The sequence below is a fragment of the Sarcophilus harrisii genome, chromosome 2, assembly GCF_902635505.1.
Source record: "Sarcophilus harrisii chromosome 2, mSarHar1.11, whole genome shotgun sequence".
In the NCBI taxonomy this organism is placed as follows: Eukaryota; Metazoa; Chordata; class Mammalia; order Dasyuromorphia; family Dasyuridae; genus Sarcophilus; species Sarcophilus harrisii.
In genome coordinates, this window is record NC_045427.1 from 415,089,894 (window position 1) to 415,161,982 (window position 72,089).

Here is a 72,089-nt window from a genome sequence, read left to right on the forward strand (position 1 = left end):
TCTTGGAGTTATTCACATGACAGCAAGGAGAAAAAAATTCACTTTAATCTAAAATGGAAAACAGAAGAACTGGATTCAAGTTCTAGTTCTAGCATTGTGTGGCCTCAGGTAAATTATATCTAATCTCTAGGTCTCAGCTTCCCCATGTATAAAATTAATTTGAACTATGATTCCCACAAACTCTTCCAATTCTGACAGTATATTCAACTTACCTTTGGAAAGACAGTATGATAAAATGGGAATAATGACAGAATTAGTCAGGAAACACCAGAGTTCAAATCCTGATTTCTGATAATTACTAGATGTGTGACCCTGAACAAAACACTTTATCTCTCTAAAGTTTAACTTCCTCACCTGTGAAATGGAGAAAAACTATAGAATGTCTGTAAGGATCAAATAAAAAAGTAAATAAAACTTTTTATAAACCTTAAAATGTAGGTAAATGTCAGTCACTTTTTATCTTCTAGCTTTAGCAGGACCCTTCTATCACTATCAATCTACACACTTTTCAAGCTCTGACATTCTATGTTTTACTTTTTTCTCCAATTCTGATGATTATTAAAGTCTAACCCTCATCTGCAGCATAGGACAATACAAATTTAAAAATATTTTACATAATCATTTAAGGATCTGAGGAGATAATGAGGATGTTGGGCATACTGTTTATGTCATCATTTTCACTCAGTCAATGAGGGCAGTCAGCACTTATTAGTTTAGAAGATTTCTGCCTATCTTAAAACCCTTTTCAGAGATGGAGCCAAGATGGTACAGAGGACACCTGTTTCTTTTTGACCTTATCCCACAACCCTCAGACTAATTAGCAAATCCTGCTTCTGAATTAATTCTAGACTGGTAGAATCCACAAATATTGAGAGTGCAACAAATTACCAGCAGACAATAATTTTGTAGATTGTCAGAAAAAGTCTTTTTCAATCAGGGCATGGAGGGAGGCCTGCAAGTGCAGGCAGGACCAGCACAGAGCTGGGGAGGGCAGGCAGCACAGAGTCCCATGGAGGTGTATGTTAGAGAATCTAGGGGGAGGAATCTACAGCAGTGTTGACTACTCTGCCCTGGTTGCAAGCCAGGAGATCAGCAGAGAAATTATAAAACATCCAACACAAAAACAAAAGATAAATAATGAACCCCAAAAGGCCAGAATCTCACAGGACCTGGCCATGCCTACACAGCACTGGAAGCCAGTAAACACTGACTCAGCACAGCCAGCACTAACCTAGAACAGCCATTGCTGCTTGTAGAGGTAGCTTAAATAACCCCCCTAACCTAAAAACAGATCTCAACTTTTCAAAAAAATGAATAAAAGAGCAAAAAGAACTCTGACCAGACATAGCTTTTATGATGAAAAAGAACAGATTTCAAACCCTGAGGAGACTAAAAGCAGATTGTCTCCAGATGAAGCCCGAAAAGGTGATATAAATTGGTCCCCATCACACAAGGCTCTCCTAGAAGAAATTAAAAAGGATCTTAAAAGAGAGCTAGACGAAAAATGGGGAAAGGAAATGAAAACTTTGCAAGAGGGTTTGGGAAAGGCAACACAAAATAGACAGTAAAATAGAAAAAGCATATAACTCACTAAAAGATAGATTTGACAAAATGGAAAAAGAAAACAACTCCCAGAAAAAACATAATTTGTGAAACAGAAAACAAAAATTACTCCTTAAAAACAGAATTTGTGAAATGGAAAAACAATTCCATAGAACAAAACAACTCATTTAAAAATTCAGTTGGACAAATACAAAAAGAAGTTAAAAAAGTAAATCAAGAAAATATTCACTAAAAATCATAACTGAACAAATGAAAATGAATGACTTAATGAGACATCGAGAATTAGTCAAGCAAAACCAAAAAAATGAAAAAAGAAAAAAATGTAAAATGCCTAATTGGGAAAATAAGTGACCTAGAAAATAGATCTAGGAGTAACTTGAAATGCAGCCAAGAATAAATTACCCCACTAAACTGAGCATTTTCTTTCAGGGAAGAAGATGGATATTCAATGAAACAGATGAATTTCATTTATTTCTGATGAAAAGATCAGAACTAAACAAAAAATTTGATCTCCAAATATGGAACTCAAGAGAAGCATGAAAAAGTAAAAAGAAAAGAACTCTTGAGAACTGTATTTTTATTATGGGTATACATAGAGTGCATAAGTAATTTGATTTTACTGTTATAATATAAAAAAGAAACTAGAGGTGGAAAAGGGATGGTCCTGGAAAAAAGGGAAAGTAGAGGTAAAAATAAGGGAAATTACATCTCAGGAAAAGGCAAAGAACACCTATTGTAATTGAAGGAAAGAAGGGAGGGGAAATGAGCATTGTATGAATCTTACTCTCATCAGATTTGGCTAAAAGAGAGAATATGACATATATTTGGTTTCAGCCAGAAACTTCTCTCATCTTATAGAAAAGTGGGAAAAGAAAAAGGAAAAAGAAAGGGGTTGGCTAAATAGAAGGGAAAACAGAGATAGTATGGGAAAGGTATAAGAAAGGAGGAGGAACTATAAAGGGGGAGGGCTGCATGAGGCAAGTAGTGCTCACAAGTAAAATACTGACTAGGAGGAAAAGGAGAAAAGGAAAGAGAAAAGTATAATTTGGGGTTAATAAGGTGGCAGAAAATACAGGATTAGTAGTTTTAACCATAAATGTGAATGGGGTGAAATCTCCCATAAAGTGTAAACAGAGAGCATATTGGATTAAAAGCCAGAATCCTGCAATATGTTCTTTACAAGAAACACATTTACAACTGAGCGATACATACAGAGTAAAGATAAAAGGCTGGAGCAGAATCCATTATGCTTCAGGTGAAGTTAAAAAAAAAAAAAAAAAAAAGCAGGGATAGCCATCCTGATCTCAGATAAAGCAAAAGCAAAAATTGATCTAATTAAAAGAAATAAGGAAGGGCACTATATCTTGCTAAAGGATCCCATAGATAATGAATTTCCATACTATACCACTTGGTGCATATATGGTTAATATTGATATTGATATTAAACATATATGCATCAAGTGATATAGCATGGAAATTCCTAAAAAGGAAATTAAGAGAGCTGTAAGAAGAAATAGACAACAAAACGATAATAGTGAGAGATCTCAACATTGCTCTCTCAGAACTAGATAAATCAAAGCACAAAATAAATTAGAAAGAAGTTAAAGAGGTAAACAGAATACTAGAAAACTTAGGTATGATAGATCTTTGGAGAAAATTGAATGGAGACTGAAAGGATTACACATTCTTCTCAGCAGTTCATGGAAATTATACAAAAATTGACCAAATATTAGAACATAAAGATCTCAAAATCAAATGCACAAAGGCAGAAATAATAAATGTATTTTTTTCAGATCACAATGCAATAAAAATTACATTCATTAAAAGGCCAGGGGGAAATAGTCCAAAAAGTTATTGGAACCTAAATAATCTCATCCTAAAGAATGATTGGGTAAAACAGCAAATCATAGGCATAATCAATAATGCCATCCAAGAGAATGACAATAATGAGACAACATACCAAAATTTATGGGGTGCAGTCAAAGCAGTAATGAGAGGAAATCGTATATCTCTAGATGCTTACTTGCATAAAACAGAGAAAGAAGATCAGTGAATTGGGCTTGCAACTAAAAAGCTAGAAAAAGAACAAATTAAAAACTTCCAATCAAATACCAAACTTGAAATTCTAAAAATAAAAGCAAAAATTAATAAAATTGAAGGTTAAAAACTATTAAATTAATAAATAAAACTAAGAGTTGGTTTTTATCAAAAAACTAACAAAATAGATAAAACTTAGTTAATTTGATTAGAAAAAGAAAAGAAGAAAATCAAATTGTTATTTTCAAAAATGAAAAGGGAACATTTTGGACCATTGAAGAGGAAATTAGAGCAATAATTAGGAGTTATTTTGCCCATCTTTATGCCAATAAATTTGATAACCTAAGTGATATGGAGGAATACCTACAAAAATATAGATTGCCCAGATTAACCGAAGAGGAAATAAATTACTTAAATAGTGCCATTTTAAAAAAGAAATAGAACTATTAATCAATTCCCTAAGAAAAAAAGGCCCAGGACCAGATGGATTTACATGTGAATTCCAAACATTTAAAGAACAATTAACTTCAATACTATATAAACTATTTGAAAAAAATAGGGAATGAAGGACTCCAACCAAATTCTTTTTATGACTGAGACATCTTACTGATACCTAAATCAGGTAGGATGAAAACAAAGAAAGAAAATTATAGACCAATCTTCCTTTTTTTTTATTATAATAACTTTTTATTGACAGAACCCATGCCAGGGTAGTTTTTTACAACATTATCCCTTGCACTCACTTCTGTTCCGATTTTTCCCCTCTCTCCCTCCACCCTCTCCCCTAGATGACAAGCAGTCCTATATATGTTGAATATGTCCTAGATACAATATATGTGTACAGAACCAAACAGTTCTCTTGTTGCACAGCAAGAATTGGATTCAGAAGGTAAAAATAACCCGGGAAGAAAAACAAAAATGCAAACAGTTTACATTCATTTTCCAGCATTCTTTCTTGGGGTGTAGCTGCTTCTGTCCATCACTGATCAATTGAAATTGAATTAGGTCTCTTTGTCAAAGAAATCCACTTCCATCAGAATACATCTTCGTACAGTATCATTGTTGGAGTATATATAATGATCTCCTGGTTCTGCTCATTTCACTTAGCATCAGTTCATGTAAGTCTCTCCAAGCCTCTCTGTATTCATCCTGCTGGTCATTTCTTACAGAACAATAATATTCCATAACATTCATATACCACAATTTACCCAACCATTCTCCAATTGATGGGCATCCATTCATTTTCCAGTTTCTAGCCACTACAAACAGGGCTGCCACAAACATTTTGGCACATACAGGTCCCTTTCCCTTCTTTAGTATCTCCTTGGGGTATAAGCCCAGTAATAGCACTGTTGGGTCAAAGGGTATGCACAGTTTGATAACTTTTTGGGCATAATTCCAGATTGCTCTCCAGAATGGTTGGATTCGTTCACAACTCTACCAATAATGCATCAGTGTCCCAGTTTTCCCGCATCCCCTCCAACATTCATCATTATTTTTTCCTGTCATCTTAGCCAATCTGACAGGTGTGTAGTGGCATCTCAGAGTTGTCTTAATTTGTATTTCTCTGATCAATAATGATTTGGAACACTCTTTCATATGAGTAGTAAGTTTCAATTTCATCATCTGAAGATTATCTGTTCATATCCTTTGACCATTTATCAATTGGAGAATGGCTTGCAGACCAATCTTCCTAATGAATATTGATGCAAAAATCTTAAATAAATCATTAGCAAAGAGATTTCAGAAAATTATTCCTCAGATAATATACCATGACCAAGTAGGATATATAACAGGAATGCAGGGCTGGTTCAATATTAAGAAAACTATTAGCATATTGACTATATCAATAACCCAAATTAACAAAAACCATATGATTTTCTCAATAGATGCACAAAAGGCATTTGATAAAATACAGCATCCATTCCTATTAAAAACACTAGAAAGTGAATGGACTTTTTCTTAAAATAGTCAGTAGCATTTAAAGCCATCAGTAAGCATCATATGTAATCGGGATAAACAGGAACCATACTCAATAAGATCAGGAGTGAAACAAGGTTGCCCACTATTACCATTACTATTCAATATTGTATTAGAAATGCTAGTTTTGACAATAAGAGAAGAAAAAGAGATTAAAGGAATTAGAATAGGTAATGAGGAAACCAATTATGACTCTGCAGATGATATGATGGTATACTTAGATGGTATACTTAGAGAACTCAACTAAAAAAATAAGAAATAATCCACAACTTTAGCAAAGTTGCATAACATAAAATAAATCCACATAAATCATCAGCATTTTTATACATCACTACCAAATCCAACAGCAAGAGATACAAAGAGAAATTCCATTTAAAATAACTGTTGATATTTTAAAATATTTGGGAATCTATCTGCCAAGGAAAAGTCAGGAACTATATGAGCAAAACTACAAAACCCTTTCCACACAAATAAAGTCAGATCTAAACTACTGGAAAAATATCAAGTGCCCTTGGATAGATCAAGCAAATATAATAAAGATGACAATACTACCTAAACTAATCTATTTATTTTATGCTATACCAATCAAACACCCAAGAAACCATTTTACTGACCTAGAAAAAATAACAAAAAAATTCATCTGGAAGAACAAAAGGTCAAGTATTTCAAGGAAATTAATTAAAACAAAAAGCAAATGAAGGTGACCTAGCTGTACCAGATCTAAAATTATATTATAAAGCAGCTGTCATCAAAACCATTTGGTACTAGCTAAGAAATAGAGCAATTGATCAGTGGAATAGGTTAGGTTCACAGAACAAAATAGTCAATGATTATAGTAATCTAATGTTTAACAAACCCAAACCCCTTAGCTTTTGGGATAAGAATTCACTATTTGACAAAAACTGTTGGGAAAATTGGAAACAGTATGGCAGAAACTAGGCATTGACCTACACATAGCACCATATGCCAAAATAAAGTCAAAATGGATTCATGATCTAGACATAAAGAATGATATTATAAACAAATTAGAAGAACATAGGATAGTTTACCTCTTAGATCTGTGGAGGAGGAAGGAATTTGTGACCAAAGAAGAACTAGAGATCATTACTGATCGCAAAATAGATAATTTTGATTATATTGTTATAAAGTTTTTGTACAAACAAAACTAATGCAGACAAGATTAGAAGGGAAGCAATAAATTGGGAAAACGTTTTTACATTTAAGGGTTTTGAAAAAGTCCTCATTTCTAAAATATATAGAGAATTGACTCAAATTTATGAGAATTCAAGCCATTCTCCAATTGGTAAATGGTCAAAGGATATGAACAATTTTCAGATGAAGAAATTGAAACTATTTGTAGTCATATGAAAAGGTGCTCCATATCACTATTGATCAAAGAAATGCAAATTAAGACAACTATGAGATACCACTATATACCTCTAAGATTGGCTTTAGGAAAAGATAATGATGAATGTTGGAGGGGAGATGGGAAAACTGAGACACTGATACATTATTGGTGGAATTGTGAATGGAATTTGGAACTATGTCCAAAAAGTTATAACTCTGCATACCCTTTGACCCAACAATGTTTATACCGGGCTTATATCCCCAGAAGATCTTAAAGGAGGGAAAGGGACCCAAAAGGGCAAAAATGTTTGTGGCAGGCCTCTTTGTGTTGGCAAGAAACTAGAAACTGTATGCATGCCCATCAGTTGGAGAATGGTTGAATAAGTTATGGTATATGAATATTGTGGTATATATTCATGATATATTAATATTATGGAATATTATTATTCTATAAGAGACAATCAGCAGAATGCTTTCAGAGAGGCCTGGAGAGACTTACATGAATTGATGCTAAGTGAAATGAGCAGAATCAGGAAATCATTATACATAGCAACAAGACTAGCTTTGATTACTTCTGATGAATGTGGCTCTCTTCAATAATGAGATGATTCAAACAATTCCAATTGTTCAATGATGAAGAGAGCCATCTATATTGAGAAAGGACCATGGGAATTGAGTGTGAACCACAACATAGCATTCTCACTCTTTCTGTTGCTTGATTGCATTTTGTTTTCTTTCTCAGTTTTTTTTCCTTCTTAATCCATTTTTTTTGTGCAGCAAGATAACTTTATAAATATGTATGCATATATTGCATTTAACATATATTTTAACATATTTAGCATGTATTGGATTACCTGCCTTCTATAGGAGGCAGTAAGAAAAAGGAGGGAATAATTGGAAGAGAAGGCTTTGCAAGGGTCTGTGTTGAAAAAGTACCCATGCATATGTTTTGTAAATAAAAAGCTTTAATAAAAAATAAACCCTTTCCAAATGTCAAGGCAAGGAAATCTACCCTGTCTGAAATATCACCTCCTCCCTCAACTGGGTAGATATGCCACCTTCACCTTCACCTGAATGGAGCCCCTACCCACACACCTCCAATCCCATTTATCTATCTACTAGCTAACTATATAGCTGAGCTCTAGGTTCCCTAGAACTAATTCAGACTCAGTCCACAGGACAAAGTCAAAAGAAGAAAAAGCAAATCACAAAATTTTAACACCAAAAGGTATCTTAGAGATTATCTACTCTAGTTCTTTCCTTTTAGAAGTGAAGAAATTGAGTTTGAGATCCAAAAACATAGATACTACATGTCATTGCCAGGAAAAAGGAAGTCCCTTACCAATCACTTCTTCTTGGAGCCCTTGACAATATCCTACTCCTACAAATTCTGCTGTATTCTTCCTAGGGCACCTTCAGGGATGGTATTTTAAGGTAGGACTACTTGTCTCCATTGCTATGACTCCAAAACCCAAACCATTCTATAAATTAAATGAATGTCTCCTTCAGTTTTGAAATTTTACATTCTACATTCTAAGATTATTATTATTTTTTGCTGAGGCAATTGGGTTTAAGTAACTTACCCAGGGTCACACAGCTAGGAAGTGGTGTCTGAGGCCAGATTTCAGTTCAGGTCCTCCTGACATCAGGGCTGGTGCTCTATCTAATGAGCATTCTAAGATTCTTTAGAATACCAATATTCCAAGTTATCTTTTGATGTTCTAATATTCCATATTCTATGTTTTAAATTCCTTACCAGATGTGATATTATGTGTTCGTGTTCTAACGTCACTTCCAGCTCTGATAATCCAAGTTCTATGGCTTAACTATATTATATAGTAGAGAGTTGAACTTGGAGTCAGGAAGACCTGAGTTCAAATTCCATCGCAAATATTTACTAGCCTCTCTAATCCTGAACAAATAATACAGAGAAAGGAATATAGGCTCTGTAGTCAGAGGAACTGGGTGCAAAAATCTTACTTCTAGCATCCACCTCAATGATCTTAACCAAATCACTTACTTTGCCTGACCCTCAGTTTCTGCACCTCTGACATGAGAATGCTGGAGTAGATTAGCTCTAGATCTAGGATATTATGACTTTTATGCAACTCATTTTCCTCAACTGTAACATAGGGATATTAGTCCTTACTTTACAAGAAAGTGAGAATGCAATGAGTTAATATAAAACATCTTATAGTCCTGAAAACATTATATAAATGTGAGGTCTTCTTATTTAAATGTTCCTTCCAGCTGATTTTCTATGGATTAAAGTCCCTCCCAAGCCATAATTACAAAATCTTCAAAACTTTATTCTTTTCTTTCTCTCCACACCTCAAACACACTCCCATTCACAGAGGCAGGTCTTCTTTGAATATTTATGGATTAAAATAATTGACACAAAGGTGTTGATGAACTGTGGGACTTTCTTTGCAGTGAGGAACTGGTCCCAGAGACGGGATATATGCTTCTTTTGAAAACTGGAGTAATATTTTCAAAAAGTTTTCGAACTGTGCATATCCTTTGATCTAGCAGTGTTACTACTGGGCCCATATCCTAAAGAGAGCTTAAAAAAAGAAAAGGGACTCACATGTGCAAAAATGTCTGTGGCAGCCCTTTTCATAGAGGCAAGAAACTAGAAATTGAGTGGATGCTCATCAGCTGGAGAAAGGCTGAACAAATTATGGTATATGAATGTTATGGAATATTATTGTTCTATAAGAAACAATTATGAGGATGATTTTAGAGAGGTCTGGAGAGATCTCCATGAACTGATGCTAAGTGAAATGAGCAGAACCAGGAGATCATTGTACACAGCAATATCAATATTATATGACGATCAATTCTGATGGATGTTACTTTTTCCAACAATGAGATGATGTCAGTTTCAGTGATCTTGTGATGAAGAAAGCCATCTACAGCCAGAGAAAAGAGTATGGGAACTGAATGTGGCTTATAATATAACATTCTTACTCTTTTTGTTGTTGTTCACTTTCATTTTGTTTTCTTACTCATTTTCTTTCCTTTTTGATCTGATTTTTCTTGTGTAGCAAGAGAATTGTATAAATGTTTACACATATTGAATTTAACATATATTTTAATATGTATAACATATATTGGATAGCTTGCCATCTAGGGAGGGGTTGGGGGGAAGGAAAGGAAAATCTGAACCACAAGATTATGCAAGGGTCAATGTTGAAAAAATTATCTGTGCATATGTTTTGAAAATAAAAAGCTTTAATTAAAAAAATAGAAAACTGGAGTAGATACTGAGAGGTTGAAGATGGCTTTGGAATTCCATGATGATTCCACTTTTATGTAAACAAACATACACAGGAATTGAAATAGAAAGATTGCACATCCAGTTAGGATTAGAGTTATAAATAACCAAAAGTTTATATAAAAAATTCCCCCACACAATACCTGAATACTAGAAAAGATACATACACATGCACATAGGAATACAAACATACACAGGGATGTAAATAGGGATTTTGATGGCTAAGTCTCTGGTAGGGGGATAGCCAGTAAATTTTCTGGAGTTAGGGATTAAATTGATACATCTTCCCTTGGGAAAGTAGGAAGACACTTCCCTGTCATCACCACAATTAAAAATACTCCAAATTGTAAGAATTGGTTTTAGAACCAAAGAACTAGGACCAAAATTTCTAGAACTGTTTCATAAAGGCAATAGAAATGTAAATGATGAAGATCTATATCTCCTAACTTTGTTCTGTTCTTCTTTGCCAAACTCTACCTCCTCACCATCTAGACATTTTGACATCTGGGAACATGAGCTCATGTATCAAGCCTCTTACAGCAAGAATTCTAAACCTTTGTGTGTCATGGATCCTTTTGGAAGTCTGGTGAAACTTTTGAACCCTTCTCAGAAAATTTTTTTTTTCAAATAATTGAAAGTGTGGAAATTGTAGGAATTGAATGAACCACACTGATTCCATCTTATGATTCAATTCTGAATCTAGTTCAGTTTTCTGTCTTTCAATTACAGGCTTAATCCAATTTTTGTCTTTTGAGAAAACTTTATTCAAGTATGGGAATTGTTCAAAAAAATTTTATTGCACTGTTTGAACTTAGATTTGCATGGGATGCTGGACCACCTTTACCTGTTACTTAGAGACCCAGTCAGATCCAAAGATCGATGCAAGTTTTCTCAAAAATATACATCTCAAGCAATTCATATGTCTTGTCTGAAAACTTGCCATGTTAGTCAATTAGAGGGAAGTGGGGCATTTCTTTTTCTGATTTCAGGATATTGCACCAGTTCACTTACCCCCATCCAGTTTGCAAAGTCTCTAATCTCTCATCTAATCAGATATCAGATTATCTAATCTTGTATCCTAGTTTTTATCCTATTGATTATTTTCTTTTAATTAATTGATCTAATGTTAGTAATAACTTTTAATACATAAAATTTTGTTTTCTCCTGTACTCAGGATTCAGTGCTAAGCTAAGGAAGCCTGGTCCTGATTTATTATGCTGTTGACATGCAGGAAAGATTTACATGAACTGATGTTGAGTGAAATAAGCAGAACCAGAACATTGTTACATAGCAACAGCAAGATTATGTGATGATCAACTGTGATAGACTTGGCTTTTCTGAATAATGCAATGATTCAAGACAATTTCAATAGACTTTGGATGGAAAATGCTGCATTTGTATCCAGACAGAGAACTATGGAGATTGAATGTGGATCAAAACATAGTATCTTCAGCTTTTTGTTTATTTATTTGCTTGCTTTTTTCTTTTTCATTTTTTTTCCCTTTTGGTCTAATTTTTCTTGCACAATATGACATATATGGAAATATGTTTAAAAGGATTGCACATATTTAACCAATAACAGATTGTTTGCTGTCTCGGGGAGACAAAGGGTAAGAGAGGGAGGCAAAAAATTTGGAACACAAAGTTTTACAAAAATGAATGTTGGGAAAATAAAACAATATTGGGGAAAACATATTTCTTGGAAATTAACATTTTCTTGGGACCACTAAAACTTGAATTTGATTTATTGGCTTTTAAGAAGCTATGCTTCAACTTAAACCATATTTTCTAGTTGGAATAGCTGAATTTTAAAAATGTTTAAAAAATTATGAGGTTGATGAAATCACCTGAATCAATCTGAAAAGATTGTTGTGAGATGAGATATGTCAAGTGTGTTCTATAATGTGCTCTATACTGCTCTAATGCTTAGCCCTGTGACTGACACAAAGCTAACATGTAATAAATTATTTTTGCTAGATTAAAAATAAAAAATAAATTGCTATGTTTAGACATAGCTTGTCTAATTGTTTCCTCATTTGCTTGTTTCCTCATTTGCTTGTTTCCTCATTTGCTTGTTTCCTCATTTGCTTGTTTCCTCATTTGTTTCCAATTTTATCTGTCACAAAACAAATGCTAAATTTCAGTTAGAGGTCAGTGAAAATAAAGATGTAATTATTATTCTTCTCCAAATTCATGGATCCTCTGAAATTTATTCATAGACCCCAAAATTAAGAATCTTTGCCTTTTTTTTAAATAGCCTTTTATTTACAGGTTATATGTATGGGTAACTTTACAGCATTGACAATTGCCAAACCTCTTGTTCCAATTTTTCCCCTCCTTCCCCACACCCCTTCCCCCAGATGGCAGGATGGCCAGTAGATGTTAAATATATTAAAATATAAATTAGATACACAATAAGTATACATGACAAAACTGTTATTTTGCTGTACAAAAAGAATCGGACTCTGAAATATTGTACAATTAGCCTGTGAAGGAAATCCAAAATGCAGGTGGGCAAAAATATAGGGACTGGGAATTCAATGTAATGGTTTTTAGTCATCTCCCAGAATTCTTTTGCTGGGCGTAGCTGATTCAGTTCATTACTGTTCTATTGGAACTGATTTGGTTGATCTCATTGCTGAGGATGGACAGGTCCATCAGAATTGGTCATCATATAGTATTGTTGTTGAAATATATAATGATCTCTTGGTCCTGCTCATTTCACTCAGCATCGGTTCATGTCTCTTCAGGCCTTTCTGAAATCATCCTGTTGGTTATTTCTTACAGAACAATAATATTCCATAATATTCATATGCCACAATTTATTCAGCCATTCTCCAATTGATGGGCATCCACTCAGTTTCCAGTTTCTGGCCACTACAAAGAGGGCTGCCACAAACATTCGTGCACATACAGATCCCTTTCCCTTCTTTATGATATCTTTGGGATATAAGCCCAGTAGTAACACTGCTGGATCAAAGGGTATGCACAGTTTGATAATTTTTTGAGCATAGTTCCAAATTGCTCTCCAGAATGGTTGGATGTATTCACAATTCCACCAAAAGTGTATTAGTGTCCCTGTTTTCCCACATCCCCTCCAACATTCCGCATTATCTTTCCCTGTCATTCTAGCCAGGTGTGTAGTGGTATCTCAGAATTGTCTTAATTTGCATTTCTCTGATTAATAATGACTTGGGGCATCTTTTCATATGGCTAGAAATAGTTTCAGTTTCTTCATCTGAGAATTGTCTATTCATATCCTTTGACCATTTATCAGTTGGAGAATGGCTTGAAGAACCTTTGCCTTAAAGGCTACTTTAGTCATTATACTTGGCAACTAGTTTGTCCCTCGTGATTACTCTTACCTATATAAACATACATAAGATATCCCCAGTTGTAAGTCTAATCTTAATCTTGACTGTTTTCTTCAGGGAAATGATATTGGCTTTTTAAAGAAGCAGCTTAGAATAAGGTGAAAAACACAGGATTTAAAGTCAGAAGCAGAATATCTAAATGGGACTCATCTCTACCATTTCATATCTGTATGACCCTGGAGGAGTCAGTTCTCCTCTCTCTGTACCTGTCCCAAAAACCTTAATGAAAATCCACAAAACCTGGTCCTTATGAATCTCTCTGAAACGAGCAAGCTTGATTTGTAAAACGATGCTTCTATTCTGGACATGGAGCAGGTTCCCTCTTGTTACTTTTTATGCCCTCTTCCTGACATTTTTTTGCAAATGCTCATTTCCAGTAGATGTATGTGCTACTTATTTGGTTCAACTGTAGTATCTTGAATCAGGCAATACTTAGCATTCTTCTGCCTATGGTATTAAAAATAGGAAATGAAATCAACTTACCTCAGTGAGAGCTCTTCCCCTTTATATAAAACCATCCTGTAGGAAGATGATTTTTGACCCAAGTATCCCTCACAAACTAGTAGGGATCATTGAGAACTAAATAAAATGAAATAAGGTGAAATTGAGAGATGCCTCTCTAAAAATTATTAAAGAGCCTCCTCCTCTCCAACTATGGACTGAAGACCTCCTCCATCTAATTTCTATTCACCATTTTAATTGAAGTTTTCCTTTATTGTCCCTAATTCTTTTGCTTTTACCCTGAAAAGCAGGTCTACTCTTTATGCATTGTATCTTCTGATGTTTGGGAATTTATAATTACTACTAAGGACTAAGACAGACCTATACAATTCACTTACAATACTACCCTGTGCAGTGTTCAAGAAAAGGAGAAGGACTTGGAGTTTGCTGTTCTTTACTGATGGTGTGGTAATTACTTGCTCTTTTATGGGCAACAGAAGTCTTGATTCACCAATGGCATTCTCTATTACATTGTATTTTTTCTATTGTTCTCCCCAGTTCCTGCTTGTCAGGTCCTCTGTTCTTGTTTTTCTCAGGATTTTGCTTTGTATTACTGTTGCTATCTTTGGTTCTGGTTCCCTATTCCAAGCTTTTCATTTCTCTTTATCAAGAGACAGATCCAGTTTTAAAAGAGCTTGGCCTTGGTTCAGTTATACAAGAATCTGGACTATCCATGTTATATACATGCCAGTCCAGGAAATCATGAAATGATCTGAACTTGATGTTGCATTGTCTTCTAGCCACAGAATCCCCACCTGTTAAGGACAGGTCGATTCTCCTAGAGTCTCCACAGCTGTGGATCACAGCATCTGAAGGGGTTGCAGAGCAGCCTTTGCTGAGGTGTTGCAGACTGGGAATGAGATAAATTGGAGGCAGAGGGAAGAGGAGAGAAGTCAGACAACACAACAGCCTCTCAGTCAGAGAACAGCAACTGCCTCTCAGTCTCACTGCATCATCCTCTCACAAGAGGATATCCATTCTGGGTTGGATCTCCAATAGGCACTGTCAGGTGATTCCTGGGTATTCCAATAGCTCTCCCATGTATTCCAACACCCACCATTGAGGTCTCCTTAGGTGGACGTAGAAATGCCTCTTTTCTGAATCACTCTGAAGAACTTCTTCATTCCTGATCATCACAAAATGTATCTATTCAATTTTCTCTCCCTCTTGCTGAGCACCTGGACAGTTTCTCCTCTGAGTAAGCTCTAAGAGTAAGCAGCTCTTAAAAGGATTTTTCTCTTTTAATATGCTATTCTAACTTTCACCTTCTCTGGGAAATTTAGGTTGATTTATGTCAATTACCCCAGGGAACTTTTTAAAACTACAAATGGGAAGGGGAAAGGATGGAGCCAGCTCCTCTCTGAAAACAGAAAGAGGGATCAGCTCTAACAAATGTTTATAGAGTCCTCACCACACAAATATGCAGGAGAAGCCTTCCTTTGGAGGGCTGAAAAAGTTGCTAGAGGCTGACATACAGTACCACAGGCTTCATAAGTAAAAAAAAAAAAATCACCACCCTATCTAGTAGCTCCATTTTTGTTCCTCCCAAAATCATTTCAAACCCCTCATTTTCAGTGGAAGATTATGAAATAGGAAATCCTGACCTTTTTAATTTTGTTTTGTTTGGATTTGATTTTTTTCCTGGAAGAAGAGGAACTGTGAAATCTCTATCAATTGAGGCATTCTTTACAGTGGAAAAAATGCTGACAGGTGCAGCTGGAGACCAAGATTAGAATCCCAGTTCTTCCTTTGAATGCTTGTTTTCTCATGGAGAATAGGTCATTTTCTCTTCTGCAAAATGGAAGGAAGTCTACTAGATTGCTTTTAAAGTCCCTCCTGAAGTGTGATTCAACAATCCACCACATGTGGAGAAGAAAGAAATCCATTTTTTTTTTGTATTAGAGAAGAAACAGGCTGTCATGTCTCTCTTTCTCACATCAGTTTTGTTCATGATGACTGAGGTATCTGATGAGTCATATCCCTCACTCTATGAGAGCCAAGCCAACTCTAAGCTATTATCCTCTTAGAAAATTTAATCAAAAAAAGTTTGTCGGCGGAGCCAAGATGGCAGAGAAGTCACACGCGACTTTCTAAGCTCTTCTCTTACCCTCTTTATCAATACTATATCGAGCCTCAAAAATAGTCTTGACTGCTAACCATGAAAGATAAGAAGTAGAACAATCCACCCGGCCGAAGAAAATCTGCAGTCTCGCCAAAAAGGTTGGTTCCGGGGCCAGGGGGGAGATCAAGAGACGGGAGAGAAATTAGGTTCCGAGGAGAGTCTCAAACCGAGGGTGAAGGCACAGATCTCAGCACAAGCGCGCAGCCCCAACCCGCAGTACGGGGCTTCTCCTTGGGGCAGCTGTGATCTTGCACGGCAGGAGGACGCAGCCCGGGTTAGCCTCCAATCTGCGCAGTGGGGAGCTCGGCTTGGGGCCATAGAGCTTTTCCAGGGCTGATTTGCATCAGGCAGAGACGCTGGGCAGAGTTTGTGGCGGTCTGCGTTCTGCAGTCAGCTGCTAATACTCACAGTCCCACAAGAGGCTCCGGCCTGGGGCAGTGACACTTTCACCACTTAGTCTCTAGCCTAAGGCAATCACTAATCCACTCAGCCCTACTAAGCAGTTTCATAGCTTGGCCAGTGCTGAATCCACTTCCTGTTGGGGGAAGGGAAAACTCTCACCCAGAGCACTCCCATACCTTGGAGCCGGAAATCGGTTTACATCTTTCCCTGCTCTGAGAGGAAGCTGGTAACCCCTTGCCTAGGAGATCTACCCTAAAGGCTTTAAAATGAATAAAAAGATGAAAGAACAATCGACAGCTTCTATGCAGAAAAGAGCAGGTCAGCAAACCTGAAGAGACCTCAAACAGCAAAATGCATCAGACTGTCCTCCTTACATAATGCTTCTCATAGAAGAGACCATTAAAAGTCTAAAAGAGAGTTGAAGATAAATGGGAAAGGAAAGAAGCTTTACAAGAGAGCAAACAACTTCCTGAAATACGAATTGGAAAAGTAAAAATTCAGGAAAGTAAGAATTGTGAATTGAAAAATAAAGAATTCACTAGAAAGTAGGATTGTAGAATTGGAAAAGACAAAGAACCTGCAAGAAAGTAGGATCCGTGAATTGAAAAGACAAAGAACACGCAAGAAAGTAGGATCTTGAATTGAAAGAAATAATTCACTAAAAAAAAATTAGTGAAATGGAAAAAATTCCACAGACCAAAACAATACATTCAAAACTCAATTGACATATACAGAAAGAAGTAAAAAAGCTATTGAAGAAAATAATTCTTAAAAATTAGAACTGAACAAAATGAAACTAATGATTCATTGAGACAGCAAGAATCAGTCAAGCAAAAACAAAAAAATGACAAACTGGAAAAAACCACGAATTATCTACTTGCAAAAACGACAGACTTGGAAAATAGATCTAGGAGAGATAATCTGAGGATTATTGGACTTTCTGAAAACTATGATGGAAAAAAAGAGCCTAGATACTATTTTACAAGAAATCATCAAAGAGAACTGCCCAGATGTAATAGAATCAGAAGGTAAAATAGGCATTGAAAGAATTCATCGAACACCTTCTGAAAGAAACCCTAAAATAAAAACCCCAAGGAATATTGTGGCCAAATTTCAGAACTATCAGATTAAGGAAAAAATTTTACAAGCAGCCAAAAACCATTTAAATACTGAGGTGCCCAATAAGGATCACCCAAGATCTGGCTGCCTCTACATTAAAGGAAAGAAGGGCCTGGAATATGATATTCCGAAAGGCACAAGAACTTGAGATGCAGCCAAGAATAAACTACCCAGCTAAGCTGAGCATTTTCTTCCAGGAATTTAATGAAACAAATGAATTCCATTTGTTTCTGAAGAAAAAACCAGAACTAAACAAAAAATTTGATCTCCAAGAATAGAACTCAAGAGATGCAGAAAAGGTAAAAATAACTCTTGAGAATTCTATTTCTGTTGTGGATATACAAAAAGAATACATGTATAATTTGATTGTACTGATATAACATAAAAAAGGGAAGTAGATATGGAAAAGGGATGATGGCAGAATAAGGTGGGAAGGAGGGATAAAAAGAGGGAAACCACATCCCACAAAGAGGCTAAGGAAACTTATCATATCTGAGGGAATTTAGAGAGGGAGAGGAACATTGTGTGAATCTTACTCTCATCAGAGTTGGCTCAAAGAAAAAATAATTGACATCAAAAAAAGTTTGTCTCTCAGTACTTGTTCAGACTTAACTTTATAAACTAGAAAGTGCCATGGACTGATAATTAGGAGATCTAGGGACCAATCCTAGCTCTTCCACTAACTTATTTGTTTTCAGGAAAGTTGTTTTCACACACTAGATCTTAATTTTCTCTTCTGTAGGGATAACACTTGCCCCACTTACCTCCCAGGTGTGAGAGACAAATGAATTCTTAATAGACATAGTTTTTTTTTAATTATGATATGTAGGAGGGATATGTAGGAACATGAAGATAATGTTTTTAAAAAAAAGATGACATCAAAACATTTTTGAGAATATAAGAGTACTTTGGTATCCATAATTCCCATAATGGAGGTTAATAGTGGAGAAGTGGAGGGCAAAGAGGAGTAGAATAATGATAGATTTAGGAACTTGTGGCCCTTTGAAAACAGATTCAGTGAAAAGATATAAAGCAAAAACAAAATCTAAACAATGGATCAAACAAATTGACCAAGCTGGAAGGAACCTTACAATATGTTATTAGTAAGGGAGTGAATTAAGAATCTAGATCACAGCATGTTAGAGTTGGGAGGTAGGGGTTGAACTGAGACTAGGTCATCTGCCTCCCAGTAATTCACATGTATTATTAAAATATGCTCACAATCATTACAAATAAAGTCAGCAAAGGAAATGTACTTGCTCCATATTCTTAAATCAAACTCATCATGTTCCTCCCCTCCCCACCCTTTTCTAACTACCCTCTTTGTTCATGGAGCCTCCCAATAGTGGCTTAGAATTCCAGTGTCTATTTGATGTTTCCTTCTTTCTCCCAAATCCATTTGTTTGCCAAGGTATGATATTTCTACCTCTATAATACTGCTCATATTTATCCTTCTCTATCTAGGACCAGAAGCTGCACTTCAGTCTAAACCCTTATTGCCTGTACAATAGACATGTTAGCCTACTATCCAGTCTCTTGAACTCTATGTATCAAATCATTACACCTAGGCTAAAAAAATCATTCTAAGGCACTGCTTTAATCATTTCATTCTGATATAAAAATGAAAACCTTTGATAGTCTCTTAGTGTCTATGAAAAAGTCTAAACCCTTCACAATTTTGTCTCTTCCCTAAGGCCAGGAATAAACAGATCTTGCAAAAGATCTGTCACCCTATGCTGCATGGGTATCTGGATCACTTCTTTTCTATGATCCTTAATTTCCCTATTTTAAAAAGGAGGGGCCTGAACTAGATGACTCCTAGAGTACCTGCTATCTCTTTGTTACATTCTTTGTTCCATGGTTGCACACAGCTCTGACATTCCTTGTTCCATGTTCAATATTTTAGTGATTCTCCTTCAATTAATAATGAAAGTATTTATTGTCATCATTCTCTTTTTACTCTCTTGCAGGGTTTTGTACTGAGGTGGGCAGGACATGGATATTAACAAATAATTTGCAAAACAGGGAAATAAAAGACCAGGCCCAATGAGAAAGCAAGTGTTTCAGGAACTTAGAGGAAGGAGAGAATACCAAGAGAATGGGACTTTGGGGATTTTATTAATAACACAGCAGGGATTATTGCTCCCACTCCCATTCTCCCTCCTTGCCCTAGTGAAGGGCATGAAGAAACCAAACTTCAAAGTTTGGTGATTTACCTCTTTGATAATAATTTGGGGAAATATGCTGCTTTCTTTATACATGAATACTCTGTTATCCTACATGCTGTGACTCATTATTTTGGGTGTTTTTTTTTCCACTAACAGAGATGGACAACACTGCTCTATTCACACTCTCCAGTTTCCCCTGCAATTACATGCCCAGCAGAAATTATGCAATCTTTGTAAAACATAAAAGAGTTTTGATACAAAGGCAGTACAGTAGAAAGAACACCAGGCTTGTAATTAAAACATTCTAAAGGTCAGACATCTGACACTTTGAACGTTCAACACCTACCTTACTTTATGCAATGGTAATAAATTTGTTTACATTTATAAAGCACTTTAAGGTTTGCAAAATATTTTCCTTTATTATCTTATTGCTCCTCAAAACAACCTAGTAAAAATAGTGCTAAAAATATCTCTTTTTTAGTGATGAGGAAACTGAAGCAGAGATTAAATGAATTGTCCAGTTTCCCATGGCTAAAAAAGTATTTAATTTTGATTTTCAGTTCAGATCTTCCTTATTCCAACCCCAACACTATATCTACTATATCACCTATATGTCCTAGGAAATAGAAAGATAAAACAGAGCAGTGTTTTACCTCAAGAAGCTTTGATTCAGATAGTAAAGCACACAGATAAGTACAATGGGGGGAAAAAGGGAGTTGAGGGAGACTTAGATAAAATATTCCAGTAAAATCTGATGAGGGAAATAGAGGCATCCTCCTCCATTTATACTTTGAGCTAGGGGGCTCCAAGAAGCCTACAAGGAAAGGCTATCAGAATTAGGCTGTCAAGCCTAGTCAACTCATGGATGTTGTCCATGACAAATCCTTATCAAAGGATTAATTTGTAAATGAATCAGTGTCTCAGAGAAATATATGAAAAGAGCAATTATTAAATGTCAAGTTTTGAGAATACAAATACAAATAAGCAAACCTTGGGAGGCTTACATTCTAATAGTCTAATAGGAATAAAAAATGTCTATATAGGAGCAGGAGTTGGAAAGGAGTAGGGAAGTTATAGTTGGGATGGGCGTGTGACTGGGTAAGATAAGGTGATAGATAGACTACCAATCAGAGCTGCAGGTTAAAGTTGAATGAGAGGTGGCTCAAAAGGAGGCTGGAATGCAGGCCCTGGGCAAGAAGCTTCAACCCATCTTTAAAATGTAGATAATAATACTTACACAATTTACTCCCCAAAGTTGCTTTAAGGAAGGAGTGAAATAATCTATATAAAGCACTTTGGTTTTATGAGTTGTCAACATCCTTATCTTGCCTCTCATCCTATTTATGTGACCTAGGACAGGCTATTTGATCTCTCTGGGCCTCAGTTTTCTGATATATAAATTGAGAGTTTAGGAATGGATGGTCTATATGTCCATTGCAGCTCTAGATTTATGTATGATAATATAATCCTGTTATGAATCATCCTGGAATAACCTGAAGGGTAAAAAAGAATTCCTCTTGTCTGACAATAAATGGTATAATGCCCTGTATATATAGGTATCAAAAATATTTGTTGAATGAGTTAAAGAATAAATTAAATCAGTCAAATTCTCCTCTATTAAATATCTACAGTAGAAGAGGAATTATTCTTTCTGCCATTAAAAGCTTTATACTTCTTTTTTTGTCACTCATCTCATAGGGTCACTTCTCTTTTATTTTTTAACTTACTTCAGATCAGGCCTCAAATAAGGAAAACCTGGACAAAAATGTCCAAACACCATTTGTTGAAGAGTTAATCACCATTTCTCTGCCAAAGGGAAACGTTCAAGAACATAGACCACAGATCATCAGAGTTGGAAGGGATTTTGGAAGACAATGCGAATCCTGAAAATGGACCTAGACTATAAAATGTGTGAACATGCCTTACTTCTCAAAAAAAAAAAAAAAAAAACCCTTAGGTCATCTAATTATACAATTATATAACTGTAAGGAAATTTAGAATATATGATTCCCTAAATTTTAGCTTCAAAACTCATCTTGGAATATGAGAAAATCTTAAATATAGATTTTCAGAGCTAGAATGAATCTTAGAATAAAGATATCTCCTCTCTCCACAGAATTCCTATCTTTCTTCAAGGCTCAGTTCAAATGCTTGCTCCTCAAATGCCTACCCTGATTATTCCCATTCTCCCATGCTAATGCAGTCCCTGAAGCACTCAAATTACTTTGTTTTTATTTTGTATACAATTCTTATTTGCTTATCTATGTTGTTCATATTCTCACTTCCCAACTGCAACCCCACTCTGCTTTCCCAACCCAATTTTCATAAAATCTAGGCCCCTTAAAAGCAAAAACCACTTCTAGTTTGTCATTGTATCCCTGTAATTATCACAATACTTGTCACATACTCAATATTTAATTATTAACTTTTGAATGAATGAATAAATGAACAAAATATTAGTGTTTGAAAAGAGAGTGGAATGTAAATTAATTTTGGGTGGAGTAAGTAGTGTTTTATTTTTTACAATTACATGTAAAGTTAGTTTTCAACATTGATTCTTTTAATAATAGCTTTTCATTTTCAAAATATATGCTTAGATAGTTTTCAACATTCATCCTTTCAGAATCTTGTGTTCCAAATTTTTCTCCCTCCTTAGACAGCAAGTAATCCAATATATGTTAAACATCTGCAATTATTCTCTGTATATTTCCACATTTATCATGCTGCACAAAAAAAATCAGATTAAAAAGGGAAAAAATGATATAAAAAAAGCAAATAAACAACAAAAAAGGTGTAAATACTATGTTGTGATTCACATTCAGTTCCCACAATCCACTCTCTGGATGCAGATGGCTCTCTTCATCACAAGTCTATTGGAATTGACCTGAATCACCTCATTGTTGAAAATAGCTATGTCCATCACAGTTGATGTGATTAATAAAATTAATTATATAATCCTCTTGCTGCTATGTACAATGTATTCTTGGTTCTACTCATTTCACTTACCATCAGTCCATGTATATCTCTCCAGGTCTCTCTGAAATCATTTGGCTGATCATTTTTTTATAGAATAATGATATTCCATAACATTCATATACCATAACTTGTTCAGTCATAGTTTAGATATTAACATCATAACTGTGCCACAAAAGAAATTTGATAGAATTCCTTATTTGCCTATTTTTCCAAATACTTTATATAGTAATGAAATTAATTGTTCTTTAAATCTTTGGTAGAATACAGTTATAAATCCATTTGACCCTGGAGATTTTTTAAAGAAGTTCATTGCTTGGCTGCTCAATTTCTTTTTCTAAAAACAAAGTTTTATTTCCTTTTCTGTTAATCTAAGCAACTTTTGTTTTTAAAATATTCATCCATTTTATTTAGATTTTCAGAATTATTGGTATACAGTTGGCTAAACAGCTCTTAATTTTTGCTTTATTTTTTCTTTGATGATGAATTCACTCTTTTCATTTTTGATATTAGTAATTAGGTTTTCTTCTTTTTTCTTTCAATCAAATTGACCAAAGGTTTATTTGTTTTATTTATTAGTTCAATAATTTTTTTCTCTCCATTTTATTAGTCTCTCCTTTGATTTTCAGGATTTCTTATTTGGCATTTAATTGGGGATTTTTAATTTGTTACCTTTTCTAGCTTTTTTTAATTAAATGCCCAATTCATTGATCTGCCCTTTTCTCTATTTTATTCATGCAAGTATTTAGAGAGCTAAGATATCCCATGATTATTGCTTTGGCTTACATTTTATAAATTTTGATATATTGTGTTATTGTTGTTCTCTTTGATGAAATTATGGAGTCTTTCTATTATTTATTATTTGAATCATTCATTGTTTAAATTGGATTATTTAGTTTCATTATTGATATTGATGATTTGGTTTCTTCTTTCTTTTTTTAAGAAAGTTGACCAAAAGTTTGTCTATTTTATTGGGTATTTTTCATACAATTAATTTTTAGTTTTATTTATCAATTCAATTGTTTTCTTAATTTCAATTTTATTAATCTCTTCCTCAATTTCAGAATTAAAGTATTTAATTGGGGATGTTTAACTTATTCTTTTTCTAGCTTGTTTGGTTACATACCCAATTCATGCCAATTCATTGATCTCCTCTCTATTTCATTCATGTAAGCTTTTAAAGATATCAAATTTCCCCTAAAAACTGCTATGGCTTGCATCTCATTTTGGTATGTTGTCTCATTATTGTCATTCTCTTTGATGAAATTATAGATTGTTTTATGATTTGTTGTTTCACCTACTCATTTTTTAGATTATTTAGTTTCTAATTAATTTTTAATCTCTCTTTCCATTGTCCTTTTTTTGCACATAATTTTTATTGCATCATGATCTGAAAAAATGCACTTAATATTTCTGCCTTTATGCATTTGGTTGTGAGATGTTTATGCCCTAATTTGTGGTCAATTTTTAAAATATTTTTTTATTTATTTTTTGCTGAGGCAATTGGGGTTAAGTAATTTGCCCAGGGTCACAAAGCTAAAAAGTGATTAAGTATCTGAGGCCAGATTTGAACTCAGGTATTCCTGACTTCAGGGCTGGTGCTTTATCCACTATGCCACTTAGTTGCCCCCTATATTTATTTTAATACATGTTGTTTTATGAATTATGTTGGTAAAAAAAGCATCATGGGAGATGCTTTTTTAAATAATTTCTTATAGAACAGTCATAAAGAAAAAATCATGGGAGAGGAGCAAAAAAAAACAACCAAAAAACAGCAAAACAAGTGGACCTAGCATGTTTTGATTTACATTCATTATCCATAGTTCTTTTTCTGGAGGCAGATAGCATTTTCTGTCCAAAGTCTATTAGGAGGATTGCTTTGGATCACTGAGCTATTGAAAAGAACAAGTCTTTCATAGTTGATCATCACACATCCTTACAATATATTTCTGGTCCTGCTTGTTTTGCTCAATATCAGTTTGTGGAAATCTTTCCAGGCCTTTCTAAAGTCAGTTTGTTCATCATTTTTTATAGAACAATAATATTCCATTACCTTTATATATCACAACTTATTCCACCATTCTCCAATTGATAGGCATCTATTTATTTTTCCAGTTCTTTGTTACCACAAAAAGAGCTGCTACAAACATTTTTGCACATGTGTGTCTTTTTCTTTCTCTTATGATTTCCTTGGGAAATAGTAGGAGGACTGCTGAATGAAAGGGTATGCATCATGGTTAATTTTTAATGTAGGAGCCATGTATTGCCAATACATGGCATATATATATATATATATATATATATATATATATATATATATATATATATATATATATATATATATATATATATATATATATATATATTCCTTTCTATCTCCATTCAGTTTTCTCCAGAAGTCTGTCATGTCTAAATTTTCTAAAATTCAATTCACCTCCTTAACTTCTTTTTGTTTATTTTTTTTGTTAGATTTAGCTAGTTCTAAGAGGGGAAGGTTGGAGTCTTCTATTAGTATGGTTTTGCTATCTGTTTCCTTTTGGAATTCAATTAACTAGTCCAATAAGAATTTAGATGTTATACCACTTGGTGTATACATGTTTAGCATTGATATTACTTCATTGTCTGTGGTGCCTTTTAGCAGGGTGTGTTTTAATTCCTTCTCTCTGTAATTAGATTTATTTTTGCTTTTCTTTTTCTGAGATCAACATTGCTATCTCTGCTTCTTTTTTTTTTTATTTCAACTGAAGCATAATATTCTGCTCCAGTCTTTTATCTTTACTCTGTGTGTGTCTCTCTGCTTCAAATGTGTTTCTTGTATACATATGGAGGATTCTCATTTTTAATCCACTCTACTATTCACTTTCAATTTGGGGGAGAATTCATCCCATTTACATTCAGAGTTATGATTGCTAATTGCATGTTTCCTTCCATACTATTCCCTCTTTTTGTATCTTTCTCTCTATTTTCATCCTGTCCTTCCCCACCACTATTAATGCTTTGCTTCTGATCACCATCTCCCACAATCTCCTCTCTCTTCTGTCAGTTTCCCATCCATTTTCTTTTCTTTTTCCTCTCCTACTTCCCTATAGAGCAAGAAAGATTTTTCTCCTTTTTTTTAAGTGAATCCTTTAATTTTCAAAATATATGCATAATTGACCCATACTTAACACCATAACCAAGATAAGATCAAAATGGGTTCATGATTTAGGCATAAAGAATGAGATTATAAATAAATTAGAAGAACATAGGATAGTTTACTTCTCAGACCTGTGGAGGAGGAAAGAATTTGTGACCAAAGAACTAGAGATCATTATTGACCACAATATAGTTAATTTTGATTATATTAAGTTAAAAAGTTTTTTATACAAACAAAACTAATGCAGACATGATTAGAAGACAAGCAATAAATTGGGAAAACATTTTTACAGTTAAAGGTTCTGATAAAGGTCTCATTTCCAAAATATATAGAAAATTGACTCTAATTTATAAGGAATCAAGCCATTCTCCAATTGATAAATGGTCAAAGGATATGAACAGACAATTTTCAGATGATGAAACTGAAACTATTTCTAGTCATATGAAAATTAAGACAACTCTGAGATACCACTACACACCTCTCAGATGGGCTTAAATGACAGGAAAAGAGAATGATGAATGTTGGAGGGGATGGGGGAAAACCGGGACACTACATTGTTGGTGGAGTTGTGAATGAATCCAACAATTCTGGAGAGCAATTTAGAAATATATTCAAAAAGTTATCAAACTGTGCATACCCTTTAATCCAGCAATGTTACTACTGGGCTTATACCCCAAAGAGATATTAAAGAAGGGAAAGGGATCTGTATGTGCAAAAATGTTTGTAGCTTTTCATAGTGGTTAGAAATTGGAAATTGAATGGATGCCCATCAATTGGAGAATGGTTGAATAAATTGTGGCATATGAATGTTATGGAATATTATTGTTCTGTAAGAAATGACCAGCAGGACAAAAACAGAGAGGCTTGGAGAGATTTACATGAACTGATGTTAAGTGAAATGAGCAGAACCAGGAAATCATAATGCACTTCAACAACAATACTATATGATGATCAATTCTGATGGAAGCGACTATCTTCAACAATGAGAGGATCCAAATCAGTTCCAACTGATCAATAATCAATATAATCAGCTACACCCAGCGAAAGAACACTGGGAAATGAGTGTGGACCACAACATAGCATTTCCACTCTTTCTGTTTTTCTTCTCAGGTTATTTTTACCTTCTTTCTAACTCCAATTTTTCTTGGGCAGCAAGATAACTGTATAAATGTATACTATATAAATATATTTCAAGATATTTAACATGTATTGGCCAGCTAGGGGAGAAGGGTGAGGGGAAGGAGGGAAAAATTTAGAATAGAAGGTTTTACAAGGGTCAATGTTGAAAAAATTACCCATACATATGCTTTGTAAATAAATAAGAAGCCACATCTATTATAATTGATTATTTTATAATATTCCTTTTGCTATATACAATATTCTCCTAATTCTTCTCACTTCACTCAGCATCAGTTCATGTATGTCTCTTCAGGCATCTCTGAAATCATCCTGCTGATCATTTTTTATAGAAAAATAATATTCCATGACATTCTTATACCATAACTTACTCAGCTACTCTCCAATTGATGAGCATTCACTCAGTTTCCAATTCCCTGCCACTACAAAAAAGCCTGCTACAAACATTTTTGAACATATGGGTCCTTTTCCATTTTTTATAACCTCTTTGGTATACAGACCTAGTAAAGAAACTGGTGGATCAAAGGGAATGCACAGTTTGATAGCCCTTTAGGCATGGTTCCATATTGCCCTGTTTGATTGAATATTCATCTTTTCCCCTAAAAGACTATATTCAATTTTACCTGTAGTTCATTCCTGATTGTAATCCAAGGTCTTTTGCCTCCCAGAATATCATATTCAAACCCCTCAGATCCTTTAATGTAGAAATGCTAAATATTGTGCAATCCTGACTGTGGTTCTTTGATATTTAAAATATTTGTTTCTGACTGCTTCCAATATTTTCTTCTTGACCTAATACTACTAAAATTTGGCTATAATATTTCTTGGAGTTTTCATTTTGGAATCTTTGGCTAGGATATCAGGGCAGTTTTTCTTGATAATTTCTTGAAAGTTAGTATCCAGGATACTTTTTTTTTATCGGGGCTTTTAGCTAATCCTCTTGGACTTTTAAAATTATCTCTTCTGGATCTATTTTTCAGGTGAGTTGTTTTTGGCAATGAAGTACTTTACATTTTCTTTTGGTTTTGTTTGACTAATCCTTAATGTCTCCTGGAATCATTAGCTTTCCCTTTGGGGCCCAATTCTTTTTTTTTAAGGAATTATTTTCTTCAGTTAGCTTTTATACTTCTTTCCTCTTTGTCCATTTGGTCAACTTTATTTTTAAATGAGTTGTGTTTTTCAATGGATTTTTTTCCCCATTTGTCCAATTCTATTTTTAAGGAGTTGTAATCTTCAGTCATATTTTATGCTTCCTTTTCCAAACTATTGACTCTTTTTCACAATTCTCTTGTGTATCAATTTCTTTTCCCAATTTTTCTCCTATCTCTCTTATTTAATTTTTAAAATGTTTTTTGAGCTCTTTTAGAGGGCTTTTAGGGCTTGAGACCAATTCACATTCCCCTTTGAAGCTTAATACTGTTGCCTTGTGTTTAGATCTTCCCTGTCACTATAATAGTTTTCTATACTCAAGGCTCTCCATTATTTGTCCTCATTTTAAAAGTTGTCCTCTGTTCTTAAAGTACAGAGGGCACTATACCAAGTTTCTTGTACTAGAGACTAGAAACCTGATCACTGACATTTTCTACATAGGCCCTCTGGGGCCAGTGGCTTTCCCATTGTTCTAAGGTTATGGCCTATCATATGGTTATGGTGGATCATATGATCCACCAGTTATGGCCAGTTTCAGAGTTGGTAGTTTGTCCTTGGTGCTGGGACTGTGGGTCTCATAGCTGACCTTCTGTGCCACTTGCCTGCTAAGTCACTATCACTAAGCTCCTCTTCTCCAGACATTGCCTGCACAGAGCTGTGCTCCCCTTTTATCCAAGTGATTCAGACTTTTTCAGTCTTTCTAAGTTACCTTAGGTGAAAAAATTGTTTCAAAATTGCTTTTTAGTCTTTTTGTGGATTCTTTTTTTTTAGAATTTTAATAGAAGTCTGATTTATTATGGTTTTGAGAGAAACTGGAGAAAGCTCAGGCAACTTCCTGGCTTTTCTCCACTATTTTGGCTTTACCTCTGAATGTAGATTTAAGAATTCTCACTTTTTATCATTGTTTCTCTCCCTTGAACCTGATATGGTTCTTTGGAAGTAATATGTCCCCAAAAAAGTATTAATTGAATTAAATTAATTACATTGGAATATCAGAACTTTGGCAAGAGAATATAGATATTTAAACCTAAAATATAGAATTTTAGAACTGTTTAGAACATAGAACTGAAGAATATCAGAGATGTAAAATACTTTATACATAGAATAGGTCAAAATTGGAAAGTATTAAAACAGAACATTAGGACAAAGACCATAAAATGTTAGTGATGAAGGATCCTTAGAGACTACTTCAAAATGAATAGTGTGCTGGATCTGTAATTAAAAAGATCTAGGTACAAACTCTCAAGATACAAAACCTTAAATGCTTATTAGTTGTGAGACCCTAGACCATTCACTTATAATCATTCTTATTCTTAACTTCTTCATTTGCAAAATGAAGAGGTAGATCTAAATTATTTCATTGACTTTAAGATAATCAGCTCTAAAAAAATCTAATCTTATGATGATCAACTGTGATGGACTTGGGTCTTTTCAACAATGAAGTGATTCAAGGCAATGACTTGAGATGGAAAATGCCATGTGCATCCAGAGAGAGAACTGTGGAGACTGAATGTTTGTCAAAACATAGTATTTTCACCTTTTTGTTGTTGGCTTGCTTGGGGTTTTTTCTTTTTAGCATTTTTCTCTTTTGATCTAATTTTTCTTGTGCAACATGACAAATATATTTAGAAGAATTGCGCATGTTTAACCTATTGCTTGCTGTCTTGGAGAGGAGAGGGGAAGAGAAGGAGGAGAAATATTTGGAAAACAAGATTTTGCAGAGGTAAATGTTGAAACTATCTTTGAATGCATTTGGGAAAATAAAAAAGTATTAAAAATATAAATATAATCTTATAACAGATAAGTAAACTGGGGTCTAGATAGTGGAAATGACTCACAGTGACACAGTAAGTTAGCAGAAAAGCTAAGGATGAGTGAGAATCCATCTCTTTTGACTTCATGGTTTTTTCTACTACTCCAGGCCACCTCTCAGGAATCACCTGGAATGCAGCTCTGGCTTACCTAACACCTTAATTAATTACATTGTATGTGAGTGACATCATTCTTCCTATTGTATAAATTGAGTGAGAGTCCATACGAACCTTAACATCTCACCTGAGACTATACCCAACCAACAAGAATGGCTTCCTCAGTTCTTCAGATGATGATGGCCATAGGACTTCTTGTTTTGATTCTTCCCTGTCATGCTGGTAAGTGTTTTTGTTACAGAAGATAAATAGACAATACAGTTAATAAACAATTCTAGAAAGACATACCTTCAAAGGATCTTAGAGATTATTTAATTCAATCCTTTCATTTCATAGAAGGGGAAACCAAGACTCAGTGAGAAAAAGGTATTTATCCAGAATTGCATACAGTTATCTAGGTAGCATAGAATATTTAATGCAGTGCAATATAAAATATGCCATCTGATGTAGGACAAATGATGAAGGCTAAGTGTCAGGAGAATCTGGCTACAGATTACTCATATAACCTTGAATAAATCATTTCACTTCTCTGGGCCTCAGTTTATATTTCTGTAATATGAGGGCATTGGAATATGTTACTTTGAATAATCTCTGTATTCTGCTTTAAGTTTCAACCTATCTATAATACCCTTTATTCTGTGTAGGGAAATAAAATCTATGATTTATGTTCTAAAATCCAACATTCTATGTTTTAAGGATACACTTAGTTCTGACAATCTTTGTTCCATATTCTAAGGCACCTTCTAACTCTGACATTCTGTGTTTAAAGTTTCTTCTAGTTCTAATATCCAGTAGAATGTAAACTCCTTGAAGGAATGGACTTTTTTGTTGTTGTTATTCATATCTTTCAAATCTTACATAATGCCTTCTACAGATCAGATGTTTATGTTTTTGTTTTTCTTGAATTAAATATAGTATTTGAGGTTCTAGTTTTAGGTTTCCTTTGATATCTGACTATATTCTGTATTATAACACTGTTCTTGGAACTTCTTTCTGACTCACATTCACTATTCTGTTTTCAATTATTTTTTCTAATGCTGACATTCTATATATTATATTCTAATATTCCTTTTAGTTCTTATTCAGTGAATAAAAAACTGTGATACACATAGTAATGCTACCCAAATTCCGAAAACCTAATTCTTCAGTAAAATATAGTTGCCATTTCTCCACCATGGTACAAAATGACTAAGTCTCTGCTCTTGGTTCCAGACGATGAGCCAAAAATTTCTGACCCAAAAGTAGGTATAGAACTCCCAACATTCTTAAATTCCCTGGGCACTGGAATCCTTGAATCTGCAGTGGAATACCTTCTCTCCTCAATGGCCCGGAAATCGTAAGTAATGAGCTGACCTGCACCATCATCTCTCAGTCCCCATTTATAAACCATGAGATAGATTGATAGAAGTAGTATAAAAATGGGGATCATTTCTAGGTGGAACTGAGTCACAGGATGTTCTTGAGGACAACCTAAAATCTTGAAGTGTTTTGTATGGAATTCTTTTACTCACTCCAAGGGACCTACATTAGGAACTTGGTGTCTTTCTCTGGTTAATGCTGGGATTGGGGCAGAGATGAAGCCATAGTCTTCATATATATGGGGAGGGGAAGGTTAGTGACAGTCAGTATTTAAATTCCTCAAGTGAAAATAACATGGAATAAGGAGCAGAAATTAGCCAAATGATTGTTGATTATTTACTTTGCCCATAATCCTCAACTGGGCCTTAAGGAAAATACAGCGATAACTCACAGTCACTTGCTTTCAGAACTCATGGCCCATATCCCTTAGGAGTATGCTAAAGATAGTTTATAAAGACTCTCTGAACTGATTGTTAAATTTTTGGCATGAGCTTTTACACCTAGGATATTAATAAATATTACAAATCAGGCCTTGATTTATTGTTTTATTGATTATTTAGACTTAAGAAAGGGATAAAATGCTAAAAATTCAAATTAAATTTGTAAGTATCATGCATACTTTGGTGGGGGAGGGAAGAAGATACACTTATCTATCCTTTTTAGATAAGGAAATTGGAGTTAAGTGACTTACCAAGGGTCACACATTTAATTCAGTGTCTGAGGCTGGATTTGAATTCATGTCTTCCTGACTTCAGGGGCAATGCTGTAGTCACTGTGCCATCTAGCAGCCCCTTATACTTTCATTTTGAAAGGTGAGTATTAAGTTTTTTCCAGTATATTGTTGAGCCCAAGGGTATACATTTACAGATACTTAGAATGGTCTAATTAAAATAATTGAATATGAACATTGGGTCAAGAAGAGTCTTTAGAATATGGAGCATGCCATATTTCAGGAAGCTAAATGATTAATCCAAAGTCACAAAGATATTAGGAATCAGCATTGGTATTAAAATTGTGATCTCTGCTTCCAACTAGAGAAAACTTTCTACTATACCACATTCCTTCTGAAATAGACACAGTTAGATTGTGCAGTGGATGGAACCCTATGGTACAGAAACCATTAAATTCAAATCCATACTCAGACACTTATCAGCTGTGTGATCATAGGCAAGTTATTTAACTTTTGTTTTCTTCAATTTCCTCAGCTTTATTTTTATATTATGTCCAGGATTGTTATGTTCATATGAGATAATTGTAAAGTACTTAGCACAATACCTGATATATACAATAATAATGTATATAAATGTTAACTATTGTCATTGAATCCACTATAGAAAATAGATTGTTAAAACACCTGGCACAGAATCTTAGTGTCAAAATACCCCCTACCTTGGAATACTGAGTTATAAAATGTTTAAGTGGCCAATCTTTTTCATTATCCTTACTCTACTTCAAATATAACTCCATCTACAAATCATTCTTTTCTTTCAAGTGGATTTTCTGAATTGGAAGATAAACCAGAAACAGCTTCATAAAAATGACTGGTGAGTTGAAGATGATTTTATTTGTTATTTCCTTGAAGTCATAGGGGCTACCTGTGGGCCTAATTCTATTGCGTATGCAACCAGAAGCTTGTTCTATGTCTTCAATTTTGCAATTCTTCAAGCAGCCTGATTCACCCACCTCCAACTCCAGGGGGCTCACCATATTGATGCCAAACTTTATCCAATTGATATAGTCCATTGTAGTTCAGTACCCAAGCTCAAAAGGACGATAAGCCTTAGTCTCCTTAATAATTAAGATTGCAGGTATAATTGTCTACTTGATAGGTGATATTTTTAGCATATTATGAATAATCTTTGGATGAGTAGGGTAATAGAATTGGAGTCAATATTTTTGAACTTCAGTCCATGCTTTTCTTCTTGCTAGGTGTATGACTAAGAACAAGGCACTTTCCCCCTCTGAAACTCAATTTTCTCTTCTATTAAATGAGAAACAACAATCTCTGCCTCCCTCACAGGTTTGTTGCATGAGAAAAATGAGAAAATTAATGCATTTTGTAGCTTTCAAAGAGCTTAAATTATAAGGTTAAAACAAATGGTACTGAATTCCATCAGATTTGGGAAGATAACAACCTTTAAGAAAAATAAACTACTAAAGAATGATTTTATAGAATCTCATAAATCAAAGAAATCTCAGATAGAATATAAACCAATGCCTACTTGAAGACATGAAGGTTAAGGAGAACTCAATACTATCTATTTTTGGATTGTACTATGAGGAAGTACTTTCTGATGTCCCATATTTGACTTCCCTGAAACTTCCTACATGGACTGCTGCTTCCCTGAGTTGACTTCTAGACTTTCTTCCCAGTGGACAGAATAACCCAAATCTCCAGTCTAGGAGTTCTGTTGCATGTTAGAAATGAAAGAAATTGTGGGTGGCTCCATCAAGATACTGATCCAAGAACTCCTTTATGAGTCATCTCAAGTTCCCTATCCATTCACTCAGTTAATTGGCAGGGAGAAATAATAGTTGAAGAAAAAAAGTCTCCAGATAAGCTCTGACCTTCAAAATTTATTGCATTTAGCTGGGATGCTAGACAAAATGAGCAGAATAGTTGTAAAAACTATAAAGGTTCCAAAATATCCCTGAAATCACTTGACAGCATTGTGAAGAATAGATTCATTAAAATGAGAAAAACCATGAATCAGGGAAGCTATTATGAAAATCTAGTCAAAAGAAAATCAGGTTGTGAACTAAGATGGTGTCTATGTGAATAAAGAGCAGGAGATAGTTTCAAGAAATATTCATAAGATTTGGCAACTGATTGGATATGGGATCCTAGAGGCAAAGATAACACAAAAATTAAAAGCCAAGAGTGATATCCTTGACCAAAATAGGAGAGTTTAGTATGGTGAGCTGTAAGGCTGATATAAGATTCTGTTATGAAATATTTTGTTTGAAATGTGTATGGAATATTGTACTTGAAATGCAACTTTTCAAAGAAATAGCAGAAACTGTATGCCATAGCACTGCAAGCAGCACCTATTTACTACCTAGAAAAACAATCAAGTGGCACGAATTATAGACAAGGAGCTCATTATTCTTCATTAATTCAAAGCCAACAACTTGCCATATTACAAATACAAGCTTCAAAGTATTTTTAGCATTCAATAAATAATCTGTACTGGAACTAGAACATTATCACAAATTCCAACATGACTCTTGATTGCCAAGAAATAACACTGACCCACACAAACTTGGATTCAATTACAAAAAGCAATCACTTCATCAATCTGAGCAATAATAGGTCACCAAAGGTCACACACAAAAGGAGAGGAAGATAATTATTTCTTCTATCAAATATGAAGATGAAAATGTGAAAAGAAAATAATAATCATAAATAACTGGCATTGTGCTTTAGGTTTTATAAAACCCTTTGACATACAAAATCACATTTTAGACAAACAATAATGCTATCAGATGGATGCAGTAGCTATTGTTATCCGTTTTGCAAAAGAAGAAACTGAGAGTCAGAGAGGCTAAGTTTTTTGCTCATGATTACACAATTAAGTTCGCTCAAAGGCAGAATTTGAAACCAGATAACTCTAGTAGGATGGGCTAAATCTACTAACAGGAAGTTAATTACCTATGTTAATACAGGATAGGGGAGGCATAACTTGGCAGAAGCTCCTACAAAGACTTTAGTGGACTTAATATTAGTGGTCTTAATGGGCTTCAAATACAATGTGTGTAACAAAAGTAGCCCAATGGTCAAAAAGAAAGTTAATATCATTGTAGACCAAATTAGCAGAAACATAGAGATAAGGAATGCATTGTCCTGTTCTCCTGTTCCCTATGGGAAACAAAGCTTAGGAAGTACAATGACAAGTTGAAGATTATTAGAGGAAAGAAATCTGAATATTCTGAAGACTGGAATCCTTATCATGAAAGGAACATTTGAAGAAAGTGGGAATGTTTCTCCCTGAAAAGAAAAGGCTGAGAAAGGAAGGGGGTAAAGGACATGATCCTGGCTCAAAGTACTATAATGGGGAAAATAGATAGGCTTGTCCCAGAAACAATGAATAGAATTTACATGGTGGCAGATTTCAAGTTATTAAAAGGAAAAACTCTATGAAAGGAAAGTGGACTGTCTTGCAAGATAGTGACTTAATATCACTAAAAAGGCTAGATGCCGCTTATTCTGCATTTTGTATCAGTGGATAGAATTCTAGGCCTAAAGTCAGGAAGAATCAGTTTTGTGAGTTTAACAAATCTGATCTCATTGTATGACCTTGGACAAGACACTTAACTCTATTTCTCTCAATCTCTCCTCTGTTTTTGTTTTTTTTTAATGACCTGGAGAAGGAAATGGCAAACCACTCTAGTGTCTCTGCCAAGAAAATCTCAACTGGGGTCACAGAGAGTCAGATATAACTGAAAAAATGACTTAATAATAACAACAAAATATATAATGCTATTTTCTTATTGCAAAATAACCTTTGTAGTTCCAGCTCTGAGAATTTCATGAAGCAATAAACCAGACTTCCTTACATCCCTTCTCAGAAAGAAAAAATTCTATAGACTTCTTTCTGTTGCAAACCACAAATCTTTCCAAAGTGAGGAGGAGACAATATAATCTCAACTAAGCAGCTGCAGTTCCCAATTAACTTGATTGCCCAAACAAGTCCTACTTGTACTTCTATTGAATCAGATCCAGGTCTAAGGCTGAGATTCATGGATTGAACACACCTTCTCAAGCTCTCTTTAGATACATCTTTTCAGACTCTGCCTGTGGAGGTGAGGTTTCCAGAACATCATTCTTCCATTACAGTAAAATTTAACTTTTTAAAAAATCTTTTGTATAATTCCTGACTCTCATAATGGAAGGAGCTTGCCTAATTATGGAGAACTAGGAAAAAAACCTTTTTCTACATAAAATGTTAGATTATGTTATTTTACCTAGAAGGAATCTCAGGACAGAGACCAGAGAATATGAGATGTAAAAGTAACAGGAGAACAGAGAATCTAGAAGTAAACTTAAGTTGTAATCTAACTCAAAGTCTAATTGAACAGAAATCTTCTATATATTTATTTACATCTGTGACAATATGTAAAAGACCTGATTCTTGATCCTGTGAGAAAGATTAAAAAGAGTAAGAAGAAAATCTTGACTCACAGGAGTTCACAGGCTAGTAGTGGGGAGAAGACATGGGCATATAAACATTGCATGAAATAGACTATGCATAGTAAGTTCATAAGAGAACAATATGCTAATTAAGATCTGAGGAGATGAAGTAATTTCTGATTGTAAGGAATCAGGTAAAGTTACCTGTAGTTGGCATTTAAATTAAACTTTTAAAGATGGCTAGGATATCAATAGAGATTAATGTGATGGCTCCCAAAAGGGGGGGAAAACAAGTGAGCAAATTAATTTGATTGAGGTATCAGGAATGTGAAGAGCAGTAGGTAATTAAACTAGAAAGGTCTTTAGGAGAAGCTTGAAGAAGGTTTTGAAAACCTGAATAAGGAGATTGACCTTTATCTTCTGGGAAATTTGTTCAGTTGTTCATCTCTTCTATAGTGTGCCCTGGATCTATTATATCTGGATTATTGTCTTCAGATCTAGTTTCATAGTTTAAAAAAAAACTTGAAAAACTGGAGTGTTCAGAGGAGGACAAAAAAGATGGTGAATATCCTTGAGTCCATATCATATGAAAAATTTTTGAAAAAAACAAAATTACTTTGTATCTGATTCTTCATGATCTCATTTAAATTTTTTGGCAAAGATATTGAAGTGGCTTGCCATTTCCTTCTCCAACTCACTTTATAGAAGAGGAAACTAAGACAAGCAATACCTTAGCCAGAATCATACTCCTAATAAGAGTCTGAGACTGGTTTTAAGCTCAGGAAGGTGAGTCTTTTTGACTCCTGGCCTAGGACCCTATCTATAACAGTGAGCTACTATGGTAGGAAAGTTTAATTTGAAATTATTAAACTTTTAAAAAAATATATTTTGCTAAGTAACTTTCAATTTAATTTGTTTCTTTTGCAATTTTGTATATTTTATTTTATATATTTAAAATATTCAGAGAAGGGATCCATAGATGTATTAAAAGAGTCTAAGACACAAAAAATGTAGAGAATCTCTGGAACAAAGGTTTCTAAGACATGCGAAGATATGCTCAGAGATGTGCAGAATAGATGCAAATTTCCTGTTAAAAAGCTGTTACAGTCGTCTAAGTAGGAAATAATGACCTAATGTTTGCTGGGATCTCTGGGCATTTCAATTTAATAGAACCCTGATCCAAAAAGCTAAAGGTCTAATTGTAAGATACAGAGCAATTTCAGGAGAAGGCTGGTTCAGGCAATAAGACCTTCCAAGGGACAACCAAAAGTTGACTATTCACCTTCTTTCTTTGAGGAGGAAAAATATATTTTTTTAAATAGTAGTCTAAAGATGACATGAGCTAGAAGTCCCACCTTCCCTTATGAGTTCTTGCTGATGAATCGTGTATTTGATAGTATTTGAGATTTCAAAATCTTAGATACTATTGAGTTTTATCAAGTAGGATAATTGATCCCAGAGTGGGAAAAAAAGACTTTGACAAGAATCCCATAATGGATTAGCAGTGAAACCTTTTAAATAACAAATAAGAAGAAGCAGTTAAACATGACTAGAGTCCTACCCATTACTACTCTAAGTAGGTGTTTGTTGTGATGTGGGTGACTTTAATAGAAGTATATATAAAATGCTCACAAAATTTTCAAATGACACGAATATGAAAGGAATAGCTAGTCCACTGTATCACGGTCAGAACTCAAAAGGATCTTGACTGGAAAGATAAAGCATTAGGTTTTTAATCTAGGAATTTGAAATTCAATGGTGGTAAAGGTAAAGTTCTTTGTTGTTCAGGCATTCCAATTATGTTCAACTCTCCTTGATGCCATTTAGGGTTTTCTTGGCAAAGATACTGGAGTGGTTAGCAATTTTCTTCTCCAGCTCGTTTTACAGACAAGGAAACTGAGATAAGTAGGGTTAAATGATTTATCCATCCAGTAAGTATTTGAGGCCAGATTAGGACTCATAAAGAGGAGTTTCTGTTTCCAAGCCCAGTGCTCTATTCACTGTACTACCTAGTTACACCATGGCTTTTAAAAATCAACTTCACAAATACAGAGTGAAGAAAGTGTATTTGGACAGCAATACTTCTAAGACAAAGTTTTGGGCTTTAATGGAATTACTATAAGTTCAAGATGAATCACCAAGTGTGATGAAGGAGCCAACAATAGCTGATACGACTTTGGGCTGCATTCAGAGCAGCATAGTATCATAAGTAAGGGAATAGTTCCTCTATAATCTGCCTTAGATCTACTATATCTGAAGTATTGTCTTCAGATTTGGGTACCACAGTTTAAAAAGAATTTGATAAGCTGTAATGTCTAGAGGAAAAGAAAAAGGATGGTGAATATTGATGAATCTATATCATACAAAAAAAACTTTTGAAAGAACTGAAAATTTTTTGTCCTAAAAGAAAAAGGTGTGGGGGGCAAATATTATATTTATTTTCAAGCATTTGAAGAAGAGATGTTATGCAAATTGATTGAACTAAGAAAAATATGGGGAAGTTGCATTAAAATTAAGCTTAATACCAGGAAGAATATCAACAATTAGAATACTATCAGGGGAGAGTGGATGTGAGACATTGTAAAGGACTGGCAAGACAGAACAAAAGATTGTATAGAGAGAGATGAAAGACACAAGTGAAAGATAATACCGAGATTCCAAGGTTGGTAATTGGGGGAATAGTAATTCTCTGGATAATGAGAGTTATCCAGAAGTAGAATGGGCTACCTCCCAAGGCCTTTCAAGCAAATTCTAGATGGCCACTTGTAGTAAGTGATAAAGATTAATTTTAGGTCTAGCTAAATTAGACTTGAGTTAGGTCTAGCTAAGTTAGGCTACTGAATTGAAATTTAGTGATTCTCTGGTTCTTCTGGTATCTCAAGGATAACAGACCAATGCTCACCCTGTCCATCTGTGACTCTAATTTTTATTCCATATCTGACCATCTCCCTTTCTGATCAGAAATGTCCTTTTTGTTGTTCAGTCATCTCAGGTGTATTCAACTCTTCATGACTGACCCCATTTGGTGTTTTCTTGGCAAAGATACTGGTGTGGTTTGCCACTTCCTTCTTTAGTTCATTTTACAGATGAGGAAAGTGAAGTAAACAGTGATTTTCCCCAAAGTGTCTGAGGCCAGATTTGAACTCAGGAAGATAAGTTTTCCTGACTTAAGATTCAGTGCTCTGTTCCCGGTATGACATAACTGCCCCTAAGACATCAGATATGTCCTAGAAGAACTCAATTCACCATAGAAAGCATGATATCTAACACTTATTAGTTGGTAACATGCTAGAGCTTTCTTACACTCACTATGACACTTTGTGTATTTTGTAATCTTACTACTATCCAACTATAATTTAACAGTTAATTTTTATTCACTGAAAATTGATGTTATAAAAAAAATCACCAAATGTTTGTATTACATAAACCTTGATTCATTTTTAGTTTTGATTAGATAATGATTCTCCTATATTAACTAATTATTACATTTGATTTCTTAACTAATTGAGTAATTCATTTGAATTGCCTAAACAATAATTAATTTTTATCATTTAAATTACTATGACAAGTTAATTGATATTAATATTGTTGGGGTTTTTTCCATCTCTAGACAATGCATCTGACTAATGGCTTTTGTTTTTCTTCCTAGGATGCCAGACCAGGCTACTCCTTCTCAGCTTTCCCAGCTATCTAACCCAGAGACCCTGAGCTGTTGTAATTGTTTTGTATATCAATAATTCCTGTCTAGCTCAGCCTAGAGAGATTCTGTATAGTCACTCTTCACTTCCTGGAAAACAAAATAAAGTCCATAAACTCATGATTTTGACTCTTTACTATGATGAGGTATTTCTCTGTGTGCTGATATAAAGATATTAGCATGTCACTAATAATCACAGTAGGTACTATATCTAGAAAAGGGAATACTTCTCAGAAACTCCATTTACAGAGATCTGGGCCTTTTGGGAGTCAATATGCACTATTTTGGAAAGCATTCTCAGGAATTTGGTATCCTTTGCTTCCTCCACCAGTTCCATCATGAGAATATAGTAATTATAGCTGAATTTTCATTTGATGTTTAAAAATATCACAGATTTAGAATTATTTTCTCTATTCTAAATTCTCTTCCACAGCTGACATCATTTACTCTGTGTTTTAAGGTCCCTTTCACTTCTTAGATTCTGTGTTTCATTCCAACTCAGATTCTGTGAATGGTATTCTAAGATTCTTTTTAGTTCTGGAATTGTTCAATTAAGTGATCTAATACCTTTCTAACTCTTAAGTTGTTTCCTTCCTATTCATCACCCCAAACTCTAAATAAAAATAAGGAAAGTATGTTGAAGTGATTTATTCTCAAAATAATAAAAATAACGTATGTCAATATGCTTTATTCATAAAATAATTATTATTATCACTACTGTTATTGTTATTGGTATTTTACCTAATTTTAGTGCCACCTTCTGCAGGAAGTTTTTCTAATCTCCCTAGCTGCTAGTGTTCTCTATCTGAAAATGTATCTGTTTTGTGAATGTATATATATATATATATATATATATATATATATATATACATTCACAAAACAGATATATGTGCTTATTTTTTCTCTGCCATTAGAATGTAACATCCTTGAGGATGGGGATGCTGTTTTTATAGCTCCCAGTGCTTAGAGATGAGCAATGGAAGAAAGGAATCAGAATGAGAGAGAGAAAAGAGGATTAGAAAGGATCTAACCACAACTGTTTTTGTCACAATGCTAGAATCACACTCAGAGATAAGACTTCACTAAAGATAAAAGTTGTATTGGACCAGATTGTTTGGGCTGGGAGCTGGAGAGCTAGGATAAGGAATTATGTTTCTTAGACCTTTGGGGAAAAGAGAGAAAAACAATGAAATTAATACCAAAAAAAAGATTTTTTAAACTGGTAAAAATTGATAAAACAATTTACTTTTAAAAATTTAATTTTTAAAATTAATTAATTTATTTATTTTAAGCAATCAATTTTACCAAACTTTTAAAAATGAAAAAGTGAAGAATAAATGAAAAGTTTCAGAAGCTACTTCGTTGAAGTATAGGATAACACAGCTGAAAGCCCAAATGAATAATTACCAAAATATAAAATAACAAAACTAACAAAATTGGAAATGAAAAACCTAAATAACTTAATCATGAAGAGAAGTTGGACAAGACATAAATCAACTCCCCCCAGGAAAAAAAAAAACAAGCCCCCTATATATGTAATTTTCCCCATTCATCTTCCCCATAAGTTTCAGGACTTGTCTTTGTTTTTGTATTTGTATCCTCAGTACTTAACACAGTACTTGGCACAACCTAAGTATTTAACATAGAAGAACCAAGCTCATCAATTGGCCAGAAATATATTTGATAATAAATCTTCTTTTTCCTATCTGTGTAATTGCTTAAAATGCAAATAAACATGAGCAAAAATTATAATTTTACTTTGAAATAAAATTTCTCATCCTCTTATCTCTACTTTCTTTACCTTTGTGGATGAAAAAAATGCACTGCATCAATTGATATGGCTTCAAGGTTTTTGAAGGTTTTCTGAGGCATTTTTCAATTGCTTTTCAGTCATTCCAGCTCCAGCATTTTGATGCCAAGCCAATTGTCTTAGAATAATGCAGTACAGGAAAGGGCTGTGATTCACTTAAGCCTCGGGTTTGGGGGATAGATTCACAAAGTACAGGTAACCTTCAGAAGGAAAATATAAAACGGATGTTCTTAATCTTAAAAAAATAAACTCCTTTGGTGATTTAATGGAGCTATGAACCCCTTCTCAAATGATGTTGTAAAGTATCAAATAATGTTTTAAAATAGTTGTCAAAATATTTTTGTAAAAAACAAATTCCTAGACCCTAAATTAAGAATCTCTAATGCAAAGGGAAGGAGTTAGGCAAGCAGAGATTAATGGGGACACATAGTCCTCTTTGGACAAATATTATTGTGATGAGAATAGGGGCTCTGATATATGAGTTTCCATTTCATTTATCCCAAATGTGATTTCTACTCCACTTTTTAACCCTTCCACATGATTGCTCTATATGAGTATCCTCACCCCTTTCCAACTCCCCATTATTTATTAGTTCTTATTGGACAGGGAAGTTATTCTAACTTGCTTATATTTCCATCTCTAGCATTTAGCAATTCCTAAAACATAGTAAATCATTCATAAATGTTCTATATCTATTAGTCTATCTACAATCCCTGTTGTCAAACCAGGAGAAGAACTGAATGAGGAGGCAGAAGGGAGTCAGGGATTTTCAAAGCCAACCAAATAATTGGGCTTCCACTCCTCCAATCTATTTTTGAACAGTTGGCTGATCAAACTGTTTGGAAACTAAAAATCTTGAGTTAGAAGATGGAGAGTGCAGAGGATCAGGATGGGGAGAGAGGAAGGGCAAAGCAGAAAATAAGAGCAGCATTATTTTTTAAACTGCTGAAAGTGTAGAATAGGCTCAAATTAAGCCCATGTAGCCCCTTTCTTCTTGCTTTTCTGTTTGTCTCCTTTAGATATAAAATTTCCAATATGAGCTAGCAGATCTAGTATTCTATGTTCCATTGTCCTCTGAAATCTGACATTTTATATCCTATGTTCTTTTTTTTAATAGCATTTTATTTTTCCAAATACATGTAAAGATAGTTTTCAACATTCATTTTTGTAAAACTTCGTGTTCCTAGTTTTTTCTCCCTTCCTTCCTCAACTCTCCTCTCCCTAAGACAACAAGCAGTCTGACATAGGTTAAACATGTGCAATTCTTTTAAACATATTTCCATCGTTCCATGTTGTGCAAGAAAAATCGTATCAAAAGGGAAAAAATCATAAGAAATAAAGAAAAAACCAACAATAATAAAGATGAAAATACTGTGTTTCAGTCTACATTTGGCCTCCATAGTTCTTCCTCTGGATGTGGATGGTATTTTTCATCCCAGATATATTGGAATTCTGTCCTATATTCTAAGACCAGTTGCATTCCATGTTCTTTATCCTGAGGCCCTTTGAACTCTCATAATGTGGGATCCTTTGTGGAGTTTTTTACATTCATAAGTAGTATAACTTTTTACATCTTTAAAAATTTTATTATACTGATTGTCCTCCCATTGTTTCAATCACTTGCTTTGAACAATGCCACTGAGTTCACAAAATCTTGATTATACTTCTTAAATATTCAACTTGAAACCAGACTTTAAATATTTATCATATTTAAATATACTTTTAGGCACCAGTTTATTTTTCCAAATCAAGCCTTGATTATTATGGATTTTTTATTAGAATGTAAATCAGACAAGTTGCCACATCATTGAAGCATGTTTATTGGATACATTTCTTAGTCTTTCATGACATGTGGCATGGAGCAAAATTGTGGTTCACTAGTTCATAATTGCTGGTATTTGGTATTTCCTTCTTTAGTTTGGATTTTAAAAATTAAGGTAAATAAAATAAAAATCTAGCTGTAAATATTAAAAAAGTACTCGGGTAAGTTTTAGTTTCTTGGATTAATAAAAACATTATCCTTTAATATTGGGTGAGGAGGGCCATAGATAGTGGGAAACACTGGGCAAGGTATAAGATCCTTTTGTCCAGTCAAAGGAACCTTGCTGACAACGTGTCTGGTTAGGCTCCTCCTCTCCCGAAGAGCATCTTGGTCTTCCTAAGAAGTCAGGAGGTTGTCACCTGTGTTGCAGCAAAGTTATACTAAAGTGGCAAAGAAACATCTACACACAATAGCAAGTTGTTTATGTGGTCCTGCAAACACAGAATCCTATAGTTAATGTATGTGCAAAGAGCTGTAATTATGTAAGTGTTTTAGGGTATATAAAACTGAGAAACTTTTGAATAAATGGACTCCTGTTTGACTACTTTCATGAATTCTGCCCCTTCATTTCTCACCCAAAATCAGGATTCAGACTGTACCGAAATTCTCTAGTGAGCAGGTCTGGACAATTGGGCATTAAATGAATATTCAATTTTAAAAACACAATTCCCTGGGTATACAGTCTAATAAATGTTTTTTTGCATATCAGTCATTGCTATTGTCATAAAATCAAAAGAAATTCTAATCCACAGTTTTTGTCCTAGATTCCTGGGACCATGGCTATAGAATACCCTATTTAGGTTTTTTGTTTTTTGTTTGTTTGTTTTGGCTGAGGCACTTGGGGTTAAGTAACTTGCCCAGTCACACAGTTAGGAAGTTTTAAGTATCTGAGATCAGATTTAAAGTTAGGTGCTTCTGACTTCAGGACTGGTGCTCTATCCACTGTACCACCTAGCTGCTCTCCCTCCCCCTCCTCGCCCCCATTACTTTTTAATCTGCTTGACCTCTTTCCTTTTCATTCCCTCAGATAGACTGGGAGGTGAGTTGGGGACTAAAGTGAAAATTAATTCCGAGATATCACAATCTGCTATTTGAAGCTTTGCTGTTTTGTTTCCTTGAGTTTAATATACAATGGGATCCTTAACAATAAATTGTCAAATCATGTAAGTCGATAGAACATGATTGAATTAGTGAAATTGAAGTCCTAGTGAAACTAGTGAAATTCTCTAGTTCATGAGAAAGTATGGCTCTGTGAGTTGAAGAGAGATTTTGCTTTTGGGGTTAATTTGACAAGCATTCTAGGTCAATGATATTGAAATTCTTTACTCATAAACTTTTATCAATAAAAATATTTTTAGAACACCTACCCTAATATGTGCAAGCTTACTAATGTTTAAGTTATATATAACAAACATATATATAACTTAATACAGTATAATAAATATATACTGTATTAAGTTATATATATATGTATATACATATTTTTAAACCAAAACAGTAATATAAAAGAATAAGATATAGATGAAATATATTAGATCCTAGAGTTAAGAGGGAGCCATTGAAGTTTATTGAGTTGAATATCTACTATGTGTCAGATGTGGGCTAAGTATTGGTCAGATCTGTACTTGTGCAAAATCATTTTGGTAGTGTGAAGAGTCTGGATCACAGTAGATGAGAAACTCAGGAAAGGGACACCACCTAATGTGTGGGCTGAGAGAAGCAGAGAGGCATAAAAGGTGCAGAGGTAAAGCTAATAGGATTTGATAGCTGACTGATTATGTGAATGGGAAGCAAAGGAAAGTTAGGCATTAAAAATGACAATGAGCTTATGAAAACCTAGGAGACTGGAAAGATGGTGATGCCTTTGATGGTAATAGGGAATTTAGCAAGATGGATGGATTTAGGGGGAAAGATAAAATAATGATAGCTCTCATCTAGCTGACAACTCATTCATACCTGTTCATCCTGTGTAACTTGATCTATCCCACGCAAAATGAAAAATGCAGAGACAGTGATCTTACTCACCAGTAGCTACTCCTACAGTCCATCCTCTAAGAGACACTTCCTGAAGCCGAGCTGATCTGAAGGGCAAAGAATGAAGGGAACAAAACTTTCCTAAAAGAATTTCATTACACTTAGAGAGGCAAAAGAGTTTTGGGGAATAAAGACAGGAGTAGGTATCTTGGGAGAATAAAGTTATCTCCTCATAGACTATCACAGCTAGGGCCAGATATAACCTTTTCCTGTCCTTTAAGTGGTTGATCACTGTCCCTCAGGGTCAGAATATGCCTTCACTTCCTCCTGAAGGTGTCTTCTAGTGCCTCACTTTGGAGAACACAATTCTAGAGCATACTTCTAGTAAAGCTTACATTGGAAATTAAGGCCAATTTAGCTCTTGAACAAGGGAGAGAGCAGAAGCCACCTGAGAGTGGGAGAATAGAGGAAGTTAGAACAGGCTTATCACAAACAATGTGAGTGACATCTAGTGGCCAATATAATATACTTCGTTCCATTGATTAAGTATTGATCACAAAAGAATCATCTGCTTTTTGGACTAGCTAACAGTTTTTGCATTTATTAGTAAAAGCCCTTTTCATCTCTTTTTGCACTACTCAGCAATAATCTTGTTATATATATATATATATATATATATATATATATATCCTCCAAGTGATTACTGAGAGACTTTTATAAAACTTGATACATTTGTATCTCCAAAGTGGATATTGAAAAATTCTCTAATTCATGTCATGTTTACTAGGTGAATATTTTGCCTCATTATTAAAAAGAATCTGAATGCTTTCCTTATTATAGACTTAATACAAGTTTCTCTCCTAGGCTCTAACGTCTCAAGTCAGAGGTCCAAGTCCAGATCCTTACAAAGCTTTATGAACCCTAGTAGAGAGTGAAGGTAGTAGGTAGAACATGTTGGGTAAAAGTACAAAAAAAGAGCAACTAGATGACACAGTGGATAGAGCACAGGCCCTGAAATCAGGATGATCTGAGTTCAAATGTGACTTCAGGAACTTAATGCTTACTAGATATCTGAACCTGGGGAAATCACTTAATCCCAGTAGCAAGAAAGAAAGAAAGAAAGAACGAAAGAAAGAAAGAAAGAAAGAAAGAAAGAAAGAAAGAAAGAAAGAGAGAGAAGGAAAGAAAGACATTTAACACTTATCAGCTATGTGACCCTGGGCAAGTCACTTAACCCCAATAGCAGGAAGGAAGCAAGGAAGGAAGGAAAGAAGGAAGGAAAGGAGGGAGGAAGGAAGGGAAGAGAGAAAGAAAAAGAAAGACCCTGAGGAAAAAATAAAAGAAATAGCCCGGGGGACAAAATAGTCAATAATTATAGCAATCTAGTGTTTGACAAACCTAAAGACCCCAGCTTTTGGGATAAGAATTCACTATTTGACAAAAAACTTCTGGGAAAACTGGAAACTAGTGTGACAAAAACTAGGCACTGATCCACACATAACACCGTACACCAAGATAAGGTCAAAATGGGTTTATGATCTAGACATAAAGAATAAGCTTATAAATAAATTAGAAGAACATAGGATAGTTTACCTCTCAAACCTGTGGAGGAGGAAGGAATTTGTGACCATAGAAGAACTAGAGTTCATTATTGATCACAAAATAGATCATTTTGATTATATTAAGTTAAAAAGTTTTCATTCAAACAAAATTAATGCAGACATTAGAAGGTAAGCAATAAACTGGGAAAACATTTTTACAGATAAAGATTCTGATAAAGGCCTCATTTATAAAATATAGAGAGAATTGACCTAAAGTTTTAAGAAATCAAGTTATTATCCAATTGGTAAATGGTCAAAGGATATGAACAATTTTCAGATGAAGAAATTGAAACTGTTTGTAGTCATACAAAAAGGTGCTCCAAATCACTATTGATCAGAGAAATGCAAATTAAGTCAACTCTGAGATACCACTACACACCTCTCAGATTGGCTAAGATGACAGGAATAGATAATGATGAATGTTGGAGGACATGGGGGAAAACTGGGACACTGATACATTGTTGGTGGAATTGTGAATACATCCAGCCATTCTGGAGAGTGATTTGGAACTATGCTCAAAAAGTTATCAAACTGTGCATACCCTTTGATCCAGCAGTTTTATTGCTGGGCTTATGTCCCAAAGAGATCTTAAAGAAGGGAAAGGGACCTGGAAGTGCAAAAATGTTTGTGGCAGCCCTCTTTGTAGTGGCCAGAAACTGGAAACTGAGTGTATGCCCATCAATTGGAAAATGGCTGAATAAATTGTGGTATATGAATGTTATGGAATGTTATTGTTCTGTAAGAAATGACCAACAGGATGATTTCAGAAAGGTTCTGGAAAGGCTTATATGAACTGATGCTGAGTGAAATGAGCAGGACTAGGAGATCATTATATACTTCAACAACAATACTATATGATGATCAATTCTGATAGACATGACTCTCTTCAACAATAAGATGAACCAAATCAGTTCCATTTGTTCAATAATGAATAGAACCAGCTACACCCAGCGAAAGAACTCTGGGAAATGAATATGAACCACTATGTAGCATTTCCAATCCCTCTGTTTTCGTCCACTGCCTGTATTTTTTATTTCCTTCACAGGTTAATTGTACATTATTTCAAAGTCCAATTCTTCTTGTGCAGCAAAATAACTGTATGGATATGTATACATATATTGTATTTAATATATACTTTAACATTTAACATGTATTGGTTTACCTGCCATCTTGGGGAGGAGTGGGGGGAAGGAGGGGGAAAATTGGAACATAAAGGTTTTGCAATTGTCTGTAATGACCATGCTAGCACCCAGGACACCCTAGAATCAGCTGAAGTCAGGATAAGCAAAAGGCCGTCTTTATTCTTGGTCTTAGATGCAGAATTGAACAGGATGGGAGCAGATTCTCTGTGACCGCCTTGCCCCTCTTCTACCGCAAGAGTGTGTCTGGCTCATCTTACTCACCCCCTAGTCCCTCCTGAAATCCTCTATACACCAATCATTGAGCCAGTACGGATAGTGAAAAGGATCATTTTCCAAGCGTATGCCTATAGAGTATTGTCCAATCAGTAGTTAGTCTCAAGCGCTCGGCAGTCCTGACCTCAGTGCATCAACCCAATAGTTTCAGCCCACTACAACTGTCAATGCTGCACGCATATATCTTGTAAATAAAAAGCTATTAATAATAATTTTTAAAAATGGCTGGTTTCTTTCTATTCTGATAGTTAAGTTTCCTAGGACCTCAGAATTTAGAGTTATCAGATTGCTTAGAGATCATTTCATGCAATTGTCATCCTATATATTGTTATTTATTAAATAGTAGAACTGGGATGTAACTAGATCTTCCAAAATCTATGTCTAGTTTTCTTCTTGCCAGTATTACTCTATATAGCATGGAACTGATGTCAGGAATAGCATCTAGATTATAAAATGTCAGATCTATGACTAGATAGTATATGAGAACATATGCCTTACCATATGGCATAGATCAACTGACACAGTCAACAGACATTTATATGATAGCAAGGATTTGGCTTTCAGCTATCTGGCAAGTGATAACATAATCAGATTTGGAAATTCTTCTAGGAAATATTGATCACATGTTTTATGGGCTACCAAAACAATAAAAATTCTATTAACTAAAAAGCTTTTGAAGAAAGTATTTTAAAATAATTGGGGAAAAAATTAATTTTAAGGAACTGGTGAGTCAAAGAACAAATTAAGGAAACAATAAAAAAATCTAATAAAAGTAAATAAAAAACAATATGGCAGCAAACCAAAAATTTTGCTCTTGTCAGAAAGCATAGAAGGGAGTTTCTGTATTAATCCCTGAGCAGGAAGGCAAAGCTAAATATTTTCCAAGCTCAAACCATGCATAGAAGCCACACCAGGATCCTGCAGAATTTCAAGAGCAAGGATTAGTTCAGTGGAAATGGTTTGGCTACCAGACTCTGCCTCTTTCAGTACCCAAAGATCTGAAGGCAAGAGGCCTAGTACCAATGCCGTGAATTCAAAAATCCACTCCCAACCACATTGCTGAAGAGAGAAAATCTGGTCCATCAAGCAAAAAGTATAATGTGGGCTGACCAATGAGCCTAAACCTTGGAACCTGAAAAGGGTGCTCTCTTGATACAACTTCTACATAGACTTTAGAATATGTATAGATATTCTATAACTGATGTCAGCCGCTAACCATATAACAAAAAGGATCCCCTTTGATAGGTTATGTTGCTAGAACTCTTGAAGTATTGAGGAGTGAGCAGATGAAGACTAAGCTCTTGAGGAGATAATGTTTTTGTTCTACAGGACCATCATACCAGAGCCCATGGCACTGCTGTTGTTTTTGTCACTGTTGTACTTCTCTTCCTGTTTTTAAACTGAAATAAAATGTCTATGTCTTTGGGAGCTAGGGGAAAAAACAGAAAAAATAATCACATGAAAATCTTGGAATACAGTCCATGGGGCCACCAAAATGACTCTTGGGAGTCTGCCCATCAGTAACTGAAACAGATCTATCCAGGGACTATGCCACATTTGAGACAGCTGCAAAAGATGGAGTATCAGGCTTGGAGTTAGGAAGATTCATCTTCCTGGGTTCAAATCTGGATTCACTTACTAGCTGTGTCACTGCTCAAATCACTTAACCCCATTTACCTTGGTTTCTCTACATATAAAATGAGTTAAAAAAAAAAAAAGAAAGGGAAAACTCCAGAATCTTTGACAAAAAGAAACCAAATGGTGTCATAAGATTGAAAGAGGCTGAACAAATTTCACTTTTAGATATGAACTTGGTATAAGCAATGTTTTGTAAAAATTGTGCAGTATAAACCTATATCTCCAGGAAGTAAGGTAATATAGGGGAATGTATGCCCTTTGGTGTTAGGGGAAATGTTTAAAATTCTATTTTGTGGATATTGTAGCAGTAAATATCCCTTTGTAAGATTAATTAATATTAAAATCTTTTTTTATTAAGTATAATTGGGATGTAAATTATAGTGGTTAACAGTGTAAAAAATACATCAAAATGGAGACTCAGACTGATATTGAAGAAAATCATCCCACTTCCCTTCTTGGGAACACTAAGTAAAAAATAACTAGCCTCATTCTAGAAAAGTAAGTCCAAAGCAACTAATACTCATATAAATGCATAGTTTACTACAGAGATAGATATTTTTTTATTATTTTTATTATAATAACTTTTTATTGACAGAACCCATGCCAGGGTAATTTTTTTACATTATCCCTTGCACACACTTCTGCTCCAATTTTTCCCTCCCACCCTCCACCCCCTCGGTGGCAAGCAGTCCTATATATGTTGAATATATCATAGTATATCCTAGATACAATATATGTGTACAGAACCAAACAGTTTTCTTGTTGCACAGGGAGAATTGGATTCAGAAGGTAAAAATAACCCGGGAAGAAAAACAAAAATGCAAACAGTTTACATTCATTTCCCTGTGTTTTTTTTCTTTGGGTGTAGCTGCTTCTGTCCATCATTGATCAACTGAAACTGAATTAGGTCTCTGGTCAAAGAAATCCACTTCCATCAGAGTACATTTTCATACAGTATCATTGTTGACATGTATAATGATCTCTTGGTTCTGCTCATTTCACTTAGCATCAGTTCATGCAAGTCTCTCCAAGCCTCTCTGTATTCATCCTGCTGGTCATTTCTTACAGAATAATAATATTCAATAACATTCATATACCACAATTTACCCAATCATTCTCCAACTGATGGGCATCCATTCATTTTCCAGTTTCTAGCCACTACAAACAGGGCTGCCACAAACATTTTGGCACATACAGGTCCCTTTCCCTTCCTTAGTATCTCCTTGGGGTATAAGCCCAGTAGAAACACTGCTGGGTCAAAAGGTATGCACAGTTTGATAACTTTTTGGGCATAGTTCCAGATGCTCTCCAGAATGGTTGGATTCTCTCACAATTCCACCAACAATGCATCAGTGTCCCAGTTTTCCTGTATCCCCTCCAACAATCATCATTATTTTTTCCTGTCACCTTAGCCAATCTGACAGGTGTGTAGTGGTATCTCAGAGTTGTCTTAATTTGCATTTCTCTGATTAATAATGATTTGGAACACTCTTTCATATGAGTGGTAATAGTTTCAATTTCATCATGTGAAAATTGTCTGCTCATATCCTTTGACCATTTATCAATTGGAGAATGGCTTGATTTCTTATAAATTAGAGTCAGTTCTCTATATATTTTGGAAATGAGGCCTTTATCAGAACCTTTAACTGTGAAGATGTTTCCCCAGTTTGTTGCTTCCCTTCTAATCTTGTTTGCATTAGTTTTGTTTGTACAGAAGCTTTTTAATTTGATGTAATCAAAGTTTTCTATTGTGATCAATTATGGTCTCTAGTTCATCTTTGGTCACAAATTTCTTCCTCCTCCATAAGTCTGAGAGATAAAATATACTATGTTCCTCCAATTTATTTATAATCTCATTCTTAATGTCTGAATCATGGACCCATTTTGATCTTATCTTGGTATATGGTGTTAAGTGTGGGTCCATGCCTAATTTCTGCCATACTAATTTCCAGTTATCCCAGCAGTTTTTGTCAAATAATGAAACTATTTTACCCTCTTGTTCTAGGACATCAGGGGAGTTTTCCATGATGATTTCTTGAAAGATGTTGTCAAGGATTTTTTTTTTCATCATGTTTTTTAGGTAGTCCAATAATTTTTAGATTGCCTCTTCTGGATCTATGTTCCACATCAGCTATTTTTTCCAATGAGATATTTTATGTTTTCTTCTATTTTTTTTTTCATTTTGGGGGGTTTTATTTGACTGATTTGTGATGTCTCATTGAGTCATTAACTTTCATTGTCCAATTCTAATTTTAATGAATTATTTTTTTAGTTAGCTTTTATGCCTCCTTTAGCATTTGGCCAATTGAACTTTTAAAAGAGTTGGTTTGTTCATTGATTTTTTTTCCCATTTCACCAATTCTATTTTTCAAGGAGTTGGTTTCTTTTTCTATTTTACCAAATCTATTTTTTATGAAATTTTCTTCAGTATATATCTTTTTCTATTTCACCAATTATATTTTGAAGAAGTTTTCTTCACAGCAAAGCTTTCATTTCCTTTCTCCATTTTTCTTCTAACCCTTTTTTAAGGTCCTATTTGAATTCTTCCAAGAGAGAATTTTGAACCAGCCCATATCTCCCATATCACCTAGAAGTGTTTTGCCTTTAGTGTCCTCAGGATTTGAGTTCTGTTCTTCCCTGTCTTCATAATAGCTATCTGTGGTCAGAGTTCTTCATGTTTTTTTGGTTCATTTTTAAAGTTTGAGATTTGCTCCTAGAGCACAAAGGAGATTGTGTTGTTTCCTCTATAGAGTGATGATGCCCTGGAGCTACTGGTGCTTCCTGCTTCCTTCCCGGATTTGGTGGGTCTGGCTGAGTCCAGTCTGTATTCTAGGATTCAGGAGCTCACTATTTGCTGTTTGTAATTGCATCAGCTAATCTGCTGATCCACTGGCTCCTGACCCATGACAAAGTAGCTAATACTGCTGCGTTTTGGCAAAGAGCCTCTCACTAGATTCCCTTTGTAGGGTGTCTCTGCCATGTGTCCCCCTGACCAATTGATGACAGACTTTTCCTAAAGTCCTTCCTAGATATATTCTGCTGGAAATTTGTTATATTTCAAATATTTGTGGGGTCTGTCACTCCAAAATCTGTTCTTAGGCTTGATCTGGTGTTGATTCTGAGGGAAGCCAGGAAGAGCTCAACCAATGTCCTGTCTATTCTCTGCCATCTTGGCTCCACCTCCAAGGAAACAACTTTGTTAACTGTGCTCTAAGCTCTCTGACTTCCCAAAGAACTTGGCTCTAATATTTCCTCTTTGTGAGTCTAGGGTGATCATGTAATATAATTGGGAAGATAATTAGAAGGTGAGTCAGAAGACCTAGGGGTTGGCTATAAATCTAAAATTAAAGTCTTACTGCATGTCCTTGAAAAGTCAAATTTCTTCCTTGGATTTCAACTCCCTCATTTGTAAAAATAAGAACATCAAACTAGGATATTAAATAAATCCATATGAGAATTATCCATTGCTAATTCTATATTGTATTATTCCTTTAATTCTTAAAAATACTCTGAGTAAGCTTTTGAAAATCAAAAGCTTTGGCTTATATTGAAAAAAGTGTTATACAATGAAAGAAATGTTTATTAGACATCTACAGTATACATATGTTCTTGATAATTCAGTTTAGTTTTTTTAAAGTACTTTCCCTCATGGAAGTTCAATTTTCAACAAAGATGAAAACTGTGGATAGTTCTACTATTGCCCATGTCAAAAAGATTTTTTAAATGAAGTTGTCATTTTCTCATCCTTATGAAGTACCAAAAGCTAGATGCCAGATGCCTAACAAAGCTTTTTAGGAAAACTTAGATAATTACCTTCACTCATTTCCACAATTTTTATCTGACTCATTTAGAATTGGCCCAGATGTCACCTGGAAGTGGTAACTTCCCCAATCCCATGTTGTTATTTATAATATCTTATGTATACTGTGGATTAAGATCCCAAACAACTCATGCCTACAATTAGAGAAGTTAACACACTCACTTCTCTAGAATATCAACTTGGATATGACTTCCAATTACTTCTACTAAACTTATCTCTAGGACTTATCTCTAGGAATAATGCAAAATAAGCTTATTTATCTTTCCAAAATAGCCTTTCAAATATTAGAAAAGTTACAATTTCCCTTAAATCTTTTCTCTTTTAAGCTAAGCATCTCTATTTCCTTGACATTTGGGATATTTTGAAGTATTGCACATTGTCTTAAATACAGTATTCTACCTATTCAGTTCTATAGTCATATTGTGCATATGGCATGTGTTATCTACATATATGGAGAAACATGAAATAAATATCAATTATAACATACTACCAAAAATGAATTGCATGAGAGAATGCAATTCAGTTCAAGTCAGCAAAGATTTATTAAGCATCTATAATGTGGCAAAAATTTTTCACTTGCAAAATTGAATGACTTTTTCTCAATCTTCATTCTTTTTGGCCTCTCTGAAGGTGCTGATAACAAAATTCTCCTGAATACTTTCCTCTCTGGGCTTTTGTAACATTGTTGTCTCCTAATTCTCTTTCTGAGTGCCTAGCACCTGCTTCTCAATCTCCTTTGCTAGATCCTGCAAACTTGAATCACAAGGTTAAGTTCAATAAAACTATGGATCTTCCTAACTAAAGCCCTATTCTGGGTCCTTTATTCTTCTATAACTTATTTGAATCCCCCATGGATTCAAAGATCATCTCTATGCAAGTTAGTCCCAGGTTTATATATCTAGTTGTAATTTTCTTAAGCTCTAATCCTAACTCAATGGCTATCTTCCATATATCTCAGGTAGGAGATTCCATGAACATCTCAAAATTTACTATTTCCAAAATAGAAGGCATTATCTCTTTTTCCTCTAAATTTTCCTTTCTTGCCAACTTTCCTGTCACTCTCAGAGAGACAACTATCATCCCAGTTAATAAAGTTCATAACTTCAGTGTTCTCCTGAATCCTCACTCAATTTCATCTCATGTATCCAAAGTTCTGCCAAATTCTATTGTTTGTATACTTATAATGTCTTTCAAATATATATATATATATATATATATATATATATATATATATTCCTTTCTCTCCACTCACATAGCCACCACCCCTTTTACAGGCCCTAACCTCTCATTTAGACTATTGCAATAATCTTATAACTGGTTTTCTTGCCTTCCATTTTCTGTGATCTAGTTCTCTAGTCCTTCTCTATGAGAAGGAAATGGAGCCTCAGTCATAAATAAATAATATTTGGTAGAACTAATAATAATAATATTAATAACTTTCTCCTTCTTTCTTTGCCTTTTATGCTTTCCTGAGCACCCATAGAATTTGAGAAAAGTAGTGTAGGAATGGCTTATGAACCAAGGCTTATAAATGCCCAAGTAAGATGCAGTAAGAATGGTGTATCTGTAGTAGAAGGTCAAGGGACCCTAAGAGTGAGGGATGAAGAAGATATTAGCTTTGCCTGTGGTAATCAGGGAATATTTTTTCTAACTGGGTTGGCTTAGTGATAGAAGTTGAGTACATGGGAGCAGCAAGGGGAACTATCCAATGCATACTGTTTTGGTGGTTCTTTTTAGAAAATATAGTTGTAAACTCTAGCTTTACTTGAACAGACAACTTACCTCTTGGAGCTTTTTTACTGTATCTTTTTAATTACATTTATTGAAATAAAGGTGTTATAAACTAATACGTGTGTGTGACCTTTTAGGTTATCATACAAAGTGGGGAAGATGATAGAAAAGTTTAATGGAAAATGAAGCTTGGGTTATATTTTAAGAAATTTTTCTGGAGAATTAGATTGGTATGAAATAGGTAAAATTTAGGATAAATTTATGAAATATCGTGAGCAAATTATTTTATATATTTTTTTAATTCTATACTTAATCTAGAGGGACTTGGACCAGGAAAGGAGGGATGAGGAGATTGCTGCAGTTAGGACAACTTTCTAAACCAGTTCAGCTGCTCAGACTATTGAAGAGGTAGCAAGGGAACTAAGAGAAAGTACTATCATGAAAATCCACATAGTCTTTTCTTCAAATGTTCAGTATGAGCATTGTGCTACAGGATGACCAAATGTCCTCTGCCATGATACTTGTTATTGCCTTTCAACATAAGATAAAACCAGCTCCTTGAAATCTTTTGTCTTGTGATTCAAGGACTATCCATGAATCATACTTTTATTTGGGTCCATCTTCCTTTTGTCTTCTAGAATATAAAGATTACTGAATAAATGGATGGATGATTTCATGAATGAAACCTAATTTTAAGTATTCCTTATAAACAAAGCACTATGCTAAGTAAACTCCAGGAATACAAATATAATGTATGTCCCTGATCTCAAAGAGTTCACATTCTGATAAGGACATAATATGTAGTAGTTTTCAACTATAGGCTCCATGACTCTTAGGTTGCACAGCAAGGCAAATCCTAGTACATCTTCTTCAGTACTGTCTGTTAGTATAACTAAGTCTATACCTGATGTTAGATTTTTGATGGTGCCAAGTACCAGTGATAACTTTCTTTTCTGGTCTTTAGTAGCTATAGTTGCTGAAGAGAGAGTTTTAGCACTTGCATAAACTATATGAAAGTTGCTTTCCTAGATTACACTTATATGAGCAGATCTAGAAGAAGGCTACTGGTCTGGGGGGTGAAGGAAGTACTGTTCTTAGTGTTCTTGGGCAAAAATAGGTGACTGCCGATAGAATATAAGGAATTATTTGTCAATTTATTTTGTCTCTGTAACCTAAAAATCTACTATATTACTTTAAACATACAAAATATGTACTTAATGTGTGTTCGTTGGATCATATTGGATTGCATTGGAACCAAATTTATTTGTAACCCAGTAGTTCACTTTTTTTTCTTATGGCACAATATTCTTTGCCATGATGAATCAAAGAACCCTGAATATTTAAATTGTCAGCACCATAGAAGTCAGAAAATTCAACAAAAGGAACTATTTCTTTGTGACTTTGGAGTCTGATGTGTTTTGAGTTCCTCAGAATTCAGGAATAGGCAAGTTTTGTTTATTTTGTGAATATTATACTTACCACATTATATACTAGAGTAAGCAAAAGGTATATTAAAATTACAAATTTTATATTCAATGATATGTAAAATTCTGTGGCACACCCAGTAGAACTCATAATGAAGCCTTCAAGAACCACTGCTTAACATTGGATTAATGAAGAGAGGACAGATATGAAATCAGGAGATATGGGTTGGAGTCCAGAGCCTAGAATATCTGGCTTAAGTCTTTTGTTAGCTTTGCAACTTTGTACAATTCATTTCACTTCTCTGAGATGATGTATTGATAAGATGTCTTTTAACTCTGACCTTTTGTGGTACCTTCCCAATCTAATATTTCATAGTGTCTTCTCCACTATATTCTTAAGCTCTTTCCTACTCTAAGATGATTCAATGGAAAGAGCATTGACTCTGGAGACAGAACATTTGATTCAAATCTTGCTTTTCATATTCACTATCTGTGACCTTGAACAGGCCTCAGTGTCACTATCTGTAACATGAGAATACTAGACTAGATGGTCTCTGAGGCTCCATCCAGTTCTTTATGTATCTTCTAATGGTCAAACTCTTAATCTTCTATAATTTATATCCCTTGCAGCGCTAGCATTCTGTGATCTAGGAATTCAAACACTTATCACATTGATTAGAGGCCAGAATAATATAGATAGGAGTATCACATATTGGATATATTATTACATTACACTGAAGCAATCACAACTGCTTATTTTGGGTAGTGGGGGGATGGCAAAGGATATTTCAAAGTCCATAAATTATATAAAGCTTATCTTTCAAAGTATTGCCATGTACTTTACACTAACCCTGTTAGAAATGTTATATAAAAGACTAACTAGTCCTATAGTATAGGAAACAAGTGTTCTGGATTTGTAGTTAAAGGATCTAGGTTGGCACCCATATTGTACAATCTTGTTCAAGTCACCTGTTTCTGTAACTCAGTTTCCTCATTGGTAAAATGAAGGGTTTAGCAAGCAGAACCATGATTGTGGAGGGGCAGGAAGAAGTGCAACAAGCTTTTACACATAAGACAAAGGGATCTATTGATGCTGGGGCCAGAAATTGGCTAGGAATGCAATGCAAAGATCATTAAGGTAAAAGAGACACTGTGCACCAGGGAAAGAAGGGGAAACTGTGTCTCAGATTAGGAGTCAGAAGGTCTAGTTCTCTCATGTCTCAAATCACTCATGTGACTTTAAGCAAATCAAGAGGTACAATGAATAGAAGCCTGGACCTCAGGGAGACCTGATTTCATATCTAGACTCAAACACTTACAAGTTGTATGACCTTGACTGTCTATTTGTCTCAGTCTCCTCATCCGCAAAATAGGAATAATAGTAGCATCTGCCTCCCTGGGTTGTTGTAAGGATCAAATATGATCATTATGAAGTACTTAGCATAGTATCTAACACATAGTCTATACAAATGTTAACTCTTATTATAGTTACTGCTCCTAGAGTATAACACCAGACTTATAAAATCACATTTCACTCCAAAGCTTACTTGTCTGATCTTTTCCACTTATCTACTTTTCTATTAATACATATACATACATGTATGTATGGATAGTTCATATCATTTTAACAATTATTGTTTTATTTTCTAATTTGAGATCTGGCAGTGTAATTTTCCTTTATTCCTACTTTTATTTTTTTGCTGTCCTTAATATTATTGAGCTTTTATTTTTCCAAAGGAATTTTGTTGCTGTTTTATTTAAATCTGTATAGTATCCCAAAGGTAGCTAGGTGGAACAGTGAATAGAGAATTGAACCGAAATCAGGAAGATTCATCTTATATTTCAGGCAGAGATTCAGGGCCAGGGGAAGAAGGTTAAGGATAAATAAAGAGGAGGGGATACAAAGGTATGAATTATGGTCCTCAGGCTAAGGATGATTTGGTTATGATTGATTATACTTTAGAACAGGGATTCTTAATTTGAGGTCCATGAATTTCCAAAATATTTTGGTAATTGTCATATATTTAGTTTCCTTTGTAATCCCCAATTAGATTTTATTCATTTAAACAACATTATTCTGACTTGATATGGCAGGGTATACCTGTAATCCTCGTTACTAATCAATTGCTTTACCTTGGGAATTATAGGCTGTAGAAGAATGTCTTATAAGGTGTTCATACCAAGTCCTGCTCCAATATTGTGAACTCCAGGGATCAGAGCACCACTAAGTTGTCTAAATTGGGGTGGATGGTCCTAGATCAAAAATGGAACAGGACAAAGCTCCTGTATAGATCAGTAGTGAGCTCTGGCCCATGAATAACCATTCGCATTTATAGCTTACGCAAAACAAAAAATCCAAGTCAAATATGTATGCATGCATGCATGCATGCAATATGTGTGAATGCAAGCATGTATGAAATATTTTTTAATATATGCACACATGTTATATATGTGTGTCTCCATATGTTGCATATATGTGGATGTATTTGCCTTTTGGCAGTCTTAAATTCATAAAATAACAGGGCTGCAAGGAAACCTTAAGACATAAAGTGTTAGAACTGTGTTGGAGAAATCTCTTGACCTTTTTAAAGACAGTGGGAGACCAATGGCTGCAGAGTCAAAGGCGGAAGGCCAGGTGAAAATAAAGAAATGCATTAGTCTGCTATATAATATTGATTTCTTACTGTTAGTAGGTTCAGTTTTCTAGACTACATATTTGGTTTTTCTAACCTTTCAGGCACAGGTAGATTACAATCAATCAGCAGCACCCTGCTGTATCTTAGGTCATAAAAGTAATTCATTTAATGGAATGGGGGGGAAGGGAGGAAAGGATTGGGGAGAGTAAAAGAGAGAGAGAAGGAAATCAGCCAAGGAAGAAAAAGGCAATATTTAGAATACAAGTGATAAGATTTGTTATTCCCTATTCAAGGGCAGGAGACAAGGGGAAGAGATGTGAAAAATTTATACACACACACATGTATAATTAAAATTATATATATAATTAACCATATATATATATATATATATATATATATATATATATAAATAATTTTGAGAGCCATTTTTAATTATGACAAAATTTCATGGTTCCTTATGCAAGGATAGCAATTGGATCAAATCCTCTGCTTTGCTATGTTCTTATATAGAGGTTATGACTTTCTAACATTAGGCTACCAAATGGTTTAGATTTCTATATTGTTAGTTTATCAAGATATTACAAAATAAATATGAATCTTATTTTGTCGCTACAGTTGGAACAACCTTAAAATGTGGAATGCAGAATGTCTGAGCTGAAAGGGACCTTGGAATATAGCAGATAGATTAGTTTTTCTAATCCTCTTACTTTGTGATGTGAAAACAGAGGCCCAGAGAAAGGATGACTTTTGTGCAAGGTCATTGTATTAGTAGAAAACCTAGGACTAGATCTGATGAGTTAGTCAATCAGAGAATTCAAGGAGCAAAGATATAGCTAAATTCACCTTAAAGTGATTACAAAGTTTATTAGGTAATAAATATTATATAAACTACTAGTAAAACACTCACACAAAAAGAATATAAGACAGGTTTGCTTTTTCCCTTTTTGCCATCTCTGAATTCCTGCTTAGGGCAATGGAGGGGTAAGATAGAAGGTAGAAATAAGGAAGGAAAATTATACATGTACATATCTGAATCCCAATCAACTATTCCCTCCTATTCCCTTTGCATCTTTGACATTTTAGTGAAGATTTTCTCCAACTTCCAAGTTCTCCCCATGTCTATTAATGCAATGGATTTTTCTTTTCTTTAACAGAAAAAGGAAAATGTTATTGAAGAAATATAATTTTAAAAATTAAATGTTTAATCCCTATGTCATGACTAAGAAGGAGGAAAAAGAAAAAAATAGTCAATTAAAGTAACGGAAAGTATATTAAAATGAGAGCCAAGCAGGAGTATGCTAATAATGTTTTAACAATTGCAGAAAAATGCATGCCAAAAAAACTTTCAAGTTTAATATGTATTACTAACATTTTATTACTATTTCCTTAAATTAATCAAAAAATAAATTAATCCCTTGTTTGTAGCCTTTGTCAATTTCCAAAGCATAAATGTCCACATTGAAAACTTAACACTTGGTTCTCTAGAGGCAGTATGAGCTAGATCCAGCATACCCCTGGAGTCTGAAAATATCCATTGTAGTGCTGATTTTTAAAGTTTCATGATTTGGGGGTGAGTCATTTAATCACTTTGAGATCCCATTTTAATTACTTAGAGATCTACTTGTAAGTATTTTGAAAGTCAGTTGTTATTGTTGTTTTTCATGGAGGAAAGGACACAGATTAGATGCTTTTTAATGACTTGGTTCTAAATTGTCATAATTCTAAGCAACAACAAAAGGAGCCTATGAGGTGAGGAGAACGGGTAGAGAATAGGGGAGGAACAACTAGAGAAAACATTCACATCAGAAAGTAAAGATCAAATTAGCCGTATTCCTGTGTTCAAATGGTTTTATTAAATCAATTGAGAGAAATAGTCATTGCTTCCCATCAGAGTAGACATTTTTGTCTGAACTAAAGAACTCTACATTTATGATCATTTGTAGGTATAGGCACTGATTGTATATTGATGCTTGTGCTAACTTTTTCTTAGACTTGCTCTTTGGTTCTTAGGAGAAGGTAAAGAATAGAGAAGTGTCACAGAAGACCTATTACATTCTGCAGCTACCCTTTCAACAAAAGAGTGAGTCAGAAAAGGAAGTTGTAAATAGAATAAGAGAGAATTTCTAAAGGTCCAATTTATCCTGGCTAAAGGAAGGGTAATAAAGAAGCAGGAAATCAGAGTTTTCTGTTCCTTAAAAAATTTCTGGGGAATAAAGAAATGAATGAAGAAAATGGTAATAAAAAGTTATTACCATTATCTAATTTTCAGCAGTAAATTCTATATAAATAACTTTTATAAGCAAATGAAAGGATTAGGATTCCCAAAGATGATGATGTTCGCATCTTTGTTTTTTTTTTCTAAAATGATGATTTATTAATGGATATAATTATCCCCAAAATGAGAGACTTTGATGATAAATCATGCAATATTTATGAGATAAGATTTTTGCTAAAAAAAAAAAAAACAGCATCAAGAAAAATTCTGAATACTTTTCTCATTAGCATTAGACAGATATTTCTTATCCAGGCCTTGCCCTAAATCTAGTCCTGACAAAATTGTCCAAAGGTTGCTCTTCCTTCAAATTTGAGCCATCTGTCTAATCCAGCCTATAAAGAACTTCTGCAAGGAAAAGTTTTCTATGGAAATTTTCAGGTGAGATTCCATGGGTTTGCAAATCACAGGTTAAGAAGCTAAGTTCTATTGAACAGAGAAAGGAGAAATTTGATAAATTACAAAAATCCCCAGGCTGATAACCAAGAGAAACAATGTCAACCTTTGGTTTTTTTCTAATGATTCTACCTATTCTTAGATAATACATCCTAGTATCTAGTCATATCCTAGGTCTCATTTATTCATCTATAAAATGAAAAATTTGGACTAAATGATCTGTAATCTTTTTCACAGCTCTAATGCTGGAATCTATAATTGATTCCCATAAAGACAGAGTATGATTACAAATCATAAGAAAAAGCAGACTTAGGAGCTTCCTCTCCCTTTCCCACTTTGTCTTTTGTACCCAGATATTTTGTTGTACAGATCTTAAGTTTGATGTGTATCTTGTATTTATATATATTAATTATGTGTATCTTGTGTTGATATATACTAATTATGTCTTATATTTATATGTATTAATTGTTTGTATCTGGTATTTATGTATACTAGTTATTTTTATCATGTAATTATATATACTAATTGTTAGACATTAATTGACCAATTTCTCTTTCCAAGTTTGTCTCCCATTCTTCACCTTTATCCACTCTCTTTTATCTTTCTGGTTTAACTACTCAAAAGATTGTTGATCTTTTGACTTTCCAGTCAAGTCTTTGCTTTCTTATCTCTACCCCTAGAATCTTCCCATTCTTCCTTCACCACTCATCCTTTCCTATATTAGTCAGGCTGATGGATCAGATTAGAATTATAATGAGCTATAAGTGATTCTTATTAGAAATTTGCAAGTCACGAATGTTTGTGGCAGCCCTTTTTGTAGTGGCTAGAAACTGGAAACTGAATGGATGTCCATCAGTTGGAGAATGGATGAATAAATTGTGGTATATGAATATTATGGAATATTACTGTTCTGTAAGAAATGACCAACAGGATGATTTCAGAAAGGCCTGGAGAGACTTACACGAACTGATGCTGAGTGAAATGAGCAGAACCAGGAGATCATTATATACTTCAACAACAATATTATATGATGACCAGTTCTGATGGACCTGGCCATCCTCAGCAACGAGATCAACCAAATCATTTCCAATGGAGCAGTAATGAACTGAACCAGCTACGCCCAGAGAAAGAACTCTGGGAGATGACTAAAAACCATTACATTGAATTCCCAATCCCTATATTTATGCCCACCTGCATTTTTGATTTCCTTCACAAGCTAATTGTACAATATTTCAGAGTCTGATTCTTTTTGTACAGCAAAATAACGTTTTGGTCATGTATACTTATTGTGTATCTAATTTATATTTTAATGTATTTAACATCTACTGGTCATCCTGCCATCTAGGGGAGGGGGTGGGGGGGTAAGAGGTGAAAAATTGGAACAAGAGGTTTGGCAATTGTTAATGCTGTAAAGTTACCCATGCATATAACCTGTAAATAAAAGGCTATTAAATAAAAAATTTAAAAAAATTAAAAAAAAGAAAGAAATTTGCAAGTCTAGAGCTATTTATTGAAAGATGCATGGATGGCATTAAGTAGAGATCAGCAACAGATCTATGTTTTTTTTCCCCAGTGAAGAGACAGCCTCATTCAACATATCCAACCCAGTTTCAATTTCCTACACTCTGAGGTCAAAAGTAGATAACAACAATAGCATTCAAGTCACTGTCCCACTTCTAAAACAGTCCTAATTCCTAATTCCTAAATTATTCCTAAAGTATTCATGGAAAAGGGTTTTACATCTTAAAGGAAGACTAGATGGGAAAATACTGGCAGGATTCTTGTGTCATTTTCTGAGTCAACCTTATTTAGAGCACTTGAGAGAGAGGCAGGAGGCTAAAAGGTTTTATGATGTGACAGAAATAATTATTTGGAGAACAGTCTGTAGAAACTGATAATGGTTGTCACACTGAGAATTTGGAACACAAGATTTCCAAGCAAGTCCACCAGCTATTAATTTGTGGCCCTCAACAATCTGACTTTAGAAATTTTACCCATTCTTTGAAACTCTTAGCAGATAGCTCATTAGCTCATCATTAAGATAATCTCTCCAAACCTCAGTTTTTTTATACATGAAATGGAGATGATAGTACTTATAAGGCCTCCTCCATGGGGTTGTTGTAAGGAATACTTTATGAAATTGAGATAAGGTAAGTGACTTGCCCAAATCACCTAGTAATAGGAAGGAAAGGCAGGATTGGAACTCACGTTCCCTGATTCTAGAACCAATTCTCTTTGCACTTCCTCTTTATGTATAAAAATATGGTATGCAGATATTCTGTATTTTGAGAATTATTAATATTACCATCATTGATTTACTTATTTACATAAATAGGTTTAGTAGGAACTGTCTAGTGGAAAAAGTGGTGGGTCTGTCTGTACTCAGATGACTGGAGTTTCAGTCCCAACTCTGCAACTGGTAATTTATTTGACCTCTGAGAAGTCGCTTTCCATTTCTCCATCTGTATAATAGAAATGATACAAGAGTACTATATAGGACAAAATGTTATTGTAAAAGCATTTGCCAAGAAAAGTCTACAGAAAGGGAAATTTAGATTATTACTATTGTCAACACTATTTTTTAACATCTCTCTAAGAATCTGCCCTGTTTCTTCAACTCCCTTGGAATCCAGCTTTGTTCCCTTCAGCCCCTCCAGTTTTAGCTGGAGCATTCCCTAGGAGAATAACCAAGATGCTGAGAAGATTAGAAACAAAACCATAGCAGGATGATTTAAAAGAAATAAACATATTGAGTCTAGAGAAGAAAAGACTTAAGAGAATAAACTTGGGGTAGCTAGATGGTGCAATGAACTTGAAGTCAGAAGGACCTGAGTTCAAATCCAACCTCAGAAATTTAATATGTGTTAGCTCTGTGACCCTGGACAAGTCACTTAACCCCATTTGCCTTGGGGGAAAAAAGAGAGAGAGAGATAATATGATTGTTAGTGCAAGTATTTGAAAGTCTTTTATATAAATGTGAGATATGCTCCACTTGTCAATAATAATAATAATGGCTAGCATCTACATAGTACCTATTATGTATCAGGCACCGTTCTAAGCACCCTAGAAATATTGGCTTATTTGATGCTCACATCTACCCCAGAACCAAGGTATTATTATTATTATTATTATCCCCATTATATTATTAAGGAGACTAAAGCAAATATGAGTCAAGTGACTTTCTGAAGGTCACAGAAGTAGTAAGGATCTGAAACCAAATTTAAACTCCTAGAACATAAAACTAGAAGCAGAGAATGAAGATTCCAGAGGTCATTAAGACTTTGGCTTAATGTGAAAAAAAATTTCCTAATAATGAGAGCTGATTCTAGTGATTCTTATAGTCTAAGGAATTCTGGGCCAAAGTTTATATCCTAGAAGCTTCTCTTAAATGCAGATGTGGGGAGGGAGGAAAGGGAGGGAAAAGGAACTAGACTAATCACACTTGCATAGGGTTAATCTGGATTGTTCATCTATATTTATGTCCTTTTCACTGAGGTATTGACTTCCTGACAAATTCCATTTGGGAAATTCCTACATATGGTCTAGAGGTGCAAACTGGGAGGAGCACAGTTCATACAGGTTTGATGCTTTGGAATTAGCTATTTTGTCTAACATTGAAGGGTGAATTTAATTTAAGAATTCCAATCAATATAATGAACAATCCCAATCCCAGAAGACCAAATAATAATAAAGAATACCATCTGCTTCCTGACAGAGAGTTAATAAACTAATCTGCAGATTGAGACGTAAATTTTTAACGCATGAGTAATATGAGAGTTTGATTATACTTATATGAACTCAGATCTTCCTGACTCCAGGACTGGCTTTCTATCCACTGAACCACCTGGCTGCCCCATCAAAGTATTAGAGAGATCAATCAAAAAAAAGAACAACTGCTGAAAATTCACTAGGTTCTCAAAATTGGGAATGTGGACCAAAATGACCAAAGGAAGCTTAGTTTGGTTTACTGAAATAGTAAATATTTAATCAGGAGAAGTATATGAGAAGTCTAGGAGGAAGAGTTTTCCCAACCAAGTTGCTAAACTTATAGAGCAATCAACCATTTTCTGACTCTCCCTTACAAATTGTAGTAGCAACTTGTTTAGAAGACACAAATAATTCCTGATTAAAAGCTAGTGACAGGGGCTACTCCCAAGATGAATATGGCATAGTAGAAAGTGCTGAACTTGAAGATAAAGGATCCAAGTTCAAATCCCAGCTCTTCTGCCAAATATATGGACGATTTTGTGAAAATCACTTCATCTCTCTTGGACCCAGTTTATTTTATAAATAAGATAGTTGGACTAAATGCTAAAAGTTTCTTTTTAGCTCTAAATCTATGATTTCATCTAAGAATCAGCTCAAACTTCTGGGAGGATAGACTTTATGATAAGAACCCATCCTTTGGGAGGGCTTGTAAAAGTAAACTGACAAATCCAGACATACTTCTTTTAGCTTTTCTTTTCTTTCTTCTCTCTTTCTTCTGAAGAGATATATTTCTTACTTGCCTCCAAACAGTAAGGAACATAATGACTGCCTTGAGGCAGAAGCATGGATATAGGTAGATGTTGCCCACAAAAAGAGTTCACAGAAAATGTAATTCCCGAACCTCTACCTACTAATTCAAAGAGATGGAATGAACTAGGCAACATGATTCAATACTTTCTATTCTGAGAAAAAAAGTTTTCTTAGGCAACATTAGTCTTGAATACTGCTTCACAATTAACCCCAAATTCAATATTCAGAGATAAGGCCTTCTACAGAAAGGGGAATTCCTAAGCAGTGTATCTCTCAAGGAGAGAAGAATAAGACCAACTTATACTAAATTTACTAAACTTATACTAAATATTCCTTATACTAAAAACAAATGTCAAAATGTAAGGAAGCATACAAACTGTGAATTGCCCCCAAATCTTACTGTGAGTTATTTGAACAGTGCTGATCTATTAGAGAGGGAGGAAGTTATTTTGTAAGCGTTTTCACAATATGTTTATCTTCTTGAATTCAAACTATAAGAAAGCACTACAAACTTTTAGGGGGCTGTGTAAAACCTATGCAAGAGATGCATTGATTTGGATTATTAGGATATTGCGTTGGCAACACTCCAATTTCAGGTCCTTTCAGAGGGTAGTCAAAACAAAGAGTTCATAATGAGGAGAAGAACATTAAGACCCTAGTGAGAAAAAAGACTCATCAGAGAGGGAGGAAAACCATGTTGATTCTTTATTAATTATTATAAGTTCCTTAATATGATTCCTGAAAAACCATGGGTTCTTACTACCCTCTTCCCAAAGAGCATAACACCAAAGGTTCTAGGGAACCTCTTGGTTTTCTGTTTCCCATATTTCCTATGCATATGCCTCCAAGTCTTTTGTTCTACATTTTAAATCTCCTTCAGAAAATAAACAACCAATAAGAACTATTTCTTCTACCCTGATTATTTCTAATCTTCATTGTGTAGATTGGTTCTGGGGAGAATAGATTTTCGGGTCTTTGGATCTCTAGAGATGTTATAGTTTAGTCATATGCAAAACACCTGCCACTCAGTGCTACCAGGATAAAGTTTATATTCAGAAGCTTTCCTAGAGAATAAAGAGAATTAAATTAAATTATACTATATTGGGATGGACATAGGCCAACGTCAAATATAAGTACCACTTCAAAATTGAGATCTCTTTGACATTCAATTCAACTAAGGTACTTCTCTTTATAATATGCTATTTTTCATGTCCAGGAAAATGTTATTTGGATAAAAGAAAAGGGCTGAGTCTAGAATATTATGTGGCACTAACAGTGTTTGATCCTGCATCTTCTTTTTTTCTATTATCATTCTTGGAATATGCCCAAAATATTATATCATTCATGGTTGTAGTTTATAGAAGAGTGCCCTCGCCAAGGATTTAGAAATTGAAACAGAAAGTTATTCAATTCAAAGGACATTTATTGTATCTCACCTATACATATAATCCTGTGCTTGGACTGAGAAAAATAAAAGAATCAGATTTTGTACACACAGATACTTTTCTTACAGTTACGTCAGGGGTCACAACTCATAAATGATTTAACGGTTAGTAATCTGGATTATAATTTGCCCCTTAATTTAGGCTGTACCTAAAACATATCATATATATATATGTGTATATATATATATATATACATGTATGTATGTATGTATGTATATGTGTATATGCACATATATGGCATATATAACACAGAGAGACACATATAGTGTGTCTGTGTATACACACACACACACACACACACACACACACATATATATATATATATATATATATATATATATATAATCCACATATAGTGTGTGTGTCTATGTGTGTATAATCAGTATTCATTCCAAACATTAATTAACTAGGCAGGAGTTCTAATATATCTTCTCCCAGGTTAAGTGCATATTTTTGATTTCCTGAGATGAATTTATACACGATATATTTAAATAAATATTTAGATTTTTTTTTTTACTATTTTTTACTTTTTGAGATTAACAAACACCAAATAAGATGAATGTTTCCATAGACAAGGCAGAACCAAAAGACAATTACACATTTAACTGCAAATCTTTGTGCACATTATCTTCAGAGTGGAGGAACTGGATCATATGGTACATAGGGGTTTTTTATTATTGTGAAAAAAAAGTAGAAGTAGGAACTGGGGAAATCTTTTCACTGAGAAGCAGGACTTAAGTAGAAAAGCAAATCTCAAGGAATGAAGGAATGAGAATATCCTATCATACAAGTAGTCAATGAAGTTAGTGACAAATATCTTCCATGAAGAATAGAATAGAACAGGACTACTATCTCTTATTCTAGGCACAATCTCTCTTTCTTTTAATATAACCTAAAATTATATAAGCTTTGTGAATGTGATTTTTATTTTATTCTATAAAATTTAACAAGCAATTATTCTCTCCCTTTTCACCATCTTATAATGATTATTTTTTAATTGCCATATTACCCAGTTGAATCATCTTGAGTTTGCAATTCACTAAAAATTCCAATTTTTTTTCAAAAGAACATTATCTCAGGGCTACTAAGTGGCACAGTGGATAGAGCACCAGCCCTGAAGTCAGGAGGACCTGAGTTCAAATCTGATTTCAGATACTTAACATTTACCAGCTGTGTGACTCTGGGCAAGTCATATAACTCCAATTGCCTCAGCAAATTTAATCTCTCAAGGTCTCCTCTTATATCTCATTAGATATCTCTGTAGAAATATTTATGGATTCTGATCTTATCACCTAATGTATTTGATATCCTTCCCAAGTTTGTGCTTTTTCCAAAATTTTCAAGTATATTATCTATGCCTCCATTAAAATATTTTATCAAAATGACTTTTATATTATTGTCTCCTCTATCCTTCACCTCTCCAGTTTCTATCCATTCTTTAGGACAAAATTCTGAGTAACCCAGCACACAATGGTCCTACCCTAATCTGATATCTCTAGCACTTTGTACCACTAAACTTAAACTATCTGGTTTTATCATATATATTCATTTTCAAGTTGGGTAGAATGGAAAGAGCATTGATTGAAGAATGTAGAGTCCTGGTTTGAAACTAACCTTTGCCACTTCCACCCAAGTGAGTTGGGCACTTAGTTGAGGAGAAAGTCACTTCATTTAAATCAGCAACTTTCAACTTTTTATTCACTAAATATCATAAATTTTAAAATGAAAAAGTTGACCAAAGGCTTTGGTGAAACTTATGGACCCTTTCACATAATAATGTCCTTAAATGCATAAAACAAAATGCATATGATTACAAAATAAATCAATTAGATTAAAATAAAGAAGTATTTTTCTCCATCCAGGCTCACAGACAGCCTTAAATCATGAAAGATTTAAGGGTCCATGAACCTAAAATTAAACATCCTTGGACTTTTAAGGATCTCTAAAGCCCCTTGCTGCTATACATTTGTGATCCTATGATCCTCCCCTTAATATGCTTATAAGCTTAATATGCTTAGTATACCATGGGGTACAAAAATGAAAAGCACCTTAGAAACTATCTAATTTAACCCCCTATTTTTGTAGATGAATCAACTTAGAGAGAGAGGGGAAATTTACTCCAGGGTACAGAGTGCTCCGATCAGTGTAAAATGAGTCTTAAAAGGCATGAGCTGCATGCTACAAATCATTTTAATAGCAATCCTATAACTTTGAAAATTTAGCTGCAAGTGGAGACAGTGTTTGTTGATATCTTATTGTCTTGTGACCTTTGTCCTTGTTCTTTGTCCGTGGCTCCTCAGAAAAGGCTCGTTCCAGGGCAGCTGGCAGAGAGTGGAGCAACTGCTCATGAAAATCATGTCCAATGAAAACATAAAGCACTGGATTGAGGCAGCTATTCAAGAAGGCCAAAGAGGTGGCTATTGAGCCCAACCGTTGGACAGTGTTGTAGAGGGCCTTATAGTCCTTCAAAGAGGAAATGAATTCTGCCCACTGTAGCATATGGAAAGGTAGCCAGCAGAGGAAGAAAGCAACAACCACAGCCATGAGGACCCGATAGGGCCGGCTAGACGATGTAAGCTTCTTCTTCCAAAGCTTGGCACTTATCAGGCCATAACAGACTCCAATTACAACTGCTGGCCCCACAAAGCCACATACTGAACGGATGATGATAAGAGCATGATACCGAGGGATGGCGATCTGTTGCCACAGGCTGTGGTTCCTATGAGTTTCATTCCAGATATCATAATTATTATAGCAGTAGGTGATACCTTGGTATGTGATTGTGTCCTTGATCACTAATGAGGAACCACAGAAGGCAAGGGCCATGATCCAGGCTCCCAAAGCCTCCAGGACTGCCAGATGTGGCCTTCGGTGTTTTCTGGCCCAAAGGGGACAATGTACAGTGACACAGCGGTCCACCGAATAGAGGGACACTAGGAAGACACTGGCAAAGAAGTTGAGATTATTCATAGCACCATGGAGTTTGCAGAGAACCCGACCAAATGGCCAGTTTCTATGCAGAATCACAAAGGTCATGTTGAGGGGTAGAGAGAGGCAGAAAGCAAAGTCAGCCACAGCAATGTTCACAAACCACACAGTATTGACAGTACAAGGCATACAAAAACCAGCCACCCAGATGACAAGTGCATTGCCAACCGTGCCCATGATGAATGTTATTCCAAAGATG

At 34.6% G+C, this 72,089-nt stretch overlaps 2 protein-coding genes across 3 annotated transcripts in view; one reads left to right on the forward strand and one right to left on the reverse strand.

Annotated features, from left to right (window-relative positions):
• Positions 1 to 30,308: 30,308 nt before the first annotated feature.
• Positions 30,309 to 40,521, forward strand: C2H5orf46 (chromosome 2 C5orf46 homolog). 2 transcript variants are annotated; one of them, XM_031953712.1, is made up of 5 exons: positions 30,309 to 30,435; positions 31,426 to 31,549; positions 32,328 to 32,384; positions 33,065 to 33,116; positions 40,353 to 40,521. In XM_031953712.1, exons 1-4 carry the CDS (start codon positions 30,366 to 30,368, stop codon positions 33,105 to 33,107), a joined length of 294 nt encoding a protein of 97 aa, XP_031809572.1. In that variant the 5' UTR covers positions 30,309 to 30,365; the 3' UTR covers positions 33,108 to 33,116; positions 40,353 to 40,521. The 2 variants fall into 2 exon arrangements, with proteins under 2 accessions (XP_031809572.1, XP_012408104.1); XM_012552650.3 differs by lacking the exon at positions 32,328 to 32,384 and having other exon boundaries at positions 30,313 to 30,435.
• A 29,529-nt stretch (positions 40,522 to 70,050) lies between these two features.
• LOC100932487 (N-formyl peptide receptor 2-like) overlaps positions 70,051 to 72,089 on the reverse strand; it is a 4,432-nt gene continuing 2,393 nt past the window's right edge. Inside the window, exon 2 of the mRNA XM_012552654.3 lies at positions 70,051 to 72,089. This exon is cut by the window's right edge and continues 116 nt beyond it. Coding sequence (XP_012408108.2) covers positions 71,105 to 72,089 — 985 coding nt within the window. The 3' untranslated portion in view covers positions 70,051 to 71,104.

What these genes read in the sequence shown, in the direction of transcription:
- C2H5orf46 (XM_031953712.1), top strand. Translation starts at nt 30,366, where the DNA reads ATGGCTTCCTCAGTTCTTCAGATGATGATGGCCATAGGACTTCTTGTT. An exon ending in TCCTCAATGGCCCGGAAATC is followed by an intron (nt 31,550 to 32,327) that starts GTAAGTAATGAG and finishes TCCTGACTTCAG; the next exon opens with GGGCAATGCTGTAGTCACTG. An exon ending in TTATACTTTCATTTTGAAAG is followed by an intron (nt 32,385 to 33,064) that starts GTGAGTATTAAG and finishes TTTTCTTTCAAG; the next exon opens with TGGATTTTCTGAATTGGAAG.